The following is a 71,866-nucleotide window of genomic DNA, read 5'->3' on the forward strand; positions in this document are numbered from 1 at the left end:
ATGGAAGTCCTAGCTAATGCAGTAAAATAAGAAAAGGAAATAAAAAGTAGACAGGTTGAGAAGGAAGAAATGAAACTATCTTTCTTTGAGATGATAAGATTGTCTATTTAGAAAACCCTAAAAAAATCCCCAAAATACTACTGGAACTAATAAGTGATTACAGGTTAATATAACAAAGGTTAATATGTGAAAGTCAATCACTTTGGGGGCGCCTGGGTGGCTCAGTGGGTTAAGCCAATGCCTTCAGCTCAGTTCATGATCACAGGGTCCTTGGATGGAGTCCTGCATCAGTCTCTCTGCTCAGCAGGGAGCCAGCTTACCCCTCCCCCTCTGCCTGCCTCTCTGCCTACTTGTGATCTCTCTCTCTCTGTGTCAAATAAATAAACAAATAAATCTTTAAAAAAAAAAAAGTCATTTACTTTCTTATATTGCCAGCAATGCACAATTGGAATTTGAGATAAAAAAGTAACGCCTTCGGGACACCTGAGTGGCTCAGTCAGTTAAGCCGCTGCCTTCGGTTGGGGTCATGATCCTGGGGTCCTGGGATGGAGTCCCACATTGGGCTCCTTGTCCATCAGGGAGCCTGCTTCTCTCTCTGCCTCTGCCTGCCACTCTGCCTGTTTGTGCTCTCTCTCTCTGACAAATAAATAAAATCTTAAAAAAAAAAAAATAACGCCCTCTACATCAACACCAAAAAATCAAAATACTTAAGTTATAAACATAAACCTAATAAGTAAAATGTCTATATGAGGAAAACTGTAAATCTCTGATGAAAGAAATCGAAGAAAGTTTAAATAAATGGAAAAACATTCCATGTTCATAGATAGGAAGCATTACTATTAAGATGTCAGTTCTTCCCAACTTGGTTTATAGATTCAGTGTAATTCCAATCAAAATCCCAGTGAGTTATGTTGTGGATAAAGGGATTCCCAAGTTTATATGCGAAGGCAAAAGAACCAGGATAGTCAACACAATACTGAAAGAGAACAAAGAACATTGACACTATCTAACTTCAAGACTTACTATAAAGCCACAGTAATTAAGACACTGGCAGAAGAATAAACAAATACATCAGTGGAATAGGACAGAAATCTCAGAAACAGATCCATCCAAATAGAGTCTTTGACAAAGAAGCAAAGGCAAATCAATGGAGAAAGGATAGTCTTTTAACAAACAGGCCTGGAACAACTGGTCATCCACATGCAAAAACATGAATCTAAATGCAAACCTTAAAAAAAACAAAATGCAAACCTTACACCTTTCACAAAAATTAACTCAAAATGGATCACTGACTTAAATATGGTACACAAAGCTATACAACTTCTAGAAGGTAACATAGGAGCACTAAAACTCAGAATGCCCTAGGCAAACTGGGAAAAGCATCCCATCAGTTAAAAGTGACTTAGATAAAGAATAGGACTTGATGGCACAAATAAGTTATATGATTCAGACATTCATGTATCTACTGTTCCTTTGTCAACTTTCCTTAAGCCCATTCCATGGCCTCATGGGGAATTTTCTGTCTATGTTCCACATGTTTTACTGACTCCAGCCAGTAATGTACTATAGGAGCAAAAGAGCCCAGTTTTGTAGAAGTCTGTTTTTTTCCCCAACCATTCTGATGCTTGCTCAAGGTTGTACACGGGTTTAACAACATTAACAACATGGGGCCCCTCCCCCATTCAAGACTGAACTACCTGGAAGAACTACCTGAACTACCTGATCACATCTGGAAGCCCAACTTGCCAACAGCAAAGGCAAGTGCAATACCCTAAGAGTACCAACCAGCCACCTGGTAACAAGTTGATTTCAATCTTTCAGTTATTGACAGAACAAATTTTCTCACTTGAGTAGTCATTCTGGGTATGGATTAGCTTTTCTTCTCAAATGCTTCTGCCAACCCCGTCACCTATGGACTTATAGAATGCCTTATTTGTCATCACGGTATCTCACATTTCATTACTTTTATCCAAGGAAATAACTATTGCCAGCAGAGGGGATGAAGCTATGGGCTCTAGCTTATAGTATTCACTGTTTTTGTTGTGGGATCATGTTGCCTACTATTCAGAAATAGCTGGCTTTGTAGGGTAGTAGAATGGTCCAGTTACATTAGTTGGGAAATAGTACTTTTGGAGGTTGGATGCTATTCTACAATGTGGAACATGTGCTAATCTAGCAACCAATATACAATTCTGTTTATCTTATAGCTAGAATACACAGTGCTAGAAGTTAAGGAGGTAAAGTGTGAATTGCTCCTTTTACTACCCAAAAAAGCTCAACATATTTTTCTTTCCATCTTTATATATTTGGTCTCTGCTTATTTTAGAGCGCTTAATGCATAAAGAAAGAATGTTTTTGTTAGGAGACAATGCAATAGTTCCATTGAATTGGAAGTTGAGATTGTCACCTGGCAATGTTGGTCTCCTCACGTCACTGATCTAATGTACAAAGAAGGGTGTGACTGTGGTGGCTGAGGTGGTTGATCCTAATTTCCAAGAGAAAATTAGATTGCTGCTGCACAATGGGGCAAAGAGAACTGTCTGGAAATCAGGGTACTCTCTAGGTGCACTATTGTGACCCAAAAAAGTCAGGACTGCTAAAGCTTCAGACCCTTTAAAAATGAAGGTTTGGGTTATTTCACAAGCTTGTGAACCTTGATCAATTGAGGTGATAGCTGAAGGAAAGAGGAACAAGTCAGTGAAATAACAAAGTGTAAAACTCAGCTATGGCATTGAGATCATTTATAGAAATGAGAATTATAGAAGATAGTATTCTACCCCTTGCTTCTATGTGTATTTTTGTATATGTTAACTATTTTCCTTACTCTTTTTCTCTATTATTTTACATAGGAATTGCCTATTTGGGATTAACCTGACAAATTGATATTTAGATTACAAGATATGCAGGTGGAATTTGACCAACTAAAACAGAAGTTAACCTCATCCTGGGATGGATATGGTGGCTGTTGGGATCTGTCTCTCCTTTTCAGGTGACAGTGTCTTCCTTTCTATAAATGTTAGTTGCGTCTTGTTAGGAGGTAGTCTGAAGTTGTTACTGTTGTTATATGGAAGTTTAGTTATGGGTAAAGGAGTATGACTGATACTAAATAGGCTAAGAGTTATATGGTGCATCTCTTTTACTTATCTCTTGTCTTATAGACCTAAGCCCACTATTCTATATTCTGTTCTGAGATGTTGGGGGTGGGACTCCGCAAAATACTTTTCCCAGAGTTCCTTGCTAGCTGGCTTCCTGCAGTTAGGTGGTGTCAATGCGAGACACTGGTGGGAAGATGGAAAGAGAGAAGAGAGGGATAGGACGTCCTGCTTTCAGCTCCTGTTGGTGTCCTTCCAGCATCAGGGGACAGCATTTTATGACACTCCTAGTACCAGCTGTACCATGTCCCCTCAGTTTGAACACCAGCTATGTGAAGGCCACTCCTCCACAACCCCAAATTCTGGTAATCCTATCTATTCCCCTTGGTTTTTTCAGTCCCAAGGATGGCCTGCTGCTTCCTTAGGTTACTAATATTTGGCTTCCCTCGCATGTCCCTTTTGGCTCTTTCATTCAGTTTTCCAACATCACTATAAGCAACTCCTTATATTAAATTCCTGTGTTTAAATTTCCTAGGGTGATTTGTTTTTTCATGATGTGGCCCTGGCTGATGTAAAAAGGATCCAATGGGGAGAGGTGTTTCCTAGTATTAAGAACCGAGTAGGAAAGGTAAGTGGATGATCACAGCAGGCCAACATGAGATAACCATGAATGGCTCGGACATTTTACAAATGAAGATTTGGGTTACCTTACCAAATAAATAACACTGACTAGGTAAGGTGCTAACCAAAGCAAAAGGATCATGGAACATGGAAGAAGGTCATTATAAATACCAACTATTGCCTAGTGACCACTTAGAGAAATGAGAATTGTGGTCGTTATGCATATTGCTTTGTCATGAATAAACTTGTATTTATTAGCCGATTTCCTTTATTCCACTCTTCTTTTCTGTTACTACTTTATATAAGGCATATTGGTGGTGCTTAATTTTATAATTTGGTTCATTAGATTATCAAGATGAGATTGTGGCTGAGGAAGAGAAAAAGATTGTCATCACTAGATGAATACTGAGAGTGGTGGGGCTTTGGGTGTAAACCCTTTTTTTGGATAGAGAATAAGTGCATGTTCATTTGTATGAGGGGTAGCTATATTACATTATGTTATATTGTAGTTGCTATTTTGTTGATTGGAGATTTAAACATGGTAGAAACTTGTGTGTCAATATTATGTCCACAAAGGGGTGGAATGCACTATACGCTGTTTACTGGAATTTAGCAGTTGTTTCTACCTCTTCTATGTTCTCAGCCTCTCCTTATATTGCAGATTTTGGAAAGGTAAAAACTTCATTTCACAGACTCACTTGTTAGTAGAATCCTGAATGTAATTTAGGCTTTTCCAATGAGGCACATTTGTGTTAGATTTGGAAGATGGAAGACAGATGGAGGCCATTCTTATTGGGCAGTGGCAGCTGACGTATGGACTTCAGCTGGCAAGAGTTTTTGCAGCAGCCAGATTCCACGTCCTATTGTTCAGCCAACAGCTGTGTGACAGCTGTATTTGTTTCCTTGTTTTCTGAACTTTGGGTAGCAGAAATAATTTCCTGACTATGAACCCTAGTGGTGTTGTGACCTTAATGTGTAGTACTGGCTCCTTGACTTCAAGCCTTGTAATGCCCTTTAAAAAAATATTTATTTATTTATGTATGTATGTATGTTTTATTTAAGAGTGAGTGCATGAGCGGTGGGGAGGGACAAAGGAGAGGGAGAGAATCCTTGAGCAGATTCCCCACTGGGCATGGAACTCAACACAGGGCTCTATCCCAGGACCGTGAAATCATGAATGACCTGAGCTGAAACCAAGAGTTGGCTGCTCAACCAATGGAGCCACCCACGTATTCCCCATTTTAATGATTTTTAAAAAACAGTTAGCTTATAGTACACCGGAATCACCAGAGAATAAATCCTTGAACTTGAACATACATCAGTAGCAATCTACAGTGAAATACAAAGAAAACGAAGGAAATAAAACAGAGCATCTGGAGATACAGGGCAATAAAAAAAATAAGTCTAGCCCATTTGTGATTAGAGTCCAACAAGGAAAAGAAAGAAATCAGAAGAAATATTTGAAGAGATAATGGTTAAGAAATTTCTACCTCTAATTTCTGTTCATCAAGTAAACTACCTTCAACTCTTAGCTATTTCTCCTTCACTGTCCCAGTACATTTTTCATTAATATGCTTAAAATATGTTTATTTTGCAGTTAGAGATATTTTTAACAGATTTATTGAGATATAATTCACATGCCATAGAATTCTTCCATTTAAAGTGTGTGATTCAATGATTTTTGGTGTATTTACAGTGAGTATCACCATATCAATTTTGATCCTTTTTATTAGTTCAAAAAGAAATCCCACATGCCTTAGCCTTCTCCCCTTCTATTAGGGTTTTCCAGAGAAACAGAATGAATAAGAGGTGTTTCTGTGTTTCTGTGTGTGTGTGTGTGTTTTTACAAAATTGGTTCACACGGTTTTGAGGGTTCACAGATCTGGTTTGCTGGGATGAGCAGCAAGCTGAAAATTTCAGCAGGAGTCATTGTTGAGGTCTTGAGTTCAGAGACATTCTGGAGGCAGAGTTCTTTCCTTGTAATTGTAATGTCATTGTAAATGACTTCAGTGTATTCTTTTAAGAACTTCAGTAGATTGGGGGTGCCTGGGTGGCTCAGTGGGTTAAAGCCTCTGCCTTCAGCTCAGGTCATGGTCCCAGAGTCCTGGGATCGAGCCCCATATCGGGCTCTCTGCTCAGCGTGAGCCTGCTCCCCCCCACCACCCCCCGCCTGCCTCTCTGCCTACTTGTGATTTCTATCTGTCAAATAAATAAATAAATCTTTAAAAAAAAAAAAAAAAAGAACTTCAGTAGATTGGGTCAGGCCCACTTACATTATAGAGGGTAAACTGCTTTATTTTACTCAAAGTCTACCGATTTAAATGTTGAACACATCTTAAAATGCCTTTAGAGCAACATCTAGACTTTCACCAAGCAACCAGGTACTATAACCTAGCCAAGTTGACACATGGACTTGTGATAATGAGATACAAATGTGGATTCCTTGTAACAAATGTACCACTCTGGTAAATGATATTAATAGTAGGAGGCTGGGGAGAGAGGGAGTGTATGGAAATGCTTTGTATCTTTTTTCTAATGAGCAAAGGGTTTAAGTAAACATATCTCCAAAGAACATATACAAATGTACAATAATCATATAAAAATGCTAAACATCATTAGCCATTAAGGAAATACAAACCAAGACTCTAATGAGATACCACTTAACACTCACAGAATGGCTATAATCCAGAAGATAGAAAATAAGTATTTTTGGTGAGGATGTAGGAGAATTTGAGCTCTGATATATAGCTGGGGTGGCGGGGAATGTAAAGGAGTATAGCTGCTTTGGAAAACAGTCTGGCAATTCCTCAAACTACTTCCTCAGAGTTACCATACATTCCAATAAATTTAGTCGCTTTTGGGGTCACTTGGTAAAGGTAGCACACCCAAATGAGAAATAGGTTGACTCCAAAATCACAAAAGGCACACTAGGCATTATGCCTGTATTTTTGTTGTACAAGTGACCAGATACAGCACTTTCTCCTTAATCTAAGAAGGAATAGCTGTACATGTCCCAAACCATTGGACCTCTAGAAATTTCACTGAGGTAGAAGGCCTCTGAATTTTTGTTGGGTTAATTTACCACTCTCTGACACACAAATATATGACCAATAAGTCTAGAGATGTCACTCCTTCGCCTAGTAGATTTAATCAGCATATTGTCATCTCAGTATAATGGATGCAGTGTGATATATTGTAGAAGAGAAAGATGGTCAGAGTCCCTGCACACTAAATTATGATACATGGCTGGACATTTAGTATACCTCTGAGGTAAGATGGTAAAGGTATATTGCTGGTCTTGCCAGCTGAAAGTAAACTGCTTCTTGTCCTAATTCAGAGATTAAGTATAGTATACGGAGATATGTATGGGTGCCAAGTTGACAAGGGATGGCTGACAATGGTTAATATCATGTGTCAACAAATGTAAAGAGGTGCTCACTCTCTCATACTTAGGATTACTTGTATGAACTGAGAGTGAGTACCTCCTTCAATTTTGTGCCCTGAGCACTTTGCTCGCCTCACCCATGTCCAGGCCTACTCCTCCTACCTCCAACGTCTCCAATTCCTTCCTAGTTCTATGTGTATGTTCAGGTCAGAAAAGAGGCCCCCATGATCCAGTAGCTATCCCTTTCAGACATTGTCCCCAGGACTTTGGGAGGGTGGAAATAGCCAACCACGTATATATAAGTCGAGCCACCTCCATCTGCCCAAACTTATCTCCAGTCCTCCAACTCTGTTCTCTTTCTCTTTTAAGGAACATTTCAAATCCAAGGGCCCTGTGAACCCAGTGGTTCTGCCCTGATCTGACCTGCTTCCTCCTTCCCACTCAAAGCACTACTAGCATGCGGGTAAGCTGATCCCATTCCCTGTCCTCCCAGCTGGCGTACCTGTACAAAGGTGGAAGGGACCAGCCTAGGGAAGCCATAGAGCAGTATTTGGAGCTAAATAATAGCTAATAAAGAGACTTATGGTAGAGGTTTGGAAATGGGTAGGGTCTATTTGTGTTGGACTGAGTTGGGCTCCTATCTAGCCCAGGAGTGGAGACCCCATCCTTTGTAGGCAAGACTTCAGAGCCTCAGTTTCCTGCCCCATACATTGGAGTTTAGTCCATAGCAATAACTCTTTAGCAGGAACATGTATGCAGAAAAATGAGTTTAGAACCTTAAATCTCTTTCTTTCTCTACCCAGTTCTTGGCCCAGATCCTCACTTCCATGTGGAGGTCACTAAGTCCAGAGAAATCCAATTAGAGTGCAAGTCTGAAGGCTTGTTCCTTCAGCCAAAGGTCCAGTGAATGGGCTTGCAGGGAGGGAAAATTCCAGGTGTGACTGAGTCTCAGATCCAGAACAAAAGTGTGCTGTTCCATGTAACAACATCACTGCTCCTCAGAGAACCTTCTCAGAAAAATCTAACATCTTCTATCTGGAACCCAGTATTGAATCAGAAAAAGGAAGAACAATTGTCCATAGCTGGGCAGTTTTCTCTTTCCTCTCACTGTGCCCCCCAAAATGGGCTTTTATGCTCATACGCCTGACAGTGGCAACTCTAACCTGCTACCTTGGGTTTGGCTGAATTTTTCTCATGTTAGATTTAGATTATGTATTTTAGGCAGGAATATCTCAGAAATAATTCTGTATTCTTAATGTATTCCATCTCAGTAGAGTGATTTCAATTTCTCCCATTACTGATAATGTTTATTTTGATCATTTGACTAATGTGGTAACTTCCAAGCTTTTTTACTGCGTAAATTTATTCTTTTTTTTTTTTAAGATTTTATTTATTTCACAGGGAGAGAGAGATCACAAGTAGGCAGAGAGGCAAGCAGAGAGAGAGGGGGAAGCAGGCTCTCTGCTGAGCAGAGAGCCCAATGCGGGGCTCGATCCCAGGACCCTGGGATCCTGACCTGAGCTGAAAGCAGAGGCGTAACCCACTGAGCCACCCAGGCACCCCTAAATTTACTCTTTTCTAAGTTATATATAATACATACTTTGTGGGGAGATACTTTAAAGTTATGTAAATTTTCAATTTCTTACCAGACTTTTAATTTATCCATTTATCTAAATATATCTGTTTGGACTCATTGTTTTCAGTTTTATTCAATGGTTTATAAACCATTATGATCATTATTAATCTTGATGCTCAAATTGTTTTCTGTTTGGTCAGTGGGAACCCCTTCAAGCTTGCTTCTGGGTCCTTTCGACAGATCTCCATTCGTTCATGGAGCATTTCCTTTCCCTGGCACAAAGAGATATTCTAGACTTATTTTATTTTCCCTCCTCAATACTAGAATCAACTAATTTTATCCAAGGAGTCTGAGTGCAAAGTATGTTTATTGCTATTGGCCTGTGGCTGCTCCCAGTTCCTCCCAGTAGACAGGATTAGGGAACTCACATTTATGTCTATATTTATTTTTATATTTATCTACATGTATTAAAACCCATAAGTTTACATCAAAGCCTCCAGTTCTAATCCAATACCACGGGGCTACTTTTAGTCCCGCTCCCCTTTAAATACTTGAAACTCTCTTCTCTGACAGTAAGAATCCTGGCTCTCGATCCTTAATATATTTAATTTTGATCAGTCCCCCTATATAAAACCAATTTCTCATCTCTGTCTTTTCTCCTTGTCCTACATGAATGCCTTTCTCAGTCCTCTCCAATATTCTCTGCTGAGCCTTTCATCCATATGGATGCCTTCTTCTCTTATTTGAGCTCTGAGATGTCATACCCCATTCCTCACTGTGCTCTGGCTCTGACACTCAACAGGGAGCTCCCTTCCATGGACCCCTCCCCGCTTCCATACATCAGACTGACAAATGGGTTGATATGTCTTCACTGCTTGGGGATGGAGGCACCTTACAGGGGGCCACTTCAGTTCTTCTACACCCCACTCTGTCCCACTACCTGCACAGATGTTGACTCTGTTCTGCCTCTCCTGGCTGCCTTAGAACTAAATTATTCAGGACAAGAAAAGTAGGGCAAGAAAGAGATAGGAAGAAGGAATGGGAGAGGAAAGAATGCTGTGATTCTCCCTCCTCTTTTTATTCAGTAGATCCGTTAGTGTATTAATCATAGATAAATTCCTGGTCTGAAAATTCCAGTATCCCTGCCATCTATGAGTCTGGTTCTGTTGCCTGCTCTGTCTCTTCAAACTCTTTTTGCCTTTTAGTATGCCTTGTAAATTTTCTTGATAGTTGAACATTATGTACTGGGTAAAAGGAAGTACATATGACTCAGTAATGGGGTGGTGAGGTGTGGGGAGTGGGGAAGCATTTTATAGACCTTTGATTAGGGTTCAGTCTTTCTGTGGACTATGAACTTTGCAAGTGCTTTTCAGGGTTGTTGTTGTTGTTGTTGTTGTTGTTGTTGTTGTTGTTTTCCCCTCCCCTCAAGTGGGACAAGATGGCTTGTGTGAGCTGGAGTCCGATATTTCCCTTTCTCCAGGGAGGTCAGGCTCTGCTTAGTTTTTCCTGAGGGCAGACCTGGTTCAGAACAGAATGCTCTGGCATAGTTCAAGGTGGTTCTTTTTCTCCTGACCTTGCTAGAAGCACAAGGGGAATTTTTCTTCATTATTTACTTTGAGAACTGGTAGAGCTCCAGGAACTGAAACGTACAAAATTTGGGGGAATCCCATGATGACCGGGTCCCCTGAAGTTTTTATTTCTCGGGTTTCTACACTGAGTCCCCAGCATGTTGCAATCACAGTTCAGTTTATCTTACTACAGCACTGGTCCCATGGATGTTTCTGCTCTAGTAAGTTAGATTCTCTGTATTTGCCTTTCCTTCCAGTTTTGGGGGTTTGCCCTGTGACCTTATTTTTCTCATGGATTTAAGAAGAGTTGTTGATCTTTCAGATTCACCTTTTTTACTTATTTGAATGGGGTAGCAACTCCTTATACTTAGGACACAGAAATCTCTTAGCTTTCTGTTTATAGCTCTTAGTGAAATTATTTGGTTTCTAAAACAATAAATCTAATTATTTTCCCAAAATGATGTATTTTAAATATGTGAAGAAAGCTATTATGTTGTTTCTAATTTTCCTTGGGCTAGCATCCTCCTTTCCTTGTCTCACATTCCTTTGTTTTTTTCTTCTTCCTTATCTTCCTTTCCCTCCTCTTTCTTTTATTCCCTTGTCAAATAGTTATTAAACGTCTACCTGTCATACTTCCTATTAGGCACTGAGAATAACTTCTTTCCTTTCCTCAGAAGAATTATGCACTGGTAGTAGAAAAAAAAGCAAATAAGATTTTATAAATGTTCTAAATCTTACAGAAGTATACCTCCTTCTGTGTTTTGATTTTGATCACCATTGCTTCCCTACTCATTTTCCTTCAGATAAGCTATAACGTAGTAACGTTCTCCTTAATTTGTAATCTGGCTACAGTCAAATCTGTGCAGATTCAGAAAATTCTCTTATCTCTCTCTTTAAGCTAAATACCTATTGAATAATTTAATGTTTGCTTATGACTGGGACAGTGTGTTTGACTGATGCCACATGTAAAAGTTGGACTGATCTAATATGTATTTTCTAATGGGTATTTACTCCATTGCTAAATGTCAAAATGTGGTCAGGGCACACAATCCACACAGGATGGCATAGCCTTTTTGGAGTCTGGAGATCTTTAACGGAAAGTGAATGAAACTTTTTGTTTATTCTGATGCGAGTGTAGACCCTAGTCACCATCAAGGCTCACAGTGGCCAAGGTCCATCTTAGAATTTATTCAGATAGGCAGAAGTTTTATTATGAATCTAGAATTTCACGGTGTGGAGAGCCCATGATTTAAATTGGTTGACGTGACTCATTAGCAGTAGATGGACAAAAATAAAAAAATACTATTTACTGAGTCACCATTGTTACTATTGAAAATGAATATATGCACAGATTTATTTTTTTCAAAATTCTCAAGGTGGCTTTGAATCACCTAATGCAGAATCCTAAAAAAATTAAATTGATGGCTTAGATTTCAAATGAAAAAGTAGGTTTCAGAAAGAGAGCATATAACTTCTTAAAAAGGAAGTTTTGCCTTTTCTATACAGCTTTGCAACTGAAAATCTGTGTTTGGATTCCAGTGACCCTGAACAATAAGGGTGGAAGTGGGCCTTTATTTATTTCACATTGCCTTTCAGGTTTCTCTTTAAATTCCCTGTGATGAGTGACTGTCGTTTTTTGATGGTCAAACGATGCTTAACGATGAAAACAAGAGAAGGCCTTGACTAGGGTAGTGAAGCCTGTAACATACTCACAAGCAGATTCTATATAAAGATTTGAAAGCACGGAGGATAGGGAAGCCTGTTAAGAAGCATTCCCAGCCCACAGCAGCTTAGTGGAGAAAAGCTAAGATCACCATATGGTTAATCTATCTGCCAAAGCACAGTGGCTTTTGCTTCTTGTACCTGACAGTTATTGGAAACTGTAACATTCCAGGATGTGTTAGTAGACCTTCTCTCTCACCACGCAAGAAGTTATGTAACTCAGAAAAAGAAGTCGAAGAGAAGGTTCTCTGGAGCACTAAGGCATACTTGTGGAAATCTCAGACGTGAAAGAGAGACTACTGAGTCGGATGTCAAAGCACGAGACTTAAATATGTAACTCCGAGCTGTAGTGGGAAGAGGAGCAATTGGATTCCTCCCAGAGAAATTTCTTATTCCTGAAAGAGAGCAGAAAAACGGAAAAGAATGGTTCTTGGTCCTTTGATTGTTCCAAGAATGAAGGAGAAATCCTGGTCTTAAAATACTTTAAACATATTAAACAAACAAACAACACTTCTTGTGGCATATTCCTTCTCAAAATGAGATCATTCCTTTGCACCATTTCAGAGCTCGAGACATACTTTGCGATGGTGAACAGAAAGCACCACTATCTCAAGCCCGCATTCTGAGCTTTTATGTCTCAGTGCCTGTCACAAGGAAGCTTCCTGGACATTTTAAACTTTTTAAAAACTTCAGTTCAATAAAAATGAAGATTTTCCTTTTAGGTCACCATTTCTTCTGGCAGACTGAGTCTAAAATGCACTTTATTTCCCTTTAATTTAACAGCTCCAGCAGCTTTTCCAGTTAAATCGACTGTTCATTATTGAGCCCCATTTATGAAGGGGCTGTGCAGTGCAGTTTAATGAATCCTTGGCACAAAGCTCCCTTTCAGGACTGGGAAAGAATAGGGGCTGTTCAGGCCCTGTAGGGCTGTATGTCAAAGCCAGTCCATAATGCCTGTCAGCCAAGGGCAGAAATTCCCACTGATATAAGAATGTGCAAGAAATCAACTTTCACCACCGATGAGCAGATTAAGACACGATCAGGAAATGAGACTGTAGGTTTAGAACAGTGACACCTGTTTGAACAGAGGGATTTTCCCATCCCTTGATCACTGTGTGCCTGGAGTGGGGGCTGGTAGAAGCAGCCACACAGCCGAGGCCTCAAAGCCTTCCAGAGTCTTCTGAGAGGGGAAGGAAAGACCAAAAGACCTTTGTGGGTAGGGGCACCTTTGGGCTAGGTCTTGTGCTAAGTACTTTCACATTTTTTTTTTTTTCTACTTTAATCCTCATAAGAAGCCTCTGAGGATTATTTACATATAGCAGGAAAGGAAACTAAGGCTCACGGGGATTTCATTTCTGGTTCAAGGTTACACTGCTAATTAGCCACCAAATGGCAATGAGAGGATGGAAGTTAAGCCTTCTGGCTCTCAATCGTGTGTCTTTTCTAGTGCTCTGGAGTGAGGCTCATCAGTAGATTTGGTCCTTTGGACATAGCCAAGTTTTCTGGTCATTAGGAATAGTTAAAAAATTTTAATTTCATGGGATTTACACTGATTGCCTACTAGGTGCCAGGCAGATGTGACATACATTGGGATTTCAGGCAGATGAACCACAGCATGGAAGTTTGAGGAATGGGCGTTATGGGCTTCCTTGAGTGCTAGACAGGCCTGGGTTTGGATCCTAGCTCCGATGATACATAACTTGCATACCTTTCAGATCTGGGAAACCTTGGGAAGGTCCCTCTCACTAAGCCTAGGCTCTGCTGCTCTTTCCTCACCTCTCCCCCAGCCACCCAGTGGTCAAGGGATGGTGGTTCTGGTGACACTGGTATGCTGACTACTCTCCTAAGGCTAACATGGTCCAGATGATTTCTGCAGAAAGGAGTCCAGGATGCCTTTGTGTAGATACCGTGAGATCCCTTAATTATCAAAATGGCTGTGCAGATTGTTTGTGTTTGTTTATTATTATAGGCAGGCTCTAAACCCAGCGTGGAGCCCAAGGCAAGGCTTGATCCCAGGACCCTGAGATTGAGACCTGAGGTGAGATCAAGAGTCAGACGGTTAACCCACTGAGCACCCAGATGCCTCATATGGGTTGGTTTTCTTTCAACATCATGGAGCAGATCAAGCCTGATGAAGTATAATTTTTAAAAAGGTAAAATCATAACTCCCAGGCAAATATAAAAGAACCACATGTAAAAGAGTCTATTTAACTCATGAATTAGCAAAGGAACCATTAAAGATGTTATGATTGGTTCAAATAACATTTAAAAAGTCAGGTATATACTATTGCAATATTAGGGTAAGTTTACTGGCTTACATGAGAACTGAGCTATAAATCTTTGTGATTCCATGAATAGAAATTATTTGCATATCTACTAGGCAAAACTCTACCAGGTAATAAGAAATTTTACTGAATCTGGAATCTTCAACTATTGGCAAATGGTGAGAAAAATTAAATTCATTACTCTAGACAATCTCTGGGTGGTCTTTGTGCCTGCATAACACTGAAAGAATGCGAGACACACTTTTAAGCCTCATTTCTAAGTTTTTCATGATTCTGATAAGCCTTATATCTTATAGACAAGTAAATCTGGACCCACCTAGAGAGAGGAAATGATTTCCCCACATAATAGTGAGTCTTTGGCAAAGCCAGAACTAAAACCCAGGTCTCTTCTCTTTCTAAAAGTGTTGTCCCACTTTACTATTGTGGAACGACATTAACAACCCTCTCCTCCACTGGAGACCAGAGAAGGAAAGGACTCGAACCTTTCAGATTGCAAAGAGTGAAAAGGCACGTGTTTTCTAGGGCTGCTTTTAAATTAAGATCATTTAAATTTTGGAACAGGAAATAAATGCTAACTGATCCATTTTATTAAGATACAAACTAAGAAGTTTATTTTGGGGTTTACTTCTTACTAAGAGCACTGAGGTAGTTTGGTTCCTCAGATAGGGATCCCTGGAAACAGACTTGAAATGGAGTTATGTGCTGAAGGCTTATTGAGGGAAGACTCTCTTCCCCATCCGTAGGGAAGAAAGGAAGTCAAGGTTGGGCAGAAGCGGACCTGCTATCAGCCTCAGCTGATCTTTTGGAAAGCTCTGGATCTAGGGTGGTCCTTCACACTTGACTCAAATTGAAGCGCAGTGGTGGGAGGGGCGGGGTTATCATTAGTTTCTGGTACACCTGGGAAAGAATATGACCTTGGGCAAGGCAGTTTCCCTCAGCTGTGGGCAATGCTTGGTGAGAGGTGTCAGCCATTAGCAGGCAGTAAAGTCAGCAGCTGGGGGATGGGTTCATCAGTTCCCAGAAGCGATCTGGGCATGGGATCATGATTTCCACTATGTCTGATTTCTATTACAAGGTCAGCTGTAGTAAAAAGATTTTGACTCAAGGGCCAAAACTGATGCATTACTAATGTCAAGAGTACTATGCTAAGAAATTTCTAAGCTCATCTGGGCTGGGTGGAAGGAATGTGAGGATTGATTAGTGATGTCTGTAGGACAGTGATTGATGATGTCTTGATTCCTCTTGCATTTAATGCTGGTATAGGGTAGAGTGACAACACCATGCAATCTCCCTAGAACCATCTTGGTTTATGTCTTTGCTTCCAGTGCAATTTTTAATAACTAATGCTACTTTTTATTCTCAAAAATGTACTTCCTTGGAAAATCAATGTTATGGTCATCCTAAGAAAGTTCTCAATCTTGCCATTCCTGCCTCTCCCTTCTGAAAAGTGCTCCCCTCTCTCTGGACCCTATTTGGGACAAATAGCCTACTATCATCAGTATGTTTAGACTTTCAAAAACTGGTAGAGAGGGTTTTCTGTAGCAACTTCTGCTTCTGCTTAGCAACACAAAACTCTCCTGAGGCACAGGTACAAACATCCTAGCAACCTTTTTAGAATAGGCAAAGAGTTGGTAGAGGATGGAGATGTGAGGCATAGCACAGGGAGAATAAAACAAATTACAACCACGGAAAATTATTCTGCTACATGGTAGAGCAGAACTTTGTAGATATAGCTGCGATCTGGCCTGGCTAAAGGCATGTTGAACCTGCATTTAAAATCAGAGTTTTTTTAAAAATGTTTTTTTAAGATTTATTTATTTAGAAACAGCTGGTTGGCTTAGGTCATGATCCCAGATTCCTGGGATCAAGTACCACATTGGGCTTCTTGCTCAGCAGGGAGCTGCTGTCTGCCGCTCCCCCCTGCTTGTGTGCTCTCTTTCTCTCTGACAAATAAATAAAGTTTAAAAAAAATTTTATTTATTTATTTGAGAGAGAGCATGTGCAGCAGGGGCAGAGGAGGAGGCAGAGGGATAGGGAGAGAGAATCTCGAGCAGAATGTACTAAGTGCAGAGCCTGATGCAAGTCTCAATCTCAGGACCCTGAGATCACAACGTGAGCAGAAATCAAGAGTCAGATGCTTAGCAACTGCACCACCCAGGTGCCCCTAAAATCAGAGCTTCTTAAGTCTGGAAGGGAATGGAGAGATCATCTATCCATTTTATAGATGGGAGATAGGCCAAGGTTACACTCTAAGTATTTGTAAAGCTGGGATCAAGACACTGGTTCCTTAAATCTTTTCTCTAGGGCTTCTTCTACTGGACCAGCTTCTGTTCGCTGAGGAGAATTTATCGGAGTCTGTAGCAGTGACAACAACATGGAGGCAGCAATTTGGCCTCGGATAAAAGAGAAAGATCGCTCTCAGACCTGGGATGACTTGGCACAGGGACTGGCAAGAAAAATTGCTGTATGCAAGAGCATAGGCATTATTTTTTCTTTGTAAACAGAGCATGGCATCAGGTTGGGGGCCAAAGTCTTCTCTGGTGCCAGGAAAGTGACAAACGCTAAAAACTGCTACCACGGACAAGGCAGTGTGCCACATGCCATGGAACACAAGGATAAATAAGTTCCTCTGCTCGAAAATCCCCAGTGGTTCTCTCTGTTTTCATCAGATCAAGTCTAAGCTCCTCTGCACAGGCATCTGAGGCACGCTTTTTGATCTTATCTCCCTCTGCTCTCTGCCTCACACCTTATATTCCAGCTGCATGGTGCCTTGCAGTTTTATACCTCCATGTCCTGTCCCATGAGGACTCTTTTAGGATGCTCTTCCCCCCACCTTCTTGAAGAATTATAGTTACCGAAACTCCTTGTCCTTTATGGCACAACTCAATGGCGTCTTCTTTATGGAGCCTTCTTCCCCTTCTTTGCTCCAGTAATCATCTGCTTGTGCCTCTATGCAAACACTGTCCTTAGGACAGATGGCATTTCTCCATGCCTAGAGCATGGTGTACCTAGGATACTGCGGGTGCTCAGCAAATGCCTGCTGAATGAATAAACTGACATGACAGTTGGACTCAGATAAATCATTGGGAATGTGGCTGTCTTCTTAGGACCAGGACTTAATTATGTGTCTTTTGGTGCTTAGGATGGCGCCTAGCACATAGTGGGTCCCAAAAGCTATTTCCTGAGTGACAGGGCTAGTCAAGTACACCAATAGCGGATCCCCAGCAGACTGGGCATGGGGATGGTATTTTTAGATTTGAAGCTAAACGCTGTCCATATCAGCTCTTTGACTATTGGCAGGCTACCTAAGCTCTGTGACTTTAGGTGCCTTCAGTAAAATGGGCATGATATTAACTATCTGAGAGGGTTATTGTGAACAATGAACAAGGAACAATGAAGGTCCCTGCTATGCTTCAGATATACAGTTGATGGCTCATAAATGCTTGGTGAGTGAATGGATGAATGAAGAAAAAGGTGCTATCAAAGACATTGAGGTAAAGTATCAGGAAAGCAGGAGGGAAGGAGATAGAGCAGCCTGAATGGGTGGTAACAAAAACCTGGGCGGCCTTTTTGAGAAAGTTAACATTCGAAAGCAGAATAGGTTTCAGAAAGGGCAATGGGATTAGTGATACCCTGGTTCTGCCATAGAGAAATATAATCTAGTGTGCTCTCTGCCACCCCAAATAATATGCCTGATGAAAGTCACTTTAATAATGATGAGGAAAGACCAAGCATAATGTAGTAAAACAAGCCTTAATTAAGAGAACCTTAATTCAGGTTCTCTTTTTGTAAAAGTGATTTTGAGGAGTTGGGGGAGGGAGATTGAAAGGTAGGTATGGAATTCGAAGACTTGAAATCTCCCCCTTAATTCATTTCCTCCTTGATGCTGTCAGGAAATGCTTTCCAGAAAGAACAGACAGGTTTAATGCAATTACGTTGTGTTGGCCCTCCCCAGCTTGGCCATGTGCTAGGCAACTCCAGCTGGCCTCACACAAGAGAAAACAAACTTCAGCTGCCCCGTAGGCCATTGTTTTAGCACTGTGCAGAGAGGGGTTCCAGCGGCTGATCCGAGCTGCTTAAGCTGTTTAATTGAATGAATTCAACCTCATATAATAGGATCTAGGTCTTTAAGCATTTCTGTCTGGCATACCGGATATTGGGCTGAGGGCTGCTCAAGTTACTCAGGCTTGCTGAGACCCTGAGTGTCTCTGGTGTCCACACTCGCCACATTCTGGTGTAAACCTCGGTCGACTCAGGCGAGCCTTATGTTGTGCCCTGATGGATATGCTCCACACTGATCCAACGTAAGTCTCTAAGAGGGGTATGCACAATCAGGTACTTAAATGAAGTCTGAACAAAAGAAGATTCCACATTCAGGGGCTTGTTAATTTTTCTCACTTTTTTTTTTTTTATAACAGGAATCAGCACACATACATGCCACCCATTTTTTAAAGATATAATTTATATGCCACAAAAATTCACCCTTTTGAAGTACATGATTCAGTGGGTTTTAGTATATTAAACAAAGCTATGCAACCATCACCACTAATTCCAGAACATTTTTATCATCCCAAAAAGAAAACCCGTGGCCATTAATACACATCACCAATTTTAAGTAAATGAAATGAAGTTTTAAAAAATGAAGAAACAGCTTTAAAAAGTAATAAAAAGGTAGGGGAATGGGGTAACTGGGTGATGGATATTAAGGAGGGCCCTGGGTATTATATAGGACTGATGAATCACTGATCTCTACCTCTGAAACTAATAATACATTATATTAATTTTTTATAAAGTAATGAACTCATATGCAGACTTTCACCGATGTGACTTTATCCAGATCATTAACAGATTCCTTCAGCTATAGGGTCAGATTCTAATACTAGGTAATTTTTAAAATTCTCTATTTACCCTAAATTAAAAAATTCTAACTCCCAATTATAGCTTATTGGGAATGACAGCCAATGTTTGTTGGTTCTGTTAGAGAGTTCTGGATATTTGAATCAAACAAGGCATCTTCTCCATTATAAGTGGGGGTTTTTGGGTGTTGGGCAGAGATCCCTCCATCTCAGTAAGTGTAGATGCCTAGGCAGCTCCGGGGGTAGATTAAAATTGGTCTAAACAAAGGAAGGTAATATCCTTTTCCTTGGTCATTGAGTAGTATAAGGGTAAGCATATAATCTAGTTTTGGCTAATGAGATGTTTTTCTGGGAAGGGCTTCCCTTTATGTATAAAATCATAAGGCCTTCTGAGGAAAAGGCCCTTTGCCCTTTTCGAATAGTGGTGTGATTTGGAAATGAATCAGCTGTTTTGCAACCGTGAAGCACCCACGTTAAGGATGACAACTGACACCTTAGGAAAAAGGGAGCAGAGGAATAAGTCTGGGATCACAGTGGTAACAACAGCGGAACCGGTGCAGAAATCTGCTCACATTAGGATCTCTTTCTCTTATCTAACTATCTATCTATCTATCATCTACCTCCCTATCTACCTATTTAGTTTTCTATGACTATCAGCCCAATTGTAAAGACCTAGAGATTACAAAAAGATTTTTAACTCAACATCCCATAAGATGTTAATTTTACAACTATAACATACTTGAATATTTTAATTTGTGAAATAACGGTGCATGGACTTCCAGTTTTAATTTTAGCTGCATTTAGTTCTAGAAAGTACTTTTCAATACTCCATTGCAGTATGTTGATATAGTTTTGAAATATTTCTCCAAAATGAGCTTTAATTTCTTTCTTGGGTAAGTGAAGAAAATCATCACCTAAAAGGGAAAAATCAGGCTGCTTTAAACCACAGTTTTATTTCTAAAAATTCTGTTATCTTATTCTCAACATAAAATAGTCTTGATATCTCAGCTTGAAATTACTGATTAGGCCTGGCTATTCAGGATATTGAAAATGTTGCCAAGGTAAGGCACTTGAGAAATATCGTTGCACATTATAGTATAATAATTTCTATTTGGAATAAAGTTTTTGTGAAAAGCTCATGTAGAATTACTTTTTAAATTTAGATTTTAATGTGTTATTAAAATAATATGTGCATGGTTTATAAAGGAAAAATATTACTACAATTTTCTTCTCATTATCCCTATTTCCAACCCTCACTTTAAACATTCTTTTTATTTTTTTTTAATATCTTATTTATTTATTTGACAGAGATCACAAGTAGGCAGAGAGAGGGGGGAAGCAGGCTCCCTGCTCAGCAGAGAGCCCGATGCGAGGCTCAATCCCAGGACCCTGGGATCATGACCTGAGCTGAAGGCAGAGGCTTTAACCCACTGAGCCACCCAGGCACCCCTAAACATTCTTTTTAAAGATTTTATTTATTTATTTGAGAGGGAGAGCGAGGAAGAGAGAGAGTGAGCATAAGCAAGGTGAGGGGCAGAGGGAGAAGCAGGCTCTCTGCTGAGCAGAGCCTGATGCGGGGCTCCATCCGGGGATTCCAGGATCATGACCTCAGTTGAAGGCAGATGCTTAATGACTGAGCCACCCAGGTGCCCTCTCACTTTAAACATTCAAAAACTATTTCTTCTTTCTATTTTTACCCACATATTTCAAAACAGTCTTATGTGACAGACAGGGAGATGCACTGCCCAGATCCCTCTCCAGGAAAGGACTCATTGCCTAGCTGATGCCAGTATGGTGAGCTGGCAGTGTTCAGGGGTTAGCTTGCTCAGGCTTCTTCCTCTTCTTAGCTGATCATACTCAGACGGAGGTGACCCCTTCAGATGACGACTGCACAGAGTGCTGATGCAAAGGCCTAGTTACTTCTGCCTAGTGTATTTCTCCTTTCATGAGTCGTCTTAGCAGCAGACATCTCCTGCAGGTTTGCAGAAACTTCTGTCAGATCACCAAACTGTCTGAGGCCCTTCCTGCTGGGCTTGGCTTCCTCTTTGCTTTCCTTTCAGAGGTCTCAGATCTGCATTGGAGTCTGATGGCTCCCCTTGTCCAGTTCTGCTTTCTCTTCCTTTTATCTTTTGTGTTGCCCCTCAAAAGGCACCTTCCCTGAAACTATTGCTTACAGAACACTTACACCTTTTCCACCTGTGGGGTGCTACCCCTCTAAGTTTCCCAGTCCTCTCATATAGTTCCAGCACAAAGTTGGGTTAAATTCATTTTCAATGATGATTCTATGATTATATAAATATTCTTCCCAGTTCATGTATATTTTACTGAAATTTCTTGTGCAGTTTTCTGTTTTACCTGAAGTTAATGACTGCCTTCTTTGGTGGTGGGAGGGGTAACTTAGTTTTCTATGTACATTTCACTACTTCTTCCCTAAATGCAGTAACAGAAGGATAACAGCTTCTTAAATTTAGAATGCTTTCGATTGCAAGTAGCATCACGCCCAACTAAGAGTAGAAGAGGTTTATTGTCTCAGTCTTATTTTTAAATTTTTATTATTTATTTGAGACAGAGACAGAGGGAGAGGAAGAAGAAGCAGCAGATCCCGGTCGAGCAGAGAGCCCCGAGATCAAGACCTGAGCCAAAGGCAGATGCTTAACCTACTGAGTCACCAAGGCGCCCCTATTATTTCACTCTTTTTTTTTTTTTTTTTAATTTATTTGTCAGAGAGAGAGCGAGCGAGAGTGAGCACAGGCAGATAGAGTGGAAGGCAGAGTCAGAGGGAGAAGCAGGCTCCCCGCGGAGCAAGGAGCCCGATGCGGGACTCGATCCCAGGACGCCGGGATCATGACCCGAGCCGAAGGCAGCTGTTTAACCAACTGAGCCACCCAGGCGTCCCTATTATCTCACTCTTAAAGAAGACTGTATGTTTAAAAAAAAAAAAAAAAAGGCGGGGGAGGGGGGAGGTGGCAGGTGGCTCAGTTAGCTAAGCATCTGCCTTCAATTCAGTCATGATCCAGGGGTTCTGGGATTGAGTTCTGCACTGGGCTCCTTGTCCAGTGGGGAGTCTGCTTCTCCTTCTGCTCCTCCCCCCCTTGTGCGCTCTCTCTCTCTGTCTCAAAAATGAATAAATAAAATCTTAAAATTAAAAAAGAAGTCTATAGATTGGAGTTCGAGGATTGATTAATTCAGTGACATTATAATGTCATTGAGGATCCAGGTGCTTTTCACATTTCTGGTCTGCCAACCTCACTCAGCAGGTTGATTTTTGCTTTTTAGGCTTTCCCCCCTCATGGTTCTAAGATGTCTGCCTATAGCTCCAAGTATCCCTTATATATGAACAAAGGCAGGGTGGGGAACATTTCTTCCTCTCTTTCTATTCTCTCCTTTTATCTGTCTTTTTATACGTAGGTAAAGGGGGACTCTCTAGAATTCTAAGAGTAGTTTCTCCTAATGTCCCATTGGCCAAGATTGGATCTCAAGCCATGCTATAGTTGAAAGGGAGAGGCAATCGTCTGTCATACTCAGCTTCCGCAGGAGTAAGTAGGCTCTGTCAGCTAAGAATAGGTGTGGGGTATTGAAAGGAGCGAAGGTATCTGCCACCTCCCACCATCATGGTCAAAACCCTAAGTATATTGATCACTTTCATTTATTTTTCTTGTAGTCATCCCCTCCTTCTCCAGAAATTCTCCATTCTCCTTTTTCAATTTGGACAAATTATCATCACTTGGCCTGCTCTGTGTTTATTATTGTGATACTTCTCTTGGTTATCATCCAGGGAATTCCATTTGATTCTATCTCATGATGGATCCCCTGTTTTCTGGATACTCTTTTCTTCTATCTTTTTCATGAAGCACATTATTCAGTGATTCCCTGAGAAAAGTTTCTTGAGGGACTATAATACTTGAGGGACTGTAATACTATAAGGTATTACATGTCTGAATATGTTGCTGTTGTACACTCATGCTTGAGTGATCACTGGGTTTGGTATAGAATTCTAAGTAGGAAATCATTTTCTCTAAGATTTTTAAGGTCATTGCTCTGTTGTTTTCCAGGTTTCAGTGTTATTAATGAGAGGTTTGATTTTTTTTTTAAATTTTTTTTGGGGGGGAAAGAGAGTGAGAGTGCAAACAGTGAAGGGGGGTGGTGCAGAGGGAGAGGCAAGAGAATCTTAAACAGACTCTGCAGGCTCAGCACAGAGCTTAGTGTGGGGCTGGATCTCACAACCATGAAATCATGACCTGAGCTGAAATCACAAAACCTTAACTGACTGAGCCACCCAGGAGACTCTAGGTCTGATGTTATTCTGATTCCATTTTTATTTTTATTTTTTGTACATGATGTTTATTTTTCCCTAGGGTCCTTTATTCTTTGATATTCTAAAAATCTGTAATGTGCTTTGGTGTGGGTCTTTCTTTTCATGAAGTTTGCTAGGCATTTAGTTGGTTCTTTTAATTTGGAAATGCATATCTTTCAGTTCTAAAAAATTTCCTTGTTTTATTTATTTAATTATTTAATTTATTTTTTCAGTGTTCCAAGATTCATTGTTTCTGCACCACACCCCGTGCTCCATGCAATACGTGCCTTCCTGAATACGCACCACCAGGCTCACCTAACCTCCCACCTTCCTCCCCTACTTCTTGTTTTATTTCTTTGATACTACTTTCTTCTCCATTTTGTCTATTCTCTGTTCTGAAATTCCTTTAGGCTCAATGTTGAACATCTCTTTGGCTTTTGTTCTCTCTAGGAGATTTCCTCAACTTTATCTTCCAATCGTTCTATTGACTTTTTAAAATGTATTACCACAAATTTCTAAGAGCTTGTCCTTGTTTTTGATTCCTTTCCCTTTTTTTGGTATCATTAACTCTTGATTCATGATTCCAGTATTTTCTCATATCTTTAACCTTATTTTATATCTTTTAATTATAATTTATATGGAAGTTTTCCTTTATTCTTTGCATTGTCAGTTTCCTCTAGGATTCTCATTCCCCACAGCTTTTTGTTCTTGTTTTTGTTTTGTTTGTCTCTGCCATCCATGTTGAAGACATTGCCAAAATATTTGATGAACATTGGATGACAATTCGTTTTTAAGAGTGGATACCTAAAAAGCTTATTGGAAATCTATCCAATTTTTTTCATGTGCTATTAACCCTTCAGAGAAGAGTACTCCAATTTTTCTGACTGAGGAGTAGATAACCTGCTGCAAACATTCTGAAACCAACTTAAAATGTTGAGAGTCATTATTCATAACGTGGGGCTTCATTTAATCCCTCATTGTTCACTCTCCATTGCACAGGGAATCCCCTAGACTGGAAACATACTGGGTCCAAATCCATAGGAAATAAAAACCTTGTTTCCAAATCCAATTAGAAGAGAGGTTGTTTTGTGACTGCATGAGATTGGGAAAGGATCTTAGAAACTAACTGCTTCTTACACAGGCTTTCAGCCAATTCCTATTTTCAGTCTCCCTTCTCACTCATGCTTTCTCAAAATCGGAAGCTTTACTGGGTCCTGTGGCCCAAATCAGCTAGTTTCCAAATTTCTTCTTCCTTTTTCTTTCCTTTTGCAGTGTTTTATAAATTATTCCACTCGGAGATACATTAATGCCAGCATATACATTTTATATTTTCATTTGCCTTGTTCACTATATATAATAAAACAATGTTCTTTATATTTTTCTCACTAATTTAGTACTACAAAAACTTCTTTGATGCCATTGATCTACTTTCACAGATTTGAGATCCAGACATGTACTATATTAACGAAGAGAATGAAAATATAACTAACAAAAACTGTAATGTGTAAATCACATAAAAATGAAGTGAAAAGCACACCTGTTAACCGAACGGTCACATAATTTAGCTGGAACAAACATATGCAGTCCTTGTAATACATGTGTAACCACTAGGATATGATTATAAGGAATAAATTGTGATTTCTATGAAAGTCATAATTAATTTTTAATTTAAAATTTATGGAATATGTACACAGAATAGCTTCAGCTTTTTCCCTTGAAATCAACTGGGGATCAGCTGAGCAATCATTGATGACAAGCAGGGAGTGGAGGGTACAGTTTAGGAAACATCAACTTAGTGATCGTCTAGGGTAGGAGAATCTAATGTTGATTTTAGGTATGTACTATTTGCTGCCCTGGTTTAGCAATATCTTGGACAGCTAATAGCATTTTTTAAAAAAGTGGACAAAGAGAGACTAGTAGGATGCTTCCCTGTTTGCAGAGTGTTTTCATACCCTTTATCACATTTGAAGTGGGCAAGGCAGAAATTATCTTCCTCAAGAAATATTTCCAAGGTGCTCAATTAGAATGAAGGCTTTCTGTTTAGTTACTTTGTTAGGATTTACTGGTGTGTGGGGCTGTTCTTCCACAGTGAGCTATTATTTAGCAAATAGCCAATGAAACTTGTTTCCTAATAAACCATCCCAAAATTTACTGGCTTAAAACCAAAACTTATTATTTCATAACAGTTGTATTGGTTGGCAATATGAATGGTTCTTTTGCAGGTGTTTCCTGGAACCATTCCTGTGACTTTAGTTGTCTGATGATTTGACTGGGTTTGGAGGGTGCAGAATGGCCTCACTGGCATGTCTCGCAGTAGTGCTGGCTGTCCTCAGGGGTAACTTGATTAGCCTGGGATTGTTCACAGTGTAGGGCCTCAGGGTTCCAAGAATATGAAAGCGGAAACTGCCAAATCTCTTAAGTTGGAAATTACAAAGGCTGGAACATGTGTACTGTCTCGAGTACAGATTCAAAGGTGTAGAGAAATAAACTATGGGAAGAGTTCCAGTATCATACTGCAAAGGGGGTTGGATCCAGGGATCAGTGATTCACTGGGGCCATTCTTCCCCCCCACCCCTTTTATTAAGTAGATTGGGAAGTGGAGACCTGACATGAGATCAAGAGGCAGACACTTAACCCACCTGTCCAGGCACCCTGGGGCCATTCTTATAATAATCCACCAACAACTATTGCATATGAAGATTGTTCACTCCATTTTACATTTTCCTCTTCATGAGAACCCTTGAAAGAAATACCTAACTGGCTCTAGTACGAAGGATCCTTCTATTTTTCCTAAGCAATTCATAAGTATACTGGGATTATGAAAGGAGCCCCAGACCAGTAGTTAGTAAATCTTGGTTTTATATTGAAGCTATTCATTGTAGCACTGTGTGTAATATAAAAGGCCTGGAAAAACCCCAGCTAAGTTAATCATAAGAACACTGTTTAAATAAACTGAGGAGATCCACTCAGTGAAATATTAGACAACTGTAAAAGAAAATAAAGGAAGATATATTATTGTTGAGTGAAAGAAACAAGGTAGAGGAAAGCATATATAATAAAAATATGATTATCTAACAAAGATTAAACCCAAACAAAACAACAATAATGATTACTTATAGGAAGAGGGGAGAAAATAGGATAGAGGGGCTACAGTGGAAGCTAGCCTTCCCTGAATATTTCTTTGGTGTCATTTTAACTTTGAAACCATGTAAGTTTTTGAAAATGATGAAACAAAGATTTATAAAGTGATTTTTATATAAAGCAAAGTAAAACAAATGAACCTACCTTTTTATTGAATTGGTGGCCTAGCCACATAGGATTTTTGTTTTTTTAAATTTTATTTATTTGTCAGCTCTCACTCGTGAGAGGGGGGAGCAGCAAGCAAAGGGAAAAGCAGGTTCCCCGCTGAGCAAGGAACCTGACGTGGAACTTGATCCCAGGACCCCAGGATCCTAACTGGAGTCAAAGGCAGACACTTAAGCCACTGAGCCACCCAGGCATCCCCACACAGGAATTTTTTTTTTAAGATTTTATTTATTTATTTGACAGACAGAGATCACAAGTAGACAGACAGGCACGCAGGTGGGGAGGGGGAAGCATGCTCCCCGCTGAGCAGAGAGCCCGATGCAGGGCTCTATCCCAGAACCCTGGGACCATGACCTGAGCCAAAGGCAGAGGCTTAACCCACTGAGCCACCCAGGTGCCCCCCACCCCACATAGGATTTTTTTTAGGTGAATTTAAAACATAGTAATTGGACTGTTCCTCACTAGTGGGATATGTTTGGAGGATAAAAGGATGGCAAAAAAAAAAAAAAAAAAAAAAAGAAGAAGAAGAAGAAGGAAAAAGAATTGTTTGTAGTAATTATGTTATTAGTAAGAATATTGGCATTGTTATTATGAAAGTATTATACATATTGTAGCAGTATTCTATTGTTCTATTCTATTGTTGTGAATGCATACTACAGAATAAAAAAAGAACATGAATCTGATCAAGAATCAACATCTACTTCCCATTTATAGGAAACAAGGGCCAGAGAAACATGTTAAATGACATTGTAGAAATGGATGCAACTAAGTAAATTAGAATGTGGGAGAGATGACAAGACAATGACCAATTTCTTCAATAAACCAATTGCAGAGAAGACCAAAAAATGGAGGCAATAAAGATGAAAAGAGATCAAGAAGTGTACCAAACCAATTCTTTGCTATTTCTTCCATTAAGGGTTGGATTCTAATTTTCCCCCAACTTGAATCTGAGCTGGCCTTAGTGACTAGCTTGACCAGTAGAATATCGTGAAAATGACATCCTGGGAGTTCTGGGACTATTTCATAAAAAGCCTGGGAATTGCCAGATGGGGCCACTTGCAGCATTGTCTCTGCGATTCCTGAGCCTCCATGTAGGAAGTCTGAGTACTCTTCGATCGGTATGTTGCAGAGGCCAGAACATGCAGGCACAGGAGCAGTCATGTGAAGGACACCATCTTGGATCCTCCAGACCAGCCATAGTCGAAGTGGAATGGACCAGAAGGACCAGTCAGCCAAGGATTGCTCAAATTACTAATCCTCAATATGGTGTGATGCAATAAAATGTTGTTTGTTTTTAGTTACTCAGTTTTGGAGTAGTTTGCGCTACAATTATAGATAACCAGAATAACATCTAATATTTTAAGATGGACATTAAGATCTAGTGTTAATAGAATGTTTGTTTCTAGGAGATTGTAGGGGGTTTGTAGGAGGAAAGGATGAGAAAGAAAACAAGAAGTACTTTTTGGGTGTGCACAATTTGTGAGATAATGTTATTTCATGATGAAAATGATAATGTAGTAAATACTGTGGTGAAACAGAGGAATTGATTTATTTTACTTGAGGTTTCAAAAATAGCTATAGGAAATCGGTAAGGGGGGAGAAGAGAGAAAGAGGAGAGATGCATAATTATTTTTCCCTTTATGAATGTGCATTCCTGACATCTCTGAGGACTAAGATTGTCCTGCAGGGAGTATGATTAAAGTTACAAAGAGGGAAACAAAATAAGTAAATCAGCTCTTGGTCCTGCTGCTATATTTACCCACAAGAAAGGAGGCAGCTCTCAGGTGGGCTTTTGTCTAAGTAATGTCCTGAAATCCAAGTGTAAAAGAACAATATGAAATCTCAATTCTCCCAAACGGTTTGGGGCAGTTCAGCCCTTGAGCCCCTGGGGGGCTTGGTTCCCAAGGAGACTAATCCCGCTTGCTTAGCATTAGGTATCACTGGGGCAAAAGAGCTCTACTTCAGAGCTGTGCAGGGAGGCCCTCGTGCATGCTGGAGCTGGGTCCCTCTGCCCCATAGGAAGTGAAATGTATTGATGTCAAAGCCATTCAAGTGAGTGTGCTCACTCAGGGTGTAGAAGGAGGGGCCGATGGGCCTGGCAGGGGCTGGCCACTGACCGCTGAAACTAATTTCATCCCAGAAAGAGCTCTTCCCAAAGGAAAGGAGATCAAGGGGGAAAGCATCTCAGACCATGAAGTGGGGTCTCCATGTACAATTTAGTTGGATATAGTCAATCTAAAGATTTATTTTGGCCTCAGGTACTAGTTATTTCAAGTAGAAGTTGTTCTTTGTTGCTTTATTATCTATAGTTTTCCATAAACACCCTTACTTTCATATGACCACGACTCTGCCCAGGCTGTTCCCACAGATACAGCTTGCTTGCTCAGTATGCCCAAATGCATCATTTAAGTCTTAGCTCAAATGCTACCTTCTGGTAGCATTTGGTACCTTTGGTACATTTCTTGATCTCTTTTAATCTTTATTTCCATTTTTTGTTTTCTCTGCTTCATGTATAACCATTCCCATTTTTTTCAGATCAGGCTTCCCTGACTTTTCTAAGCAGACTTGAGGGTCCTCTGATCCCATCAACTATTGCACCTTGAAGTTACTTCACTGAGACACGTATTGCATCGTATTACAATGACTTGTTTGTGAATCAGGCCACAGAACTTCTAAGCCACAAATACCTTATATGTGTATATAGAGCTTTACGGTTGACAAAGAACTTCCTTTTGCATTAGCTCATTGATTTTCACAATACCTTTATCAGATCGGTTCACACTGTTATTTCCATATTATAGATGGGTACATTGGACTTTTCTATTATCAGTTGGCTAATAAAAGGCAGGACTGGACTCCAGTGTTCATCTCAGGCTCTAATTTCAGCTCTCCTTCTGCTACATTGTATTGCCTTTTTCTAAGTTTCTATAGCCAGCAAGTGGAGCTGCCCTCTTGCATTTGAAAATAGTCACTTTGTTGGGGGAAAGGGCAGATGATGCTGATTTTATAGAGTGATGTGTTGGTAAGAAACTGATGAGGCCTAAGGAATCAAAAGAGTGGATATTTCTTGAGCTGCTGTTTCATACCGGGAACTTTCATAAACACCAACTCACAAAATCTTTGAGGAGTTGAAATGGTCTTTATTGCACAGATGAGAAAAGACTCAGAGGTATTATTTTCCTGTTATATCATATATTTTGCACATAGAGTCTGAGAACAGCTATAACCATTCCCATTTTTTTCAGATCAAAAAACTGAGCCTCGAGAAGACAAACTGACTTGTCCAAGGACTTTTTCCTAGTAAGTGGCATGCCAGAATTTGAACCTGGTCTCATCTAATTCCAAATCAGCTCTGAGCTTAACATTCCAATGATCTGGAAATGAAATGACTTCTACATATGACACCTTTCATATTCTACTTATGTTGAATATGATTATGTTAGGGCTTAGTTAACTCTCTGAAGATTAAGAGAAATTTTTCAGACTAAAAGTAACAGTTAAATGTAAAGCCCTGTGCTGTCTGTGTCTGGGGATTTGTACTGCTCAGTTAAAAGAAGGTGAAAAAAGAGTGCTCTTAGCTGCCAGAGCTGGAGGCCTATGGAATGGTCCTGTCAAAAAGGGGAAGGTAAGTACTGACATCCACATCGGATGGGTGAGAAATATAATTCACACAACTTTCTTAGTGCAAATGTCACCAAGAGTAAAACAGATAGTCTAATGATGGAAGACAAAATCCTGTGTGTAAGTTTAATGAAAGATACATCATACCTGAACCACCTTAATTAAAAAATAATAAAAAGTTTGATTCAGCTCTGTTGGCTTGGGAAGTGTCTACTTCATCTCCTAAATGGAGAGTGCTCACCTGGCTTCTCTTTGGTCAGTCTGTGCCTTTAGGGTGCTCAAAAACCATCTTGCTACATCCTGAAAAATAAAACTTAAGAAAGTTTTAATTGGAAAGCAAAAAAAAAAAAAAAAAAAAAAAGTTTTATAAGAGACCATCTGGATCTCCCTGAGGCAGACTCTGCATCTGAACTATCATAACTTAATTATTTCTTTTAAAAGATTTATTCGTTTATTTTGGGGAGGAGGGAGAGAGAGAGAAGCTCAAGCAGACTCCCTGCTGAGCGAGGAGCACACTCACAACCCTGAGATAATGAACGGAGCTGAAATCAAGAGTCCGTTGCTTAACCAACTGAGCCACCCAGGCGCCCCATCATAACTTATTTAGAGATTACCGTGTCACACACCTTATATGTCTTTTCTATCGCTGCATCTTGATATATGTGATTTCATTGAATACTCATGAACACCCTGTGACAGAAAAGACACATGAGGGAATACAGTCACTTTTTTGTGTCTTAGAGAAGTGAGGGGGAATACTCACACAGGGTATGCATGAGTCAACAGAGAAGGATTTTTCACAGGATGTTTCCTTTAAATATGACAGGTGCCCCCATGAGGTGGGCAACCTTACCTGCATTTACTATGAGTAAATCAAGGCAGAGAGAGGTTGGCTGGTTTGGCCAAAGCCATGTACTTATCAGAATATGGATTTTAACCCAAATCACAGAGCTACTGAGTGGCAGAGCTACGACAGAATGGGGAACAGACCCATCTTCTCTGAATGATCTTCCATGGTCTACTATATTGCTCAGTTTCTCTATTCCATGCCCGGGTGAAACTGGGTCCAAGTGAACTTCATGGCAATCATTGAAATGCAACAGAAGTTCCAGGAGGACAACTTAAATGGGATGTGAGTAGGGGAGAGGTTCCCATCCATACTTTGTCCTAAGACGCTGAAAGTTTTATACACACACAGGATTTGTGTGCTCTCTCAAGCACCAGCTGGCTTAGAGCTTAGGGCTCCATTCTCCTTTGCCTCCTGCTCTCTATTTACAATATTAAAAGATGGGCCAAGTGTATGCTTCAGTTTACTAGGGGCTAACTGTTACTTCTAGTAATAGAAGAGTATAATAGAAATAGGGTAGAAGAAAGAGCACCGGTCTCGAGAGTCCCGCAGAAAACTCCAGTTAGACTTCTTCAGAGCAGGTCTACGGCTTGAAGAGAGAGCAGTTTTCTTCTCTCAACACATAGATAAGGAGGAGCGGGCCAAGAGAAAGCACAGGTTCTGTCAAGGACTCAGGAATGGCTTCGGAGTTGAAATGGACTGGATGCGGCTTAGGCCAACTCACCAAACGTCTCTGAGGCTGTTTCTTCATTTGTTAGATGGCGATAACAATATGCACTTACTATTAATAAGACGTACTGTTAAAAAGTTAATGTGATAATGTACACACAGAGCCTGGCATAAGCAAGCCCCCAGGAGCTGGTGACTACTGTGGTTACCAGAGCAGGGGGCTGAACCCACCTCTCCGGACTCTTGCCTTCTCAGCTTCAGGGAGAGTCTCCCGAGCCAGAGCGTGGTGGTACAGGAACGGGAGTTTGAGAACAGGCCGTCTTATCCTCGGCTCGTGCTGCTGCAGCAGGCCAACAGAAACGTCGCAGGGAAACGAAGGGGTTAAAGCGATGAGCTTGAGAAAGCCCCGAAAGTTAGAAAAACGACCCCCTAACCCCTGCCCCCGGCCTGGCTAAGTAAGCCCCTCCCCTCCGCCACCGGGGCGGTAGCCTCGCACTCCCTCCCTCCGCCCCTCGCTTACAAGACCTAATGAGCTCCCCCGCGAGGTCGAGCGCCGAGCCCGGCCCGGAGAGAGGACGCTGCGCCGCGCGCGCCGCGCGGGTGCGGGAGCCGGGCCTGGGTCGCGGGCGGGAATCGGCCGGGGGCTCACCGGCCGCGCGGCGGGCCGCTCGGGAGTCGCGGCGATGGCGGTGCAGGCGGCGCTCCTCAGCACGCACCCGTTCGTCCCCTTCGGCTTCGGGGGCTCCCCGGACGGGCTGGGGGGCGCCTTCGGAGCCCTGGACAAGGGCTGCTGTTTCGAGGATGATGAGACCGGGACACCAGCGGGCGCGCTGCTGGCGGGCGCCGAGGGCGGGGACGTGCGCGAGGCCACCCGCGACCTGCTCAGCTTCATCGACTCGGCGTCCAGCAACATCAAGCTGGCACTGGACAAGCCCGGCAAGTCGAAGCGGAAGGTGAACCACCGCAAGTACCTGCAGAAGCAGATCAAGCGCTGCAGCGGCCTCATGGGCACCGCGGCCCCCGGCCCGCCCTCTCCAGGCGCTGCGGATACACCGGCCAAGCGGCCGCTCGCCGCCCCGGGCGCCCAGACCGTCGCGGTCCCGCCCCACGGCAAGGCGGCTCCTCGGCGGGAGGCATCGCAGGCCGCGGCTGCCGCCAGCCTGCAGAGCCGGAGCCTCGCCGCGCTCTTCGACTCGCTGCGCCACGTCCCCGGGGGCGACGAGCGGGCCGGGGGTTCGGTGGCGGCGCGGGTGGCCGGGCTCGGTGGAGCGGGCGCTGGGGGCTCGGGAGGGGACGCGGCCGGCTCCGCGGGAGGTACGGCAGTCCCCGGCGCCAGGAAGGTCCCGTTGCGAGCCCGCAACCTGCCCCCGTCCTTCTTCACCGAGCCGTCCAGGGCGGGCGGCAGCGGTTGCGGCCCGTCGGGGCCCGGCGTGAGCTTGGGCGATTTGGAGAAGGGCGCGGGCGCGGAAGCCGTGGAGTTCTTCGAGCTGCTGGGTCCCGACTACGGCGCCGGCACCGAGGCGAGTGTCTTGCTCGCCGCGGAGCCTCTCGATGTGTTTCCCACGGGAGCCGCCGTCTTGCGGGGTCCTCCGGAGCTGGAGCCTGGTCTCTTTGAGCCTCCACCGGCGATGGTGGGGAGCCTACTGTACTCCGAGTCCTGGAGCGCCCCAGGCTGCCCTCCGACCAAGAAACCGCCGCTGGCCGCCCCCCGCGGCGGCTTGACCTTGAACGAGCCCTTGCGCCCCCTGTACCCCACTGCGGCGGACTCTCCCGGCGGCGAGGATGCGCCCGGCCTCTTGGCGTCTTTCGCCCCCTTCTTCTCAGACTGCGCACTGCCCCCGCCACCGCCGCCGCATCAGGTGTCCTACGATTACAGCGCGGGCTACAGCCGCACGGCTTACTCCAGCCTCTGGAGACCGGACGGGGTTTGGGAAGGGGCGCCCGGGGAGGAGGGGGCGCACCGGGACTAAGGGAGAGGTGCCGTTGCGGGTTTTGAGACTGCTGTGGGGGAGCTCCCGCCTCCGGGTTTCTCCTATGCCTAAGAACGCTGGAAAGTGCACGTGGAGATGAGACGGGGTTTTAAAATATTCAATTAATAAAAGAAACTTAAGAAAAAGATGAAGAGCAGTTGGGGGTTGTTTTAATTATAGCTTCAAGTATTGAAAGAAAGAAAGAAAGAAAGCCATAAAAAAGCCGTTGGTAGATTCTTACTGGACCCGGCAACCAAGAAACCAAGCTGGGCTTTGGGAAATGGGGTGGGCATGGTGGAAGGGGCAAGCGGTGGCTTCTGTAGCCACCGGACACTTCTCCAACTTTTCAGCGAAAGGTCAGTGTGTTTAGTTTAATTGCCCCTTCCCAACAGTGCTCTGGTCCCTTCCTTTCCTTCCCCTTTGAGTGCATTATGAATTAAAGCCTATATTGAAAAGCCTGGAGCGAAGATACGTTATTGATTGGGGTGTTTTCTTAGAGGATGGTTTTCGCTTTGGTCTTCTTGCCTTGCTGTGTTATTGAGGACAGGAGGCCAGTGGTCCACCGCCGACCTCCGCTGTGTTGGTCCTTGTGCGGGGGACTCTTCTCTGACACTGGAAGTGTTCTGCTCTCTTCTTCCCATCTCATTATCCTTCTTCCATTTCTTAACACTCTTACCAGTGCTGTTGCTTACTTTCCTTCTGTTTCTCTGGTCTCTTGTTGCTCTCGCGATATATATATATATATATATATATATATTTTTTTTTTTTCTGTCAGCTTTTCTTGATGTAGGTGGCTTAAATTTGGCAAACCTGGGGGTCCGTTTCTCTCCTTTTCCCATTCTTCAACCACTTTGCTAAGGTGGCACTGGGCAAGTTATAACCTCTTTGTATCTAAGTTTCCTTATAAGAGAGGAAGGGCATAATATTCCTTCTCTTATCATTTCTTCATAGCTTGCTGGGTAGCTCTGAGGGGAAATATTTAAAACTTGGGGCTGCTTAACTGGTTCTGCACATATACCTATTTTATATACACTTGTCAATAGTTTGTACATACCGAAGCCATTAGAGTTGTGAGTCTCATGCTCTCTTTGGGCTGATGCCTGGTGATTGCCCTTTCCCCTACAAGCTGTAAACGCTGTCTCCCCTTTCTCCTCCTGTTCCACTCGCCACCCCAGTTCCTCCTTGCTTGGTTTCTGTCTCCCTGGTGTCCTCACTCCCTATACCCACACTTTCCCAATGGAAGGGAATGGTGAGGGTACAAGTTTCCTAAGGAGTCTCTGTTCCCTAAATAACAGGTTTGATTGATGGAATCTGAAGAAGCTCGGAAGGGTCTGATCTGTCATTTGAGAGACGTTTGGGGGAAAAGTCAGATAAATGTTTTAACCGGCCATGATGTGGCGGAACACATGACATCATCAGCATGGTTGAGGGACAGAGCAGGAAAGACTGGGTGGGGAGTGAGCAGCTGGAAAGAAAAGAAGGAGCCCTTTAGTTCTGCAGACCTGCCATGAAAATGCATGAAGGCCAACATTCAGGAAGTGTAAGGAGATGTCATTTACTGATTAATGACATTGCAAAGAGAGCTGCCTTGGTTCAAGGCAGATTCTAAGAATATCTACATGAGTGAAAGTAGAAACCCCCGTGTTACTACAAAAGACGTTAAAATCCAGATTAATGTTTGTACAAATCTAAGTGCTGTGATATTTTCAGAAAGGAATTTGTCAAGAAACAAATGGGTATCAAGTCATGGCAGACAGCTTTAAGGGCTATTACTGAGTCTCTTTACTCTGTATAAAACCTTTCTTCAGTTAGCACCACAAGAAATATAGCAATGAGTCTTGTTAATGATGAGAACTTTTCCAATTCCAGAAACTTGGTGTCTCTCTGATTTCTTTGAAAGTGATAAAAAATGATTAATTCCATTGTGTTGGCAGAATATTATTCAACTGTCATTTAATTTCTCTGAACTACTTTGTGAGGACTATTATCCAGGGTAGAATTTCACAGGAGGAAAACATTAACAACCCTGTGACAATTACTAAGGCTGGCAGTCACTGCAATGTTTCTTTCTTTCTTTCTTTCTTTTTTTTTTAAGATTTTACCCATTTATGTGACAGAGATCACAAGTAGGAAGAGAGGCAGGCAGAGAGAGAGGGGGAAGCAGGCTCCCCGCTGAGCAGAGAGCCCCACGTGGGGCTCAATCCCAGGACCCTGGGATCATGACCGAGCCAAAGGCAGAGGCTTTAACCTACTGAGCCACCCGGACGCCTCACAATGTTTCTTTCTTAATTTCTTCTTTCTTTTTACCGAGTTCAGTAAAACAAACTGTCCTTCTCCCACTATTTTTCCATGCCTTTCATGAACAATGATAATACCAACACTGTGTGTTTCCATGTGCTGGCCCTGAGCTTCTAAACAGTGCCATGAGGTAGGTGCTCTTATTATCCCCGTTTGAAAAGAGGGCCTCAGACAGGTTAAGTAACTTGTTAAAAGCAAGTAATGGGCCCAAGATCCAGATCTGCAAGTACCCTAACAGTGAGACCTGCTGCTGCTTGCAAGGCTCTGATGTGCTTTGCTTGTGTGTATGGTTCTCAGTCCCCTGCGTTCTGCTACCATCAAGGGTTCTCAACCTCACCACTATTGACATTTTGCACGAGATAATTCATTGTTATGCAGGCTGTCCTGAGCATAATAGAATGTTTAGCAGCATCCCTGGCCTCTACCCACTAGATAACAAGAACACTCCCCTAGTCGCAACAAGAACATCTCCATTACCACGTGTCCCCTGAGGGGCAAGATGGCTGCCAGTTGAGAACCACTACGCTAGACAAATATAGAAACAGCATCTGTGGGGTGCTTGGTACTTTCACAGCTCTGGTCTCATTTAATTCTTTCAAAGGCCTGTGCTGAGGTGTTGTTACTATCCTCGTTATAGGTGAGAAGAAGGCTGAAGGGAGGGGTTAGATCAATCAACTTAGTTATATCTTATCTGTGCAACTTAAGCGAGGTGGACAAGTACTTAATGGTATTGAGACACAGTCTTCCCCTTGGCAAAAATGGATAACAATCTTCACAACGAGTTATAGTGGGGATTTGGCATAGGGAAAGTGTAAATACCCACCAAGAGGGAAGGTCTGGTTTCTAGTAGCAGGCCTCCATGGCTGGGCATTGCGTCAAGATTCCAACCCACCCTGTTATCCAGGATGCCGAGAACGTGTGCTTGGTCACTACGTAGGCTCCAAATTGCCCCATGTCTGATTCCTCTTCTCCCCACATGGCCTTCCCTGCTGAGCACCTGTGTGTCTGACCATGGTCATGCCACCTGCTGTAATACCATAAGTAGCAGCCGTTAATAATAGTCCTGCCAAAGGCTGATGGTATTGTTGCCTCCTCTCATATGTCATTTTCTTTTTTTTTTTTTTTAAGATTTTATTTATTTATTTGACAGACAGAGATCACAAGTAGGCAGAGAGGCAGGCAGAGAGAGAGAGAGAGGAGGAAGCAGGCTCTCTGCTGAGCAGAGAGCCCGATGTGGGGCTCGATCCCAGGACCCTGGGATCATGACCTGAGCCGAAGGCAGAGGCTTTAACCCACTGAGCCACCCAGGCGCCCCTTGTATGTCATTTTCTAGTGCAGCTTGTTAGGAAGAATTTTTTTCTCTTGTTTGGCCACCTGAGGGGTTGTGGAGTTTTTGTTTGTTTGTTGGTTTGTTTGTTTTAGGTACAATGGTAGATACTTTTAAAGATCAGAAATATTTAAAAAAATCAGAAATATAATACACTGGTAATTTTATGACTTTGGACAGGCTACTGATCTTAACCTAGTTGGTACTAGTAAGTACACTATATGCTGCATATTCATGATTCCCCACCTCAGCCCCTGGTGCCTGGAATGTGTTGGAGTGTCTTCCTGCATCCTTTAAATAGCTGTCCTAAGCCTTTGCTCATCTCCATTCAAGCCTCTGTCCTAGCCCTCTCTTCACTCCCACATCCCAACAAGTTGGAGAGCATCTGTTGTTATCTCCCTCTATTTCCCAGCCCTTCTTTCACGGTTTTTCTCTCCAGCAGGCAGGACCTTCTTCTGCCTTTGAGGCTCAGCATGCTTTCCCTTCCCCCTTCATGAGAACAAAATGTTGCTGCATCACATCTTTAGTCATCTGTTTCTTCAGCCTCTCCCTCACTTGTACCTCTCCTCCTAGAAATAAACCTTTCGTATGGTTTAAAAATAAGAACGAGGAAGAATAAAGAAGTGGAAACTCTCCTCTAGATATTACTCTATCTTCTGCTCTTTAGAGTTGAGTCTTTCAGGAAAAGAATCCATGCTTTTTGCCTCCACCTCACCTACTTGTTTAAACCTTGCCTATTTGGGGTTCTAACCACCCCAGTTTGTGTGGGGACTGTCTTGTCTTGGTTTTAGCCCTGAAAGTTCCAAGAAGCCCCTCGGTCCTGGGCAAAGTGATACAGATGGTCGCTCTACTTCTGTCTAGTGTTTCCCCAAATTGCTCTCACTGAAGTCCCAGTCATCAACCATGGGGTCTTCAGCCTTCAGCTTCTTTGGCCTCTGAGCTGCATCTCAAGAACTGGGCTCCACCTTGCTAAAGCTTTCCTCCTTGGGTTTGTAGCATATGATTTTCTTTTGGTTTTCTCCTAACTTCCTGGCCATGCCTGCTTCTTACTGGAACTCCCATCCACTCTGTGCCCCTGGCTCCTCCCATTTCCGCCCTTTCCTCTTCATACTCCACACCTTCTTGCCCAGGGATGGTGGACTTCCGCCATCCCAAGGCTCCAGCTATCACTGATCCACCAAGGACCCCCAAATCTAGGCCTGCTTGGCTTCTTTCGTCCATCCTAGACCCATTTCCCCACCTATTTCCTAGACAACTACACTTGGAGGGCTCATAAGCTCTTCCAGTTGTACGTCCAAAATTGAGCACATACATAACCGGAGTAGCCCACCGTCAGCCTGGCCAGACTGTTCTTGCAGCAGCTCTTGTCCTGACCAAGCAGTTATCTGAGCCTGGTCCGTTCTAGCTTCTAAGTCAGTAAGTCTCAAATACTGTTCTTCATCACCTTGAGAAAAACCCCATCTTATGTTATGTCTCAATATATCCATTCCCTACTTATGTAAGCTCATATCTGTATAAACACTCGCACATTTAGTAATTCAGATATTATTAGATTATTATCTATATTAATATTCAATTATCTATTTTAATAGATAATTGAAAACAATATTTTACAAAGCGCAGATTCTTACTAGGAGCTATGTGAAACACTGATATTTTCTTTTCTATTTAATAAAACCTGGCTATTATCCACTCTATGGGTTTTATGACTCACTAATGAGCTAGGCCTGCTGTTTGAAGGATGTTATTCTAAACCACTCTTGTGTGTCTTCTCCACACTCCTTTGCCAATGTCGCTTCCTTAGTTTGGGCTCTCATCACCTCCCACCTAACCTAGCGTAAGGATTTCCCAATGACTCTCTTGTCTATGAAGTCACGATCCTTTAATCCATCTTTACCATCGCTCCCCGAGCTATTATTTCTAAAAAACCACTTTAGTGCCATCATCGCCTTCTTCAAATTCTTTCAGTAGCTCCCTGTCACTTCCAAGGTGAAATTCAAAGTCCTCAGCTTAAACATGTAGCTCCCGCCAGCCTCTCTGGTCTCACTTACCAGTCCTTTATACTACCTGTGTTTCAGGAATTTAGTGCTAATTATAGATAGTTGCTTGAATACTCCACATCCATATCACTTCCATGAATTTATTCCTGCCCTACTTATACCTAGATTTTACTCCTCATTTTCTCTGCTTGCTAATTTCTGCTAAACCTATTATTCTCAGCTGAAGTCTTGACTTCTTTAGCTTCCCTAGATCAATTAAGCACCTCTACACTGGGATCATCTATGATACTCCCAAACCCCAGGCTTATCTTCTTATAGCAATTAATTACACTGTTATGACAGTTGTTATTCCTCTGCTTCCTCTATTGGGAGTCTCTGCACTCTTATCACTTTCTGGAATTTGGAAATAGTAACATGTAATAAATGATTACTGGATGAAGTTTATAGTGCTTTAGAGATGAAAAAGAAACTTCTCATTCATCCACACATTTGGCCTTCTCCCCAAACCTGCCAATTGCCCATATGATCATATGACACTATTTGTTAAGAACTTACTGTGCAAAGAAAGCCCCTTTCCGTGAGCACTCCAATTGTGGCAGGAATTATGTGTATGGAATAACAACCATACTAGTAATTTTATCAAACCAAAAGAGCAGAGCTGTTTTGTCCAGAGCAGTGCATTTGGTGGCAGGCATTAAGGATATTGTAACATGCTTTCAGTCATTTGTCCCATGTATAGAGTGTGACCAGAATTTTCTTCTGTGAGATGAGCAATAACTAGAAACCCTGTTCTTTTTTTTTTTTTAATTTTATTTATTTATTTGTCAGAGTGAGCAAGCACAGGCAGACAGAGAGGCAGGCAGAGGCAGAGGGAGAAGCAGGCTCCCTGCTGAGCAAGGAGCCCAAAGTGGGACTCGATCCCAGGACTCCGGGATCATGATCCGAACCAAAGGCAGCCGCTTAACCAACTGAGCCACCCAGGTGTCCCTAGAAACCCTGTTCTTAATGAGCCTACCGGTGAGCAGTTGACACAACGAAATGTTCAGTGTCAATAAGGAAGTGAAGAAACAAAGCAACATAATCTAAGAGATGTCACAAAGTACTTGACAGTTTTGTTCCTAAATGAAGGGTGTAGGCAGTTGTTTTTCCCCCCACTTTCAAAAGGTGATATTCCTAGGGGCACCTGGAGCTCAGCTGGTTAAGCAGCCAACTCTCGATTTTGGCTCAGGTCATAATCTTAGGGTCCTGGGATGGCCAGTGCTCAATAGGGAGTCTGCTTGAGGATCCTCTCTCTGCCCCTCCCCAACCCTGTGCTCTCTCTCAAATCTTTTTTAAAAAAAGGTAATGTTCCTACAAACATATTCCAAATTGAGAAAAATCATTTTTATTTTCCAATGGAACGTAAGGGATTGGGAGGGAGGAGAAAGAAAGAGAATGGATATGTGGCTAGACTCCTGGCAAGCGGCTCAATATCCACTTACTACCCATAATAAATATTATGGGTTGAATTGTGTCCCCTCACTAAGATATGTCGAAGTCCTAACTCCCAGACCCTCAGAATGTGACCTTATTTGGAAATAAGGTCTTTACAGAGGTAATGCAGTTAAAATGGGGTCACTAGGGCGGGAGCTATTCAAATACGACTGACATCTTTATAAAAAGGAGAACTTGGGACACAGATAGATACAGACAGAGGAAGATAGCGTGTGATGACATGAAGAGGAAAGAAGCTGTGTGACTGCACTGATGCATGTGCAAGCTAAGAAGAACCAAGGACTATACATCAAACACCAGAAGCTTGAAGAGGCAAGGAAGGATCTTCCTCTAGCAACTTCAGAGACAGTGTGTCCGTACCAACACCTTGATGTCACACCTCTAGCCCCCGGTGCGGCGAGATAATAAATTTCTGTTGCGTTAAGCTTCCCAGTTTATGGTACTTTCTCACAACAGCCCTAGGAAACTGATAAAATAATGACCACTGTGGCAACTAAAAATTAATCCTATTCTTTGTGCCACACGAAGTGGTTTTTTGTGCTTGAAACAAGACGTAGGTAAGCAAACCACAGGTATTTATTTATTTCAGGGAATTCTAGGAAAGGGACTCAGTACAGATACAATAAAAACCCTAGAAGCTGTCCACAATTTGAAGGAGGGGCTCTCAGTAGCCAAAAAGGCTAAAGTGGCGGGAGCAGTTCAGTTCAAGTCCGGGGTGGCCGGAGGGAGGCGCACCCCGCGCAGTGTTGCGGCTGAGTATTTGCCATCCCAGGCCCTTGTTGAACCTCATCGCATACAGCTGCGCTCAGCGTCTGGGCCAGTAAGATCCAACCCTGGCAGCGCCGCCGGAAACTGCTCCTCACCAAGAGGCACGACTACTGACGGGTTGGTACCCCCTGGTGGGGGGAAAGCCGGCAAGCCTGCTCAAGGGGGGCAGCCTTTGGTCTAAACTCCTTGGTGCGTGCTTGATGGGTATGGCACGGTTTTCAGCCTGTCTCCCACTCAAGCTCCGCGGAGTCTGGAGCTCTGTTAGGAAGCCTGGCCCACTTAGCTGGGGCTGGTACCCTTTCTCTTTGTTCAACCTCAAGCTTGTGAGTGCAGGCACTGTGTGGTACCTCTGGGGCGATCTGTGTGGGACAGGAGAGGAAAGTCCCGCGCATGCGCAGTGTCTGAGGGTGCTGAGCTTGACCTCTGGGACTACCTGTCTCACATATAGGGTCTCACACATTTATCCTGGGAACAAATTGCTAGCCCTCTTTGCTACTGGCAAGACTCTGTCCTTCCTTGCTACCAGATTCTCTGCACTTCCAACCTCTGCTTTAAGTAGAATCAAAGACGCCTTGGGATGAGAATCCTGCCTCTTTATATGACCACCAGTCATTGAATTTGACAACCCTGAAGACTCACCTGCCCTTCTCATCCTGTTCTTGCCTTCAGCACCTCTTGACTATGCTGCTGTTTCTCTTTGACTACATTACCCCTCTCCCAGGCCAGCATAGCACGCCACCTAGAGGACATCCCTGGGCCTGCAGTTTTCCCTGTGGGAAGAGAGAACCCAAGGTGGACATCCCGCTTCCCCAGCATTCTGGGATGCTGCCCAAAAGGCCCACTTTGGACTCAAGTTAGAGCTCAGTTAGCAGTTCCACCCAGTTTGGGTTCCCAGCCAATGGGCTATCGCAGCTGTAGATGTTATTCTATGGTCTTGCCCAGATAGGGTGGCAAGCTAGCAGCTCTGTCCAACTACTGAGCTTAGCTTCCAGCCCTGCTCAATGAGAGAGCCTGGCCAGAGGTGTTGGGCAGTCTTGGAGCTGAGTTTACCAACTGCTTGGGCAGGGAGCCAAGACACCAGCCCTACCTAACTGCAGAGCACAGCTTGTAGCCTCACCCATCCAGGGAGCCTGGGCACGAACCTTGCCCAGTCTCTGCCCAGCCTAGGTTGATTGCTAAGCATAGTCTGCAGCCTCATCCCATGAAGAATCTTGACTAGCAACCTCACCCAACAGGAGAGCATAGCCAGAAGCCTGCATGGAATCCAATCTGTGGTCCCAGCCAACTACAGGTACAACCTATGGCCCTTCTTGAGCATGCAGTCTAGTCAGCCACATTTTATGAGGTCAGCATTACCCACATACCAAAACCAGATAATGACACTAAAAGAAAAGAAAATTATAGGCCAACATCCCTAAAGAATATAAATGCAAAAAATCCTCATTAGCAAATTGAAGTCACCAGTATATTACAAGGATCATAGACCATGAACAAGTGGGATTTATTCCAGGAATGTAAGGATGGTTCAAGATATGCAAATCAATAAATGTGATAAACCACATTAACAAAATGAAGGATAAAAATCATATGATCATTTAATAGATGCAGAAAAAGCATTTGGAAAAATTCAACATCCTCTTATGATGAAAACTCTCAACAGACTAGGTATAGAGGGAAACATACCTGAACATAATAAAGGTGATAAATGATGAACCCACAGCTAACATCATACTCAACAGCGAAAAGCTAAAAGCTTTTCCTTTAAGATCAGGAACAACACAAGGATGCCCACTTTCCCCACTCCTGTTCAACATACTACTGGAGGTCTCAGCTAGAGCAATCAGGCAAGAAAAAGAAAGAAAAGATATTAAATCAGAAAAGAAGTAAAATTCTTTCTATTTGCAGATGAAGTAAATGTATATATATAAAACCCTAAAGTCTCCACCAAAAAAACCTGTTAAAACTAATAAACAAACTCTATAAAACTACAGGGTGCAAAATCAACATATGAAAATCAGTTGTGTTTCTATACATTAACAGTGGACTATCCATCTAAAAAAGAAAATAATCTCATTTATAATAGCATAAAAAGAATAAAATACATAGGAATAAAATTAACCAAGGAAATGAAAGATGTGTACAGGGGAAACTATAAGACTTTGATGAAAGAAATTGAAGAGGATACAAATAAATGGAAAGATACCCTGTATTCATGAGCCAGAAGAATTAATATTGTTAAAATGTCTATACTACTCAAGACAATTTACAAATTTAATGCAATCCCTATCAAATTTTCAATGGCATTTTTTACAGAAATAGAATCTGAATCAAACTAAAAAACTTCTGCACAGAAAAAAAAAATCAACACAGTAAAAAAGCAACTATGGAATGGGAGAAAATATTTGCAAGCAATCCATCTGGTAAGGGGTAAATATCCAAAATATGTAAGGAACTCCAAGAAGTCAATAACAAAACAACGAATAGCTCAATTTAAAAATGGGCAAAAGACCTGAACACATATTTCTCCAGACACACAAGTGGCCAACAGGTATGTGAAAAGGAGCTCAACACCACTAAACATCAGGGAAATGGATATCAAAACTATAGTGAAATACCTCACACCCATTAGAACGGCTAGCATTCAAGGGGAAGGCCTTTAGGTGGTGATGAGGTCCTTAGAGTGGAGCTCTTATGAATGGGGGTCGTGCCTTTATCAGAAAAGTCCAGAGAGCTAGCTCATTCTTTCAGTCATGTGAAGACACAAAAAGAAGACAGCTGTCCATAAACCAGGAGAAACACCTTCACCAAGGACACGACCTCACTGGCACCCTGATCTTGGACTTTCAGCCTCTAGAACTATGAGAAATAAATGTCTGTTGTTTGAGCCACCCAGTCTGTGGACTTTGGTCCACAAGCCCGAGCCGACTATGACTGGGGCTCCTTACTTTTCAGGGGGAGCAGCTCCCTTGATGTTTCTAATTTATTTCTTGTTCCTGTCTGTCCTAGTCTCTGCCCACCTTCTGGTACGACCCACTGGGGGTGGGTCCTGGCTACACGAGTCAGGTGGTCTGAATGTTGAGGGGCATTTTTGGAGCCTCCCTAGTCCGACAGAGCTGACCGTTCCTGCCTTTCTCTTTTAGCTGTGTGCCCTTGGGCAGATTACTAAACCAGAACCTCAGTTTTCCCCTCTGTTGCATGGCAATGATGATATCACATGGTGCTGCGGGTGACATATACAGAGACCCTAGCATTGTACAAAGATCCCTTCTAAAGGGCAACTATTATGGTTGCCATTATTGCCCAAAGAGACCTCAGCAGAGAGCTGGGACTTCCCAGTCCCCTCCCTTCTCTGCATCCAGTGAGGAAGGGCTCTGGATGCCCCTAGATTTTCATCTCAGGGTGTGAAAGGTCATGGGAAGTTCTGGCACTGAGAAGGGCCCATCCCCCCACCATGACTCCATCGGTGACGAACCAGTCCCTTCGCATGAGCTGGTTCATAGAGGAGCGATGGCAGAGTGAGGTTTCACGCTGAAGATAAGACAAAGGGCTCCCGACAGCAGCAGGAGGGAGTGTGCGTCTTTTCAGCTCTGTGTGGCTGGCCTTTCTCCTGGCAGGGAGCAGGCCCCCGCCTGAGGGCCCGTGGTGGACGGTCAGTGCTGTTCCCAGGGGGCCCCTGGACGCCCGAAGCCTGGGTGCAGAAAGCTGCTCAGAATCTGATCTCTTAATCAATTCTGTCCATAACAACAGGACTTCAATGCAGGGCAGGGGATAAAATGGCCGAGAGAAACTCGGGACGCATTTGAACAGTAGCCCAGAACTCAGGCTGAATCTGAATCACCTTGGCACAGGCCTGGGTCTCGGCTGCTGCCAGAACATTGTAAGAAAAGCCTCTCTTGCCCACACAATGGCCTGAGGGAACAGGAAGAGGGGTGGCCTGACTTTATTACTAGCCTCTCTAGGAGCAGGGCCACGACTCCGTGCAGGGGCCTTACCTTTGCTCCTGTGTGAGCGCACACCTAGTGCTGAGAGCAAGCTGGAAGACGGTGGGAGATGGGAACAAGCCCAATGCGATGAGAGTGGCGGTCCTGGGCCTGGCGTTGCCACATTGCACTCAGCACAGACCAGGCTGACCTGTGCCGAACTCTGCAGCTGTCTTTCCCCAGGGATGCCACTGGAAGAGGAATGGGACTTTTCCAAGTGTTGGTTTTCTCACCTGGAGAGTGGGAGTTCGAATTTCCTTGCTTTCCAAGGTCGGTGTGATGATTAGAAATCATAGATATAGCTACTGGCAAAGGGCCAGGCAAGGGTGAGTATTATTATTTCTAACACTTGGAGGAAAACAACCCTGTTACTCATAAGCGTGGAGTGAGTCAGGCCCTTGACCATTTTTGAGAGTGTGTTCTCTTCATTGATCAAATGGGAGCACTGCTGTCTCCGCATGGTGGTCGTAAGAAGAACTAAAATACCAACAGTCTCCACCGTAGTGTCTTTCACGTGCGAGGCACCGGTAACTATTAGCAGGATCTGAAAATCCTGTGGTCAGAGAACACAATCCCCTCTTTAGCTGTGAACTTTTTTCTATTTCATCTGGAGTCTGAGGAAGGTCCAAGTCCTGTTGGGTATTCAGTGATTTCCCTGCTCTACCACTAATACTTGTAGCTGAGTTTTAGGTCAGTTCGATGTTCTTCCTTCCTTCCTTCCTTCTTTCTTTCTTTCTTTCTTTCTTTCTTTCTTTCTTTCTTTCTTTCTTTCTTTCTTTCTTTCTTCTTCTTGTTTAGTTTTTATTTCATAATCATAAACTTAATTCTGCAGTGCAGCTGGACTTTGATGGGAGTAAGGAGAACGTGGGACCCATAGAGGTGCGGGGAGAGCGCAAGGACTATGGGATATTTCGAGCAGATGGGGGTGAGGGGTGCCCTCCTGAGCCGCAGAAGGAATGGTCTGCTAGTTAAGGTAAAACACAAGTCAGATGCATCAGGTTTGTCCACAGTTAGTGATGGCGATCTTCTCGCTGGTCTTGAGCTTCCTGCACCCAAAGCGCTCCATGCCTTGCACAATATTCGTGCCCTCTTTCACTTTACCCGAGACCACACGCTCGCCACCCAACCCTGAGTCAGCTGTGTGGATGAAAACCTGGGAGCTGGTTGTGCTGGGGCCAGCAGTTGCTGTGGACAAGATGCCAGGAGCCATATGCTTCAGGATGAAATTCTCATCACCAGTTTTCTCCCCATAGATGGACTTGCCTCCAGGGCCGTTAATGGCCATGAAGACACCGCCCTGGCACAGAAACCCTGGAATCATCCTGTGAAAGCAGGAACTTTTAGAACCAAATCTTTCTCCTCAGTGTTCAGAGTGAAAAAGTTCTCTGCTGTCTTTGGAATTTGCAAACAGCTCCAAGGAGACACGGCCCAAGGGCTCGCTGATCAAGGCGATGTCAAAGAACACAGTGGGGTTGACCGGGGCTGGGTGGTGTGAGGGGTTCTGGGGTGGCGGGGTCTGCAAGGCCACCATCATTTTTTTCTGAGTGAGATTTTTATTTCCTTTCGGCTAAGGTACAATTTTCAAACATAGGAACAAATTGTGAACTTGTCTTGGAGCGTAGAATGGTCCTCCATCCTGGCTGATCCTCAGAACCACCGGGGTTGAGGGGAGGGCTTGAAAAACAGCCCAGCTCCACCGACACTTGCTGAGGTGGCGGGGGCAGCTGGGCCACGGCTGGAGCTCAGTTTGAGAACCACTGCTCTGTGCCACATGCTTCTTAGAGAGACAGTGGAAGCCTGGCTGCCTGTTCTATTACCTGCTTTTTCCTCAGCCGCTGTTAACAGCTTTCTTGTTTTCCTTTTTTTGGTATTCACATGGTTGACAAAAGCTTCAACTAAAGCATGTAAAAGGCAGGGCTAATCTCAACATCGGCCAAAATTACAGGGTCATATCTGATGGAAGAGAAGAAAAAGGTCTTTTCTAAACATCTAAGAAGAACATAAATATTTATACTCAGTGTGGCAGCGAGTGCAGAGAATCAGCCCTTTTGGCCAATAGTAGTCTTTTGTGTTAAGGTTTAAAAACGCCTCTTTTATGAGGAAATCTAGAAATGTGAATCATAGTTGTAGCCCTGCCAAAATGGGCAGGTTGATCAACCCCCCCCCAAGCTCAGTTTTTTCCTCTCTGAAGAGAATATAGTAATGACCTTACTTGTCCTGCTTACTTTCTTATGTGGTAGTAAAGAGCCATGGAGTCAAAGCATTGGCCGTGATTTACAGAATGCAGTGGAAGAGGTCACAAGTTCTGCATCTGCCCCCAATGCCTTGTGATCCTGGGCAAGTTCATTTTCACTGTAGTCCCTTAGTTTCCCCAACTGCAGAGTGGGACCAGTAATGCCTAAGGCTGACCTTGGTGGGACGTGGGGACAGGGTAGAGGGTGTTTGTGTAAGTGTTTGAAAAGCCAAGGACCTGCATTACACTCCCCAGTAGTGTTATAGTCTTCACTTCACAGATGAGGGAATGGAGTTAGTGTGAGGTGACAAGCCTTGAGCCTTCAGGGCAGCCCTGGAACTCTGGCCAGGCCTGGAGGGCTCGAGGTCTCTGCCTCCTGCAGACGTCTTCTACGTCCTGCTTAACAGCTCTGACTTCTCTTTACTCTTGGTTGTTAATCTTTCTCAGGAGAAGGCAGGCCCAGACCCTCTCTTTGGGTAAGGCCAGGAAGAATAAGGCCATTTATATCTCTGTTGGGAGGACTGGATAATCTTTTTATCCTGCTTCACTGAAAAGCATCCCAGATGGAAACTTGGGAAATCCAAAGGCTTAAAGTGCCACCTAGTGGCAACACTGGTGAATGACTCCATCTTTTGTCGGTAGCTTCATTGGCATGGAGGTAAAAGGAACAGATTTGTTTTCTTCCTCTCTTAAAATTTGTCCACCCTGGCAACAGCCAAACGGAAACTGTTTTAGTTCTCCACCTTCTCTGCTTGTAGACCAGACTGCAGAGCCATGCTGGGTGCGCACTGGGAAGCTCTGCAGGCCTCAGCTGCTCCAAAGTTATGCTTTCCACTTCTGGCTTGTCGTTAGATGTGTTCACATGACCGAGTTTTAGGTGGTGGAATGTGGGTGGAAATAGTATGTTTCCCTTGTAGGTCAGGCTCATTAAACTTCCCATGTATGATCCTCCGTGCTTTTTGTCCTTCTGCGGTTTGATGCAGATGGATAGGCAGTCTGGGAACCCATGCCTAGCTTTGTGGCGTTGATTAGCAAAGGCAGTCGTTCGTCCAACTGGTCTCCCCTCTGCCCACCCCCGGTGGGCCATCACTGTGGCTCCTACTGACAGGCAGGCGGTGTGGGAGATGGTCCACTGTCACTGGGCATCTCCGCTGTGACGGTTAGGGAATCCCTGAAGGGCCATGCTGGGGTTTGTGTGGGAGTCACTACCATGACCATTTCTCCTCATCTTCGGTCTGAGAAAACCAAGGATCTTTGTGCCATTAAAATTCCCAAAAAATGGACTTCAATTAAAAAAAATATTTATTTGAGAGAGAGAGCAAGTGCGCGCGCGTGCGCGCGCGCGCGCGAGAGAGAGAGAGAGCATGCACGAAAGGTGAGAGGCAGAAGAAGAGGGAGAAGTAGGCTCCCTGCTCAGGACCCCAAGAATCCTGATGCAGGACTCAATTCCCAAGATCCTGAGATCATGACCTGAGCCAAAAGGCAGACATTTAACCAGTTGAGCCACCCAGGGGCCCCCTGACCTCAGTCTTTGTTCTGCCTAGACTTATCCAGCAGGGGTAATGCAGGTGTGGCCACATAGACTTAGGGCAACCATTCCGCAGCAGAATCTTCATATCAAGGCTTGAGCAGACATAGTGGCTCTACCTGCACCAGCACTTGCTAGTTCTTTATTTTTTTTTATAAACATATAACGTATTATTAGCCCCAGGCGTACAGGTACCCTCCCCGGTGTCCATAACCCCACTACCCTCTCCCTACCCACCTCCCCCCAGCAACCCTCAGTTTGTTTTGTGAGATTGAGTCTCTTTTTAAAAATTATTATTAATTTTAAAATTTTTAATAAACATATAACGTATTATTAGCCCCAGGGGTACAGGTCTGTGAATTGCCAGGTTTAATACTTCACAGCACTCACCATATCACACACCCTCCCCAATGTCCATAACCCCACCACCCTCTCCCTACCCCTGTCCGCCCCCGCCACCCTCAGTTTGTTTTATGACAGTAAGAGTCTCTTATGGTTTGTCTTCCTCCCAATCCCATCTTGTTTCATTTATTCCTTTCCTACCCCCCACACACCACATGTTGCCTCTCAACTTCCTCATATCAGGGAGATCATATGATAATTTTCTTTCTCTGATTGACTTACTTTGCTCAGCATAATACCCTCTAGTTTTATCCATGTCATCGCAAATGGCAAGATTTCATTTCTTTTGATGGCTGCATACTATTCCATTGTATAATATATATATCACATCTTCTTTATCCATTCATCTGTTGATGGACATCTGGGATCTTTCCATAGTTTGGCTATTGTAGACATTGCTGCTATAAACATTCAGGTGCACGTGCCCCTTTGGATCACTACATTTGTATCTTTAGGGTAAATACCCAGCAGTGCAATTGCTGGGTCGTAGGGTAGCTCTATTTTCAACTTTTTGAGGAACCTCCATGTTGTTTTCCAGAGTGGCTGCACGAGCTTGCATTCCCACCAACAGTGTAGGAGGGTTCGCCTTTCTCCACATCCTCGCCAGCATCTGTTATTTCCTGACTTGTTAATTTTAGCCATTCTGACTGGTGTGAGGTGTTCTATTGCCTGATCCAGCCAGGTGTCCTGGGACACATAGTTTAATTAATTAACTACACAATAAATAAATTGGAAGAGGGTGCTCTGATAAATGATATAAAGGTAGGGTACATGTGTGAATATGTGAAAGGAACATCAGTCTGGACTAGTCTGAGAAAGTTGTCTGTTACCTGGGAGATGCCAGGCTCATCAGAAGCCAGTTTGCCTGAGGGTCTCAGGAGGCCTAAAAAGGACCTTGCCTTGAAGGGGGAAAGTTCTGGATAAAGGAGACCCCACCAGGAAGGCTTGTGTGGCTGGTTGGGAGAGGTAAGTTTGAGTAAGTGTGGTGCCTACTATTTCAGTTTGTTTCCTCATTCAGTAACCATTGGTTGCGGGTCCGAGTTTTTGGAAAGTGGAGCAGAGGGGTGGGAAGAGGAGCGACACGGAGGCACTCATACGGTGGTAGCTTGGCTTCACTCCAGAGCACAGGTTAGACATGTCTTGGGAATTCTTAGATTCTAGAAATTATTTTGTAGAAGTTGAGGTTCGCGTACACAAGTCGCGGCGGGAAAGAGTGGAGTTTGGATTCTGATCATTACTATGACCCCAACCTCACTCATAGCAGAATTTGAAGCTTGGGGCTCTATAGGACCCATGCAAATTTCAAGGGTATTCTTCCATCACTTGGAGCATTTTAGATTCTGGGTTATACCAAAATATACCAGGTGCTGGGTTGGCACAAATTTTATGTGACATCATTTGTGTTTGGCTCACAATTTGGAAGGGGACACACAAAGCTCCAATGCAAGGGTGACCTTGAACAAGAATTTTGTGGAACGGTCCAGGTCGCCAGTGACTTCACAGTTTTGCAACCCTGGGAGGAGGAACTCAGATTTTTATTATTGATGTGGTTAAATCATGGCAGGAAAGACTCAATGAAAATTAATCTTATATGCTTGAACCTTAAGAAATGAATAACTGCAGCCATCTTCCCATTAAAAAGGAAGGCAGAGGACACTGGTCTTGTCTTTTTTTTTTTAACCCTGAGATAGTGATCCCCATGTTGTTTTGACAGAAACAGTTCCATTCTGGAATCTACTTCAATGAGTTTTAATCCTCTAATTAAATCACTCTTCTGGATTATCCAAATACATGTTCTGGGATGAAATATTTTACAAGATTTTCCTTTAATGAACCCCACTGGGATCTAGCGGAAGCCTAATTAGTTCTCTTAATTAGTGTGTTCTGTATGAGGAGGCTCAAGCCAACTGCTGATACTAGCGTCCTCACTCCGCTCAGAGCTCCAGCCCCCGGATTTTGGCAGTTACCACTTACCCAGACAGATGGTGGATGGGCCCATGCTCCCAGTGACTGCGCACCCAGAAGAAGAGGACAAATGCATGCTCCACTCAGGAATATGAATTACCTCTCCAGAAAGTGGCTTTATGAATTAAATAAGGTTTGCTTCCAGTTTTTGTAGCCACTAGGACATAATTCTGGGTCACTTATCCAAAGCTTATTTGCATAAGAGTGTGATATCAGTGAAATACCTTAGACCACCTCTGTTCATGGGTTTTATAGCCTGTTCATCGTCTCAGGCACAGTTCATTTACCAACTCCACGTCAAGGCACCTTGGACCTCCACTCCGATGGGTAACATAACGTCATGAAAAGACTGTGGGTTTTAAAGGAGCACTTAAATTTGTATCCTATTTCCACTTAGAGTCAGCTTTGCTAACTTTATGCTAACTTACTGCTGCACAAATTCCTTCATTTTTCAAACCTCACTCTCCTGAGCTATAGAAAGGGGAGAAAATATACTCAGTGGTGTTATTGTGAGGATAAAAATCTGATAAACTAAACAATAAATACTAAGCAGAAAATATCATTTCTTCAACTGTGCTTTTCAAAGCATGTGACTTATATCTCTACCAAGCACTTACTTCATTCTGTCTTGTATTGCATGTAGTTTTAAAACTAGCACGTGCAGGCTAGGCATGCCATAGTGTGTAACTCACCCAGGCATGCAACGTTTCGACACAGTAGAAGTTTACTTCTTGCTCTTGCTCTTGCTTCGGAGGTCCATGGAAGCTGATTGGTTCTATGTAATAGAGGAAGATGTGGCTGGGAAAATTTGGATTACAAGGCACATAAAGATTTAAGACACTAAGCAAATATCAGACTAAGGGTAGAGGTGTGTTCCCCCCACCACACACACACACACTCAAGCCCTTTCTTTTAGCTAGTCTCAAGGTAGCTAGCCTCATCATGAAAGGGAGAGAAAAGCATGGAGACTAGCTAGAAAAGAAATAAAACAAACTTCAGAACTGTGTCTAGGAAAGAAATGAGCTTGTGGTAATTGACACATAAAACTGACTGAAAGCAAACTGTATCCAGTCCAACTGTACATACCTTTCTTGCTAGAATGCAGGTTCTTTAAGAGCGGCAATGTTGCTTAATATTCTCTGCATCTTCTTTGACAGTACCTGGCAATTTATAAATGCTGTATTGGGTTGAAGCTCATGGATCCTCTGAGTAAGGGGCACGTTAGTACTGGAGACTTAAATGCCAGTGTTTGGACCCTGCCAGGTGGGAGGGGTGGCTAGAAGCACCTTGAGGCTAGTGATAAGAAACGGGTCAAGGTAGAGTCTCAGAGCTACTGCAACTAAGGAGGCTATGATGTTTATGAAATGTGCCCCTGAAAATAATTTGCTATTTATATATCCACTATAGAGAGCAGGCGATACTCAGGGGCAGGTGTTTTGTTCCTTCCAGTGAATTGAAAACTTTGGTTCTATAGTTTTGAATATAAAGGGAGGACAATATGGAGTTTCTGGGGTAGGGGATGAGATGAGGACAGCTGTTGGGGTGAGGGAGGGGGCAAAGAAAGGAGGAGGAACCAGTTGAGACTAGGGAAAATGGAAGCAAGTGAGCTGAAGGGTCCTTGAGGTTCTGCGGTGAAGGGCCTCAAGGAAGGTGAGAAGATGCTGACCGTCCCACTGGGGGCTGCTTCTGTGCTGTGCTGTGTCAACCCCTCTCCCCACCAGATCTCCCGCTAAGGCAAGTAGCCTACATAGACACAGGTGTGGGGAGGTATCCTTATGAACTCAGGGAAGAGGAAAGCTTCCATTCTGGCAAAAGTGGTGTCAAGTAGAGAAGTATGGAAAAGCAGGTGCCTAGAAGGGGAAGCAGTGGAGACTAGGAGGTGAAAGCCCCACTTCTCTCCCCAGGGCTCAAGGGCTTTGTGCTCCTACGGTATGTGGCGTTGAGCTCATCGTGCCTTGAACCCCACAAACCGGTGGCCCCAGCTTGTCTCTTCCTCTGAGGAGAAAGTGTTCAGAACTTGAATCTCTGAGTTAGTGCTTACAGTGACAATACTTACTCCTTCTGGGTCCCAGGAGGCGAAGGGGCAGTCTTAATTACTACGTGAGCTGTGGTCCAAATACCTCTTTGGGTCCTACCCTAGTTGGGCCAAACTCCCTGCAGGTGTTATGGCCTCCTCTCACCACGACTAGAGATAGGTCACAAGGGCCTCTATGCCTACAGCTGAACAGGGCAGGGAGGATAAGCATTCTTCATCTTTTGGGCCCTACTTAGATGTCAGGATCTATTCTAGGTATCCTAGCCTTGTTAATCCTTACGGAAACTTCACAAGGAGGTATGATTATCTCCATTTTATCTATGAGTAAATGGGGCTCAGAGAGTTTAAGGGACTTGTCCTAGAATGCATGGAGGACAGAAGGCTGACTTCGATTCAGGCTATCATTTATCGCGTATAACCCTGTTCATATTATACATGTATTTTATTTCATTTATTTTATTTATTTTTTAAAAAGATTTTATTTATTTATTTGCAGAGAGATCACAAGTAGGCAGAGAGGCAGGCAGAGAGAGAGGGATGCAGACTCCCTGCTAGGCAGAGAGCCCGATGTGGGGCTCAATCCCAGGACCCTGAGATCATGACCTGAGCCGAAGGCAGAGGCTTCAACCCACTGAGCCACCCAGGCGCCCCTATACATGTATTTTAGATACACAATGTGTTACATATAATATGTACATAAAACATTGTTCCAAGTGCTGAGGTTCCAACAAACAGCAAGACAAGGTCCCTGCCCTTACAGAGCTCACAGTGTAGCTGGGATCACAGGCAAGGGAAATAGGAGTTAAATATACAGAAACCAAGGAGGCACGTGCTGGGTTACTGCAGGTTTCCAGGCAGGTGTGAAGGAAGGCCAAAGGGGTCTGAAATTAAGGGAAATAACAAGAAAGTAACTCAAGTGAAGAATCTTGGGGTGGAAGTTTCGATTTTCAATCTTCATTTTTTTCATTTATGAATAAGCAAAATAGCATCCAGCTCACCGTCCTGTTGTGAGGACCCTGTTTAATCTGAAAATACACTTGAAAAAGCACTTGCAGTCATTCGTTCTTTATTCATGCAACTTATGCATTTTTGATGCCTATAATGTTCTAGGACCCTGCTCCGTGCTGGGAATGCTCTGGGAACAAACAGATGTGGTCCCACTCTGCCCTTTTGCCGCTGTCAGCCTGTGGGTGGGACACACATTTATCCAATGATCACAGAAATATTTAAACTCTAACAAATGCTCTGCCTGTTACTTAAAATTGGAAAGACAGAACAAATAATCAAAGGGGGCAAAAAGTAAGAAAGAGAGAGAGACAAACCAAGAAACAGACTCTTAGCTATAGAGAACAAACTGATGGTTACCAGAGGGGAGGAGGTGAAATAGGTGATGGGTGATTAAGGTGGGCTCTTGTGAGGAGCACTGGGTGATGTATGGAAGTGTTGAATTATTATATTGTACACCTGAAACTAATGTAACACTGTATATTAACTAAATGGTATTAAGATAAAATAGAATATTAAATTAAAAGAAAATGAAACTTACATAAAAAATTAAAAAACAGGAAAGAAAGATGAATGGCTGAATGTCAGATATTAAGAAAAACTAGTGTGAGAAGAAATTGACTGAACACAAGTGTTTGGGACCTATTGAATCCAGGATCTATTGAAACCTGTGGAAGGCAGGCAACTTCACTTTCTGCTACACAATACCCAGACTGAGCATGTTTAGTCAAATGTTGTGGACAAAATTCACTTTTGAAGTCAGGCAGATTGGAATTCTCATTCTGGTTCTGCTCTTTACCAGCTGGGTCACACTAAGTAAATTTCTTAGCCTCTCTGTGCCTTGGCTTCAAACGATTAAGGGGAATGGGTGATGATGATGAAGATGAGAACTAAGGTTCCTTGAATTCCTACTATGTGCTTGGCAACAACCTCAGTGTATTAATTTATCTAACGAGATTTTTGTAAGGGTTAAATGAAGTAGCATATTTAGAATATGTAGCATGGTTCGTGGACCCAGCAGGGATCTAAATACAGTAACCAAATAACAGTGATGTAACAAGGGGTGTGTGTGTGTGTGTGTGTTGATGTGTGAGCAACTGTCTGTGGAGAATTTATAAGCAGTAATAAAGCTGTCTAGAAATTGGTTTGCTTTTTATTGTCACCATAAACTAACAATTCTAAACAATGTCAGTTATAACATATTTGTCCCTGAAAAAAAGAAAAAAAAACACTGTGGCTACTGTGGAGTTTGAATAATTTCAATATGCACACATATATATGCATCATCTAGTATATTTTTGTTACTTATCATTCATTAAAAATTGTAACTTATATGGAAATTAATTTGGAGAACTTCCAAGTATCCCATGGTCCCGTGACACACATGAACTTAGCTACACATGTGGGTTTGGAAAGTAAATTCGAAACCGCATGGAATTGTGTTAGTCCATTTCAGGTGTGTATTTCTGCCTTTAAGCAATAGGTTCAGAATAAAAATGAATATGACTGTGACTGAAAGACGAAGAAACAGAGCTTGAGTTACTCCAGTTCCCTCCTTCTCTGCGCCAATCATTCTTGGAATGTTGTGCAGTTTGGTCACCAGAAAGCATTTCTTTACATGTTTACGACCCTCTCCTTTAAAGTAGCTGACAGAAATAGGAAGTACCCATACTTGCTCCCTTTTCTACTTTAATTATTTCAGTTTTAATTTTGAGGACATGCGTGGTTATACGTAGTGCCAAAAAACCCCATTTTTATTGTTTGTATTTTTTGTTTTATCATTCTGATTATTTGTTTTATTTCATGATTATTATTGAAGTTAAATCTATTTTATGGAGGAAGGAAACGTTAAACACTGATCCCCACCAGATGTCAGAGATGCTGGATATGGACCATGAGTGTTATTTTCTTCACGATTCTTATTTCTTAGGTCGGTTAGAAGCTTCATTGTCTTTGCTCGCATAAACCTGTCGATAAAATACTATTGCTCTGGCCTCGCTCCTTCAATTTTGCCTTGGAAGGATGCTGAGGTGGGGGTGAGTGATGACTCATTGACTTTTCTGTGACCACAGAAGAAATTCCTGAAACGCAGGCAATTAGTGACTGGGAGGCAGATCATTTATTTCGAAGAACATCAATCACGGGAGCATAGGGATGTGATGAAAATACATGAACACCTATAAACCTCTCGCCTGAGGCAGAGAGAAAGCGAGGGTGTTCATTGAATTGAAAAGCCGGAGTGATAGGGGAGAAATTCTCAGGCACGCTTTGGTCTCAGTAGTACCCCAAATCACCTCCTAAACACTCTTTCTGTGAGAGGTGATCTGGGTAAGGAAGCTTGCCTTGCCTCTTCCATATTTATTGTGACTTAATCTTCTTTACTGACAGGTTCGGTCGGGTCCATGATGGTGGTGGGCTGGGCTGTGCGGTCCATTGTGCAAGTTTCCGCTGAATAGCTACTGTTCCACTGGGCTACCTTCTCTTCCAGCATTTTTTGAGTGCCTGTATTGACTCATGCTGTGCTAGGAAGAATTTTCACATACACTCTTTTAAGAACTTTTGAAGCGCTATTAAGAAACGACACTATGGGAAGTAAAGAAGCTGGGCTTTATCGTGACAGCAACAAGCCTGGGTTCAAATATGAGCCCTGCCCGTTCCCAGCTCCATGACACTGGGCAAGTTGCTTAGCCTCTCTGAGCCAGCACTTTCTCATCTATAAAATGGGGGTAATTTATAAAGCCTCCCTGAGTCGCTGAGAGAAGTAAGGGCAGCAGGCTAAGTCTGGCCCAAGCACGGCACCTAACACATAGTAGGGCCATAAAACGGGAACTGTTTTTACTCCTGTTGCAAAAAGAGAACACCCAGAGAGGTGGGTTACTTGTTTAGGCTGAAACAAACCAGCTACTCTTACTACTCTGCATTTTTTCTTACTGGGGTGCATTCTGCTATAGTTTTCCTCCAAGTGTTTGTGAATCCACGCCCTCCTCAATGCTGGTGCTGACAGAGGTGATGGAATCACATACATACCTAACAGCCCAGTGAGAACCATGTGGTTAGAGCAAGAAGAGAGTATTTCCCTGAAGAAGCAGACGTACCCCAGACGCGGAAGGTGTGCAGGTGCTGGATAGGCAGGAACAGTGGGTGTCCACTCAGTGATGTTACATGTCTTACAGTTCTGCATTTTGTTAGCCATTCAGAGCTACTACAGACAACATGTATGCCCTTAGAATGGCTGGCTTTCTCCTCCTGCTAGGTGATATGCAGTCTGTACGATATTGGGATTTGTGAAGCTGGCGCTGGGTGAAGATGCTCCGGGGCCCTAATGTTGAAATGCACGATGGAAGATTTGAGGAGCTCACATTCAGAAAATAGGTGGGGAGTTCCTAGGACCTGCATCTCTGAGTTAGGGGTCAGAGTATTGGTGGCATCTGATACCTCCCCAGGAACGTCCTTAATTGCTTTGGTTTTTGGTTAAAGAAAGGGGCTAAAGTCAAGAACCGTAACAAGATCTTGTCATGGGGAAGGTCTTTTTTTTTTTTTTTTCTTCTAACTTAATTTTTTTTTTTTCTTTTTCAAAATGTACTCTTGAATCCATGTGAGAAATACCCATCACTTTTCCCCATGTTTGGTAGGTCACACGACATTGGTAAAGTATAAGTGTGGCCCTGATGTTCTATTTCTTTTGGTGACTTCAAGACCTCAGAGAGGGTTTTGGTACTTGAACTAGTTCACCTGTTTTACTTGTAGTCTCGCTTGCCTATAACCAGTTGTGGAATCAGAAGCTGCATTTAGACTCATTTAAGCTCCAGATTATAGAAATAGGGAATTCAGTCTTGTGTTTAATTTATTTCTTAATTAAATAATTAAGAATTAGTAAATTCTTCTTGAATAGATGAATAAATAGAGATACTTCCACATTTCAGAGACAGTGTTGTGGGAATAGATTCCATGATGGAGTGTAGTGTGTAGATGTGACCTCCAGATAGACACCTATGGAAAAGAGGGTCTGGGGTCGGGGGAAGCCTTTGACATGCAGGTCCAGGGACAGCCTCCGCCAACCCAGGGGGCGCTCTGGAGCGAGAATGGCTCTTCAGAGGTGTCTTTAGTTGGGTCAGGATCACCAGTTTTACATCACTGCATCTGTCATTCATTGTATGTGAGTCTCCCTAGGAAGAATGTGACCTTGGGCAAGGCAGCTCTCTGAAACAGAGGTAATTCCTGGGGCTGACACCAAAAGGTTGTCAATGGCTGTGCACTCCCCACAGCTGGGTGACAAGTTCTTTACTGACAGGGAATGTAGCCAGAGCACACTGTGTGCACCACCCAATGACATTGTGTAAAGGGGTGGGGGTATATATGACAGTGTGTGTGTGTGCGTGGTCATTAACATTCATCAAACTGGAAAAAAGGGACTGCTACCTTATTTACATGCTTCTATTGGGGTGACTCAATGGCTTCTGAACACAAGGGGGTGCTGTAGTGTCAGTTCTGAGGTGCTTTGATGCAGCTAGGAATTCTGGAAGTAGGACCACCCTATTCTCTTTAGAAAGAAAGAAAAAAAAAAAAAAAACATAGCAAAGAGGCTGAGGTGTTGTTTTGAGGTTGTTTTTTTACCCGGACAACTGACTCAGAAGAGGTGAGATACCTTCCTTTCTCTGTACCTTCCTCCTGAAGATACACACCCCAGTGTTAACTCCTGGGCTCTGGGATCTGGCTGATCACTGAGGTAGCACAAATGACAATATTTGGCTTCTCCTTTGGGGGCTTGGATAGGACAAAGAAATGACATCTCTATGTATTCCATAAAGCGTAGGCTTCATGGGTGCTACATTCCCAAGTCAGAGCTTAGGGAATGGTGGGTGGTCTGGAGAGAAGTTAGAAGCCGGGAATTAGGTTAGTTCTCCATCAAGAAGCACCTGTAGCACAGGGGGTCAGCACATGGTTCTGAGGTCACACGCCCGGCTCCATGTCTGACCCTTACTACTTGCCAGCTGTGTGAATTTAAGCAAATGACATATTCATTTTGTGCTTTTAAAAGGCCTCTGCGCTAGAACTGTAATTATAGTTCCTCCATTGTAAGGCTTCTGTGAGGATTAACTGAGAGTTAATCCATGCAAAGGGTTAATTACCTGGACATACCCTGGCAGTTGACAGGGCTAACTATTATTTTTAGTATTTTCTATTTGTTCCCAAATGTTCTTTTTTGAAAGGTTTTATTTTTAAGCAATCTCTGTCCCAGCATGGGGCTCAAACTCATGACCCTGAGATCAAGAGTCACATGCTTCACCAAATGAGCAAGACAGATGCCCCTAGTTCCCTAATGTTCTTGAGCATCTATATTTTACCAGGTCCTATGCTAGTTGCTTGGGAAGCGAAGACAAGCACAGAACTCTCACAGAGCTCACAGGAGACAGGTGTATGTATCAGGCATTGAAAATGAGGCATGAAATCCAGGGTTGAGACACAAGCAAGGTTTATGGGAGCAGGAGGAGAGGCACCAAACTCATTGTTGATGGGGAAGGGACATCAGTGAGGAGTTTGGGGAGAGCTGCCAGACTGGAGTATTTCTTCGCAAATGGTCATTAAAAGATGAGTATGAGTCCCACAAGTGGGGGTGGAAATGGATGGCTGGGTAAGAGCAATTGGGAAGAGGTGACAGACGGGAATCTAGTGACAGAAATCTGTGAGCAGGAGCGCCTGGGTGGCTCAGTGGGTTAAGGCCTCTGCCTTAGGTTCAGGTCATGATCCCAGGGTCCTTGGATGGAGCCCTGCCTCGGGCTTTCTGCTAAGTGGGGAGCCTGCTTCCTCCTCTCTCTCTGCCTGCCTCTCTGCCTACTTGTGATCTCTGTCAAATAAACAAATCAGTTCAAAAAAAAAAAAAAAAAAGAAAGAAAGCTGTGAGCAGGGAATAACTGTTGAGTGTTACTGAAGGACCAACTTTGTGTATGAAGTGCCTCACAGACTGTCACGACCGGTGACAGTCTTTGGAGGTTTTAAGTAGGATAGTGCATCCAGTGAGCAGGCTCGGCCCTCAGAGCAGATTTGGTGTTAATGGATGAGTGAGCAAAAGCTGAGTAGGATTTTAGCAAATCGGTGTAGGGAGTATCAGTGGGATGAGGCTCAAGGTGGGTGATGGCATTAGTCCAAGTCTAGAGACTCATTGTGAACAACAAATATATGTACATATGTCTACATTGGGAATGCAATGTGTGCTTGATATAAAAATAGTCAAAGGCCATACATTAAAAGGTAAAAGTTCTCCTTCCATTCCTTCAGTTTCTTAATCCTCACTCCCGGAGGTAATCCCAGTAGTGTTAAGGATTTTCTTGGGTTTCTTTTCTTTTCTTTCTTTTTTTTAAAGATTTTATTTATTTATTTATTTGACAGAGAGAGACACAGTGAGAGAGGGAACATGAGCAGGGGGAGTGAGAGAGAGGGAAGCAGGCTTCCCGCTGAGCAGGGAGCCCGGTGTGGGGCTCAATCCCAGGACCCTGAGATCACGACCTGAGCTGAAGGCAGTGGCTTAACCCACTGAGCCACCCAGGTGCCCCTTCTCTTGGGTTTCTTAATAAACAAGTCTGGGCAGACCCACCTACGGAGAAAAAGGAGATGTGGTGCTGAGATGCTGGACCTGAGCCAGCCTGTCTGGGTTCCCGTGATAACTCTGAGACCCTGTTAGCTTCATGGGCTCACTGCAGTTACATGACCTCCCCGGTCCTCAGTTTCCCTAGGTGTAAAATGGACACCTACACCATAGGGTCATTATGAGGGGTAAATGCGTTAATATATGCAAGGCACTTGGAGTACCTGGCTTAGAGTGTTTGCTATTTTTATAGAGAATCTCTTAAAAATGAGAGAGAATATTATAAAAATGTTTTGCAGTATGGCTTTTTCTCTGTTACTAGAGAATCTTGAATACCTTTTCACATCAGTAAACATAAATCTTCCGTGTTGCTCTTAATGCTGTGTGACACAGTACCACTCTCATACTTACGGACATTCAGGCTGTTTCCAGTTTTCTGCTGCGAAGGCTATCATTGTGTCCTTGTTCAAGTATTTCTGTAAGGCAAATTCCTACAAATCACATTTCTGGTATAAGGAGAGACTATGGATTCTGAGAAACAAACTGAGAGTTTTATTTTTTATTTTACTTTATTTTTATTTTTTTAAAAAAGATTTCGTTTATTTATTTGACAGAGAGATCACAAGTAGGCAGAGAGGCAGGCAGAGAGAGAGGAGGGAAGCAGGCTCCCCACTGAGCAGAAAGCCCAATGCGGGGCTCCATCCCAGGACCCTGGGATCATGACCTGAGCTGAAGGCAGAGGCTTTAACCCACTAAACCACCCAGGTGCCCCCAAACTGAGGGTTTTAGAGGGGAGGGAGGTGGGATATGGGTCAGCCCCATGGTGGTTATTAAGGAGGGCATGGATTGTATGGAGCACTGGGTGTTTTATGCAAACAATGAATCATGGAACACTGCATCAAAAACTAATGATGTATTGTATGGTGATTAACATAACATTAAAAAAAAATGTAGTCCTTCTGGGAGGCAGGGGGTTCTACTCTTTCCCTTCCTTCCTGCTCTCACCTTTTGCCTGAGATTCAGGTTAGGGAGAGCTTTGGGGGGTAGATTTGGGTGATCCTAGTGATGTGGAAGAGTGATGAGTGTGCAGGAACCAGCTCTCAGGCAGCTCCCTTGCTTTCCGGGGGCATGGCTTGAGCCAACAGCTGAGCCTGTAGCACCTGCATGGAACCCTGCGGTCTGGCAGTAACCCAGGAGCTCACAGACTTTCAAAGAACCTCTGGGTCCAACACCAGCCGCTTTGGCAGCGGCCAGATCTGTTACAACACCTGGGCACGGCCTACTCCCAAGCCCTCTGGGGCACGTTTCCGTGGGTGCAGAGCACCACCCCTCCCGGTCCTGGAAGGACAGATGCTGGACCTCGCCTCCGCACTGGGAGGCACCCTCCAGCTCCTGGAAGGGGAATGTAGCCCTCTCCCAGAGGTGCAGTTTTGCTTCCCCTGGTTTCCTTACTCCTGGTCAACCGTGGTCTGGAAGCAGACGGCCCTCCTCCTGAGGAATCATCAGAATACGTCATACGTGTGCCTATGTCACAACGCCTGGGTCGCTCACTCCACGTGATCTCCTGCAGATATGGTATCTCAAATGTTATTGCAAGAAGAAGGGTGAGTCCGGCACCATAAGGTATTTTATTAATTAATTTATTTTTAAAGATTTTATTTATTTGAGACAGAGAGAGAGAGAGAGCAGGAGAGGGGGAAAGGGAGAGAGAGCGAAGACAGAGAATTCCAAGGGGACTCCATGCTGAGCCCAGAGCCCGACTTGGGGCTCAATCCCACCATCCTGACATCATGACCTGAGCCACCATAAGGTATTTGGAGAGAGAGAGACCACATTCACATAACTTTCATTACAGTATATTCTTATAATTGTTTGATTTTATGATCGTCTGTCTTGGTTAATCTCTGACTGTGTCTAATTTATAAATTAAACTTTATCATACGTGGTGTTAACAGGGCGAAGACCAACTTCATTTAAGTAAAAGAATGAGTTTGCCCAGGAAAGGCAGAGGAGCAGCCACTGGGGACAAGCAGACTGGGGTGGGCCGTAGGCCAGTCCGCAGAAACAAAGGGAAGTTCAGCTTTGATGAGGCTTTAGGCAGAAATTGGGGAGGGTGGTTCCGAACAGAAGTTCCCTGGAGGACAAGGTGATGAGGGGGTGGCCGTCTCGGCGGCCACAGCCGGTGGTTCGGGCGCTCTTCCCGAGGCAGGGTGGGCTCTGCTCTTCCTTCCTTTGCTTAAAGGCAGGAGATAAATTCCTCTGTGGAATGTGCCCTCCCTTGTTGGAATGGTTGTCTTCGTCCTTCCTGCTGGTTCTCTAGGCTGTGGGATTGGTGTGCGCGCGAGCGCCCCCTTCTGGGCTTACGGCTGCATTTTAAATGCGGTTTCCTTTCATTTTCAGGGTTCCTGTACAGGACAAAGCATAGCATATACAGGGTTTGGTACCACCTGTGGTTTCAGGCATCCCCTGGGGGTCTTGGAACACATCCCCCTCCCGTGTAATAAAGGGGGACTTAAGTAGTTGTGTCAGGAAAACCTTGAGGGCCCCCGTGTGAGGAGGAGCCGGCTTCTCTGGGCTGGCGCTGGGAGGTGGGCATCTCCCACTCGGGAAGAATCCCACTGACGGAGGCAAGGACCCCAAGGGCGATAGCTGCAGTGGGCAAGAATCTCGGAGGAACACCCCGGAACTAGCCGTCCACAGTGATTCGGCGCTGTGGGGATGAGAAGCTCCCGTAGGAGCAGACACATTTAATTTTCCAAATCTCTTTTTGCCAGATGTTATGAGCAGGACGGACAGCCACCCCTTCCTTCCCAGAAGCTCTTGAACTTCCTGGGAGGAGATTCTGGACCTGAACGTGAGGACCTCTGTGTATAAAAACAAACAAACAAAAAAAAGAGGCTGGTATGTGCACCTTGAACTGGGGAAGTAGATTTTCCCAAATTGTTCTAAAAACTTGGACCAGTTTATACTTCCATTGTGTATGAAAGTGCCTATTTTTCTCTCATCTTTGACAGTAGCGAGCATTATTAAGCTTTACTTATCTTGTCAAACTGATAGAGATATAAAGTGGTATCCCTATGTTGATTTCATTTGTGTTTTCTTGATTATGAGTGTAACTGAGCATATTGATATCTACTTACTGGATGTTAGCATTTTTGTTTGGTTGTGTGACCTTTCCTCACTGATTTGTAAACTCATTTTATAGTAAGGAAATTGGCCCTCTGTCTAGCAATTGAGTGGCCAATATTCTCCTACTTTTTTTTTTTAAATAAGATTTTATTTATATTTGACAAAGAGAGATCCAAGTAAGCAGAGAGGCAGGCAGAGAGAGAAGGGGAAGCAGACTCCCTGCTGAGCAGGGAGCCCGATGCGATGCCGGGCTCCATCCCAGGACCCTGGGATCATGACCTGAGCCAAAGGCAGAGGCTTTAACCCACTGAGCCACCCAGGCACCCATGTTTTTGTGTTGTTTAAACTTTATTTTCTTGTGCTGAAGTATAAACATTTTATATAGTCAGATTTAGCAGTCTTTTCCTTTAGGGCTTCTGGGATCTATGTCAAACTTAGAAAGGTGTTCTTCACTCCAAGTATATAAAACTATTAACTCAGTCCCCCCACCTTGCTTCTCTAATTGTGCTTCTTTGTTTTTATGTAAATTTTTAAAGTGTCTGTGGAATTTTGGAATAAGAAGTGAGGTAAGAATTTAGCTTTATTTTCTTTTCTAAAATGGTCAGTCACCCCAGTGCTATTTAGTGGCTAATCTTTCTTTTCCCTGTTGTTTTGAAAGACCTCCTTTTTCATATGTCAAAGGTCTTGCTCTCTGTACTTAAGACATCTGGGTTTTGTCTCCATCGTTGTCATTAATTTCATGTGATTTCGGCAAAGCTCCTTCTTCATGGGCCTTAGTTTACTCCTGTGTAAAATGAAGGGTTGGGAGAAATGGTGTTTGAATCCCTTTCTAGCTTTCACACTGCAGGCTGATGCCACACTTCTGTCATGATACCAGATCCTCCTTCCTCAAGTCTTTCAGTCAGTTATGGAGACAGACTCACCAACCACCCAGTGCTCAGGGCCTGTTGCCAAAGCAGTGTCTATGCCCTTTTATTGTTACCTTTCTTTTCATGAGATCATTATGTTTGATTCTTTGAAAGCTTAAACCCTCTCTTACATGAATTCTTGTGTGTCTTCTTATAGTGAGACAGAAGGAAAGAAAAGGGTCCTAATAAGAGGTTTTTAATTTGGGTCTCTGGGGAAGAGGGTTATGAGGAAAGTGATGGGAAGTTATTTAAACACTTTACAGGGGTACCTGGGTGGTTCAGTGGGTTAAGCCTCTGCCTTCGGCTTGGGTCATGATCTCGGGGTCCTGGGATCGAGCCCCGCATCAGGCTCTCTGCTTCCCCCTCTCTCTGCCTGCTTCTCTGCCTACTTGTGATCTCTCTCTGTGAAATAAAATCTTAAAAAAAAAACAAAAAAAAAAACCTCAAACAAACAAAAAAAACACGTTACAAGATTTAGGAGAATGGGACCCACAGACTGACTTCAACATTAACCTTCCTTGCTTTGGGTTAGAAGACTGTCTATACAGTAAGCTCATAGTGGTCTATGCTGGTGGTGGTGGTAGCATATATGAACAAGCATTTACTGATTTCCAGCTGTTCTACATACAGAATTGATTAAACACTTTACAAACTTTGCCAGATCAGAACAACTATCTCCATTCTGAATATGTGGAAGCTAAGCAGGAACTTGCCTTAGGCCACCCAGTAGGTGTAGGGTTCAGTAGGTTTTGAATGGGAGAATTTGAACTCAGGTCCATACAACAATGTTTTCCCCTGTACACTTCCCACACTACAGTTCCCCAGGAGAAGGTCTGATTGGTAGTTGAATATATTGATTTCTAAGAAAAGGGCTAATGGGTCTGTTTCCCCTGGTAGACAACCATGGTTCAAACTTGTTAAGTGTTGTCCCTGATGGAATTGTTGAGCTCCTGAGGCTGATGCTTTTGACAATGGGATTAAAGTAACTGCGCTGGCCAGAATTTCCACCAGGTGGCGCTGCAAGCTCAGCAATGGAGTCCTCCTTCCTGCAGCAGCCACCTTGAGCCCTCAGGTGCCTCCGGGGACCTGCAGGCGGATTCATCATCTCCCAGCAGATGGGAGTTTCTCTTTAAGCTTACTCCGAACTCTGGCCAGGTGGGGGCAGCGCTGAGTTGAAGAGTAAACTCTTTTGGGGTTAAAGAGGGCTTGAGGTGATACCTCTCCTTTCCATGACCTTCACAGGTACAGGATCTGTGTCGCTGGCAATTAGGTGGCCCATGATGGGGTTCCAGTGCTGTGGGGTGGTTGCACCACTAGTTATAACAGATGGTAGATTTCAGGTTGAGGGAGAGCTTTCTGCTTTTGTTTTTGCTGTGGTACAGGCAGGAGCATTTACGAAATATGGACTGGAAGGTCCCAGTGGAAAGGTGAGAAGTGAGTTTGGAGATCCTGGTGTGCTAGAGTGAAGGCAAAAAGGAGGAAGCAGCATAAGCGAAGGGAACTATTGCTTACTGAATGCTTATTCTGTGCCAGGCACTGAGAGAGGGGGCTTTCCGCATGTTGTCTTACTTAGCCCTCATGCCAATCCTCTGAGTTAGCTACTGGTATTGTCCCATTCTACAGATGAATGGACCTGCATTGGAGAGTTGAACCAACTTGCCCAAAGTCTCTAAGCAGGATGGCTTTGCAGTTAGGATTCTGTACCAGTCCATGCTCTAAGGACCAGAATCCAAAGACTTGGGAAGAAGAGATACAAGGAGGAGTTCTAAAACCCATCATTTAGTAGTGCATACAGCACCAAACTCCTTCTTACTGTCTTAAAACTTTGGCTCCTGTAAATGTTCAAGAAACTATTTTTAAGAAAGGAAAGGTGAGGTGGTGGAGGGAATGCAGTATTATCACCATTTTACTGATGAGACAACCGAGACTCAGTAAATAGCATAGCTAGGGTTCAAATAAAGTTTGTGACTCAGAGTATCTGCTCTTTTAAAAAGGTAAATATCACAGGAATATGCAAACTCATCATTCATTCACTCAACAAACACTGACCAGGCAGCAACTAACACCAGGCATGGCAGCACTGCTTTCACTTAAGTTTAGCCCTTTTTAAATATTCTTTAGTCCTCCAGGTTCATCCTTGTATCATCTATCCTAGTGCAGTGTCCTGCATCAAAGGCCATCAATGAAGGCTTATTGAATGGAATGGAATGGAGGTGAATTGAACTGATTAGACGCAGCTGGAGTGCTTGAAGTGACACAGGTTCTTGGACTTTCCAAAGTACTGAAACTATTCACTTTTAGTTCAATGTGGCCAGCACTTGTTGAGTGTCTGCCATTTTATTCCTTTACTATTTGGCTAATTTTGGCCATATCACTCAGCCTGCTGCTATAATTAGATTGTACATTGAAATCTAAAGCTACACTAAGATCTAAAGCAAGGGCAGGAACCTATGAGCTTCATACTGGAGGTAAGTAGAGCAGGGGAACCTGAAACTCTGGGCTATGGGAAGGTGGTATTTTGTTTACTATAAAGATGTTTTTGAAGTTTGGTTATTCTTTTAACTAGTGTTTGAACTTGCACAGATAACAATACCTTTCTGACTATCAATTTCTCCCTTTGCAGGATGCTTTCTTCATCTCACTGGATCATCACTATTATCAGCAACTTGAGGACAGTCTGAATGCTGCGTATTACATGTTCAGTTCCAGGCAGGGGACCTAGCAACTAGTTAGTGCTCAATAAATACTGAGAGAAGGACCCTGTTCTTCAAACTAGGAAAGGCAAATGCCCAGTTTTATAGATGGGGAGACAGGTACAGGGGGTTTGTTGAATGAGAGAATGAACCTGAGATTTATTCAAGGATATGCATCTAAAAGTGGTAGAAGCCAGGTTTTTTGAATTCTGTAATGTATTGATCTGAGTTTTCCTGTGAAAACCTCCTGAGGGATCTATATATATATATATATATATATATATATATATATATTTTTTTTTTTTTAACACAAGTGTCCTATGAGTTTAGGTCGGTCACTTTGGTAAGTGGAAGAAAATATGATTTAAGATCATAAGCAATGACCAGGATTAGTATAGACATTTGGAAAGTTCCATTTGTTCTATTCATTCATTCATTCATTCATTCAACAATTATCCTTTGAATTCTTACTCTGTGCCACAGCCCATGTTACATTTTGAGGGTGAACACAAAGATAAAAATACAGTCCTAGGTTCCCCTGAGCTCACAGTCTGGTAGAAAGTACAGAAAGCAGCAATCACAAACAGGCCATTGGTGCTAGGACTGAGGGGATGGAGGGTACGTGGGAGTGAGAGGGAAAGCAAGGAAGGATCGGAGAAGGCGACCAGGGAGATATGTTGTGTGGGAGGTTGAGAACTTAAATATAAGTAGAGGCCAATAAGAAGAGTTGGAAAGAAGAGGTCTGTACCTCTGGGGTGTGGCTGGTTGTTCATGTCCTCTGTTAATGCTCTTCTCACTTGGAAAGAGGGAGAGGAACAGGCAGTCTCTGAGGTGTTCACTCTGAGGTGAAGTATAAGGGATGTGTTTCTTTTTGTAGGAAGGAGGTCAGCACATTCTGACCAGCACATTCTTGGCCACTTTATCTCAACGCATTCATGTTAACGCAGGCCTATCTCTGATGAGTCCTATTTCTAGGTTGAGGGCTTTGGTATTTTGGTTTGAGTTCCCTAGAATCAGACCTTGAGACAACGATTTGATGCATTTGGTTTATTGGAAGGTAGAAAGAACATAGAAGTGAGGAGGAAGTGATGAGGGAAGAGAAGTCAGTCACTTAAGGGAGAGCTTTGTCAGTTGTCATAGTGGGGAATTGTTGCTTTATTCCATGGAGCCACTCTAGAAAACTCTGCAAAACACATGTCTCGGAATTCTCCCAGCCAATGGAAGAAGGAGCTGGGGTATTTGTAGTTACTGGCTAAAGGCTGCCTACCCCTCCCTTCCGTGGTGTGTGTGTGTGTGTGTGTGTGTGTGTGTTAAATGCCAGGTATTTCCAGCATGTACAATGGGTTCTGTTAGCTTGAGGTAGCCCTCTGAGAAGATACAGGTGATGACATGAATGTGAATAGCGAGGGATCTGAGGAGGTCTGGACAGAGCACTGACAGTGTCTTCTGTACTTGGACCTCAGCATCACATTGTTATATATTGTATTATCATACTGGTGATGATTCTATCAGATGTTATCAAAGCTCTTCAGTTGTCCAATTCCTTCTAGTTCCAGGCGTAGCACTTCAGATGGGCAAAAGATGGATATCTTAGTTTAGGACAGAGAGCATGCCTTGGTGACTAATCTGGAAAGTTCCTGGTTTATTACCAATGCCACAGGAATTCATCTATGGATCTCCTTGCCTTTCATAGTGTTTGAGCTTCACAAATAAGACATACCCTAATACCAACACCTGGTCCCATGTAGAGGCATGACTCCAGGGACAGGAAGAAAGTGGATAGGACTCCTCTCTCTTGATCTAAGGGCACCTGTAATGTGAACAGACCTACATCTCTGGTCATATGTAGGGACCACATGCCATGTGCCGGATACTTTATGAAAATGTAAGATATGATTACTGTCCTACAGAAGCAAATAGATTAGAAATTTCCGACACACACATATGAGGTAGTTAACCCTGCCAAAGTAAGTACTGAATATTCCAAAATAGTGCCCCAGGTTTGAAGAATGATTTTCCTAAAAGGAAGAATCAAGGTGGGCCCGGCTGGCGGGGACGAGGGAAGGAGATGAGCTTGAGCTAGGCTTCAAAGGATAAGGCAGGGTTTAGACAGGCGGAAGAGAGGACAGAAAGAATTCCAGTTGGAAAAGTCATTGCAGGAAGAGGTGAGGGGGAATAGAGCAAGCTCAGAAGGTGGTGAACACTCTGAAGGAGAAGGTTCACCTTCGAGAGGATGAGATAATGAAGAGGCACATGGATGTGGCAAAGAAGAGCCTTGGGGTTCAGCTTTAAGACTGTAAGTAAGTGGTTTTCAAAGCATTTTTCATGATGTTTTCTACTCCTTTTCAGAGACCAGTGCTAGAGGAGGAGGGACAGTGGGAAAGAGTCCAGGCCTCCTCTTCAACTTCATCCTGGGCAGCTCTACTTAGTAACGCCTTTGTGTTTTGGGTTTCCAAATAAACTCATTTTAGCAAAGGTCTCTATGGGTGAAAAAAGACTGAAAATTGTGGTGGTAGTGATGGGGGAGCCCTCAAAATTTTAAATCAGTGGACAAATTGTTAAATTAATAAGTCATTATTGGATGTTTGCATTACCACATGCGGGGCAGTGGGGGATGCACAGATGAGTAGGTCAGTGGTGTGCAGAAGGCAGTCATGGCAGTGTGCAGGCAGATCTGGGGGAAGATATCTGAAAACATGGAGACAGATTAGTAGCGAGTTTTAGTTGTCTTGACATGAAGTCATAACTTCTGGAATAATAACTCTAGAGCAGCATTTTAACTCTTTCCTCTACACCTTCTGGGCTTTTGCATTTACTTTGTGCTAAACTTCCTGCTGATACATCTACCCAATGCTAAATATTTTTTCTGTATTTTTTTGGAAGTGCATAATGACTCTACTGGTTAGAATATCCAGCAGTGCATTTCTACATCTCTAAGGAACAGTGAATGAATACAGTGGCCAAGAGTGAGGCCATAGGGTTTGGGAGTCATGATGCCCTACAGAGCTCTTTCGAGGCCATTTGGACATTCAAAGTCAATGAGAGGAAAACCATGAATGTGCCAAACAATAGATGCCTTGAGCTGGTTGTCTATTCTTGGCCAGTTCTTCTGATCCATGCCCATATAGCACATGACTTTTCTCTGTGTAGGTATAGACCTGCAACTTCCTTTATCTTTCTTCACTGCTCTAATGTGTTGACTCATGTCTTGCCTCATGCCTGTGCAAAAGTTATTGGCAGAATCTTAGAAACCCACTCCTTCGGCAGGAACAGTGGTGAGCAAAGGGATGTGTGCACATTAATGCCATCTTGGGTAGATATAAAAATGTTTTTTAAAGGAAAAATTTAGAAGCAGAGGTGCTGAAGGACAGCATACAAAAACTCCATAGTCTCATTATCCCACAGGGATAGGTTTCATGCTTGGAGTTCCAGGAGAGAGATGTTTTATTTCTATTCCTAGGATGCTCTGTATAAGTAAGGGCTATGGAGCCAGGAGATACCTGTATTACTGTTAGAATAGAAGATCCTTGGTCGTCAGGGTTACCAACAGTCCTGTTTAGCCTGGGACTGCTGTTCACGTTATAGAACTCAATGTACTGCATCCTGAGAAACTCTTTAGCCTCCTGCAAACTAGAATGATTGAACAAGTAGCCTTGTTAGGACAAAGAAGCCATAAGAAAAACTCAAGAACTGGTCATAGCGTGTT

At 43.3% G+C, this 71,866-nt stretch overlaps 1 protein-coding gene, 1 long non-coding RNA gene and 1 pseudogene across 5 annotated transcripts; 2 read left to right on the top strand and 1 right to left on the bottom strand.

The window, feature by feature from the left end:
• Window positions 1-2,860: 2,860 nt before the first annotated feature.
• On the top strand, window positions 2,861-28,006 carry LOC309840644. 3 transcript variants are annotated; one of them, XR_014298730.1, is made up of 4 exons: window positions 2,861-2,989; window positions 3,628-3,720; window positions 13,934-14,117; window positions 27,420-28,006. It is a non-coding gene; the product is annotated as an uncharacterized lncRNA (long non-coding RNA). The 3 variants fall into 3 exon arrangements; XR_014298731.1 differs by lacking the exons at window positions 2,861-2,989; window positions 3,628-3,720 and adding an exon at window positions 7,471-7,561; XR_014298732.1 differs by lacking the exons at window positions 2,861-2,989; window positions 3,628-3,720 and adding an exon at window positions 10,397-10,463.
• A 4,389-nt stretch (window positions 28,007-32,395) lies between these two features.
• FAM181B (family with sequence similarity 181 member B) lies at window positions 32,396-33,960 on the top strand. Its single transcript, XM_082682895.1, has one exon. It carries the CDS (start codon window positions 32,526-32,528, stop codon window positions 33,810-33,812), a length of 1,287 nt encoding a protein of 428 aa, XP_082539021.1. The 5' UTR covers window positions 32,396-32,525; the 3' UTR covers window positions 33,813-33,960.
• A 12,713-nt stretch (window positions 33,961-46,673) lies between these two features.
• LOC309841239 (peptidyl-prolyl cis-trans isomerase A pseudogene) lies at window positions 46,674-47,833 on the bottom strand (annotated as a pseudogene). The gene has a single exon. The product of its transcript is annotated as a peptidyl-prolyl cis-trans isomerase A pseudogene (transcript).
• Window positions 47,834-71,866: the final 24,033 nt, after the last annotated feature.

The sequence above is a fragment of the Mustela nivalis genome, assembly GCF_964662115.1.
Source record: "Mustela nivalis genome assembly, chromosome: 9".
NCBI classification, from domain to species: domain Eukaryota; kingdom Metazoa; phylum Chordata; class Mammalia; order Carnivora; family Mustelidae; genus Mustela; species Mustela nivalis.

Excerpts from the sequence above, each read along its gene's own strand:
- FAM181B (XM_082682895.1), top strand. The coding sequence starts at position 32,526 with ATGGCGGTGCAGGCGGCGCTCCTCAGCACGCACCCGTTCGTCCCCTTC.